Raw genomic sequence first — 72,089 nt, 5'->3', positions numbered from 1 at the left:
ATCTCAATCCTCAATCCTCTGTCCTCAGTCCTCAAACCTCAATCCTCAACCCACAGCCCTCGTCCTCAATCCTCAATCCTGAATCATCAACCTTCAATCCTCAATACTCAATCTTCAATCCTCAATACTCAATCCTCAATCGTCAATCCTCATTCTTCAATCATCAATACCCAATCCTCAATCCTCAATCCTCAATCCTCCATCCTCAATTCTCAATCCTCAATCCTCAGTCCTCAGTCCTCAAACCTCAATCCTCAACCCTCAGCCCTCATTCTCAATCCACAATCCTGAGTCCTCAATCCTCAGTCTTCAATCCTCAATCCTCAGTTCTCAATCATCAGTCATCAATCCTCAATCCTCAATCCTCAATCCTCAATAATCAATTCTCAATCATCAACCTTCAATCCTCAATACTCAATCTTCAAACGTCAATACTCAATCCACAATCGTCAATTCTCATTCTTCAATCCTCAATACCCAATCCTCAATCCCCAATCCTCTATCCTCCATCCTCAATTCTCAATCCTCAATCCCCTGTCCTCAGTCCTCAAACCTCAACCCTCAACCCTCACCCCTCATCCTCAATCCTCAATACTCAATCTTCAATCCTCAATCCTCAATCCTCAATCCTCAATCCTCAATCCTCAGTCATCAATCCTCAATCTTCAATACTCAATCGTCAATCCTCATTCCTCAATTCTCAATCCTCAATCCTCGTTCCTCATACCTCAATCCTCAACCCTCAGTCCTCATACTCAATTCTCAATTCTCAATCCTCAAACCTCAATCTTCAATCCTCAATACTCAACCCTCAATCCTCAATACTCAACCATCAATCCTCAATTCTCAATACTCAATAGAATATCCTGAATTCTCAGTATTCAATACTTAAACCTCAATCCTCAACCCTCAGCCCTCATCCTCCATCCTCAATCCTCAATCCTCAATCCTCAAACCTCAACCTTCAATCCTCGATACTCAATCTTCGATTCTCAATCCTCAATCCTCAATCCTCAATCCCCAATCCTCAATCTTCAATCGTCAATCCTCAATCCTCAATCCTCAATCCTCAATCTGCAATCATCAATCCTCGATCTTCAACACTCAATCCTCAACCCTCAATCCTCAATCTTCAATCCTCAATCTTCAATCCTCAATACTCAGTCTTCAACCCTCAATCCTCAATCCTCAATCCTCAATCATCAATCCTCAGTCTTCAATACTCAATCCTCAATCCTCAATCCTCAATTCTCAATACTCAGTCTTCAATCCTCAATCCTCAATCCTCAATCCTCAATCCTCAATCCTCAGTCATCAATCCTAAATCTTCAATACTCAATCGTCAATCCTCAGTCCTCAATTCTCAATCCTCAATCCTCGTTCCTCAAACCTCAATCCTCAACCCTCCATACTCAGTCTTCAATCCTCAATCCTCAATCCTCCCTCCTCAATCCTCAATCATCAATCCTCAATATTCAATCATCAACCTTCAATCCTCAATACTCAATCTTCAATCCTCAATACTCAATCCTCAATTGTCAACCCTCATTCTTCAATCCTGAATACACAATCCTCAATCCTCAATCCTCAATCGTCCATCCTCAAATCTCAATCCTCAATCCTCTGTCCTCAGTCCTCAAACCTCAATCCTCAACCCTCAGCCCTCATCCTCAATCCTCAATCCTGAATCATCAACCTTCAATCCTCAATACTCAATCTTCAATCCTCAATACTCAATCCTCAATCGTCAATCCTCTTTCTTCAATCATCAATACCCAATCCTCAATCCTCAATCCTCAATCCTCCATCCTCAATTCTCAATCCTCAATCCTCAGTCCTCAGTCCTCAAACCTCAATCCTCAACCCTCAGCCCTCATTCTCAGTCCTCAATCCTGAGTCCTCAATCCTCAATCTTCAATCCTCAATCCTCAGTTCTCAATCATCAATCATCAATCCTCAATCCTCAATCCTCAATCCTCAATAATCAATTCTCAATCATCAACATTCAATCCTCAATACTCAATCTTCAAACCACAATGCTCAATCCACAATCGTCAATTCTCATTCTTCAATCCTCAATACCCAATCCTCAATCATCAATCCTCTATCCTCCATCCTTAATTCTCAATCCTCAATCCTCTGTCCTCAGTCCTCAAACGTCAACCCTCAACCCTCAGCCCTCAGCCCTCATCCTCAATCCTCAATCCTGAATCCTCAATCCTCAATCTTCAATCCTCAATACTCAGTCTTCGATCATCAATCCTCAATCCTCAATCCTCAATCCTCCATCCTCAATCTTCAATCCTCAATACTCAGTCTTCAATCATCAATCCTCAATCCTCAATCCTCAATCCTCAATCCTCAATCCTCAATCCTCAATCATCAATCCTCAATATTCAATCATCAACCTTCAATCCTCAATACTCAATCTTCAATCCTCAATACTCAATCCTCAATCGTCAATCCTCATTCTTCAATCCTGAATACACAATCCTCAATCCTCAATCCTCAATCGTCCATCCTCAAATCTCAATCCTCAATCCTCTGTCCTCAGTCCTCAAACCTCAATCCTCAACCCACAGCCCTCATCCTCAATCCTCAATCCTGAATCATCAACCTTCAATCCTCAATACTCAATCTTCAATCCTCAATACTCAATCCTCAATCGTCAATCCTCATTCTTCAATCATCAATACCCAATCCTCAATCCTCAATCCTCAATCCTCCATCCTCAATTCTCAATCCTCAATCCTCAGTCCTCAGTCCTCAAACCTCAATCCTCAACCCTCAGCCCTCATTCTCAATCCTCAATCCTGAGTCCTCAATCCTCAGTCTTCAATCCTCAATCCTCAGTTCTCAATCATCAGTCATCAATCCTCAATCCTCAATCCTCAATCCTCAATAATCAATTCTCAATCATCAACCTTCAATCCTCAATACTCAATCTTCAAACGTCAATACTCAATCCACAATCGTCAATTCTCATTCTTCAATCCTCAATACCCAATCCTCAATCCCCAATCCTCTATCCTCCATCCTCAATTCTCAATCCTCAATCCCCTGTCCTCAGTCCTCAAACCTCAACCCTCAACCCTCACCCCTCATCCTCAATCCTCAATACTCAATCTTCAATCCTCAATCCTCAATCCTCAATCCTCAATCCTCAATCCTCAGTCATCAATCCTCAATCTTCAATACTCAATCGTCAATCCTCATTCCTCAATTCTCAATCCTCAATCCTCGTTCCTCATACCTCAATCCTCAACCCTCAGTCCTCATACTCGATTCTCAATTCTCAATCCTCAAACCTCAATCTTCAATCCTCAATACTCAACCCTCAATCCTCAATACTCAACCATCAATCCTCAATTCTCAATACTCAATAGAATATCCTGAATTCTCAGTATTCAATACTTAAACCTCAATCCTCAATCCTCAGCCCTCATCCTCCATCCTCAATCCTCAATCCTCAATCCTCAAACCTCAACCTTCAATCCTCGATACTCAATCTTCGATTCTCAATCCTCAATCCTCAATCCTCAATATTCAATCATCAACCTTCAATCCTCAATACTCAATCTTCAATCCTCAATACTCGGACCTCAATCGTCAATCCTCATTCTTCAATCCTCAATACTCAATCTTCAATCCTCAATACTCAGTCTTCAACCCTCAATCCTCAATCCTCAATCCTCAATCCTCAATCCTCAATCATCAATCCTCAGTCTTCAATACTCAATCCTCAATCCTCAATCCTCAATTCTCAATACTCAGTCTTCAATCCTCAATCCTCAATCCTCAATCCTCAATCCTCAATCCTCAGTCATCAATCCTAAATCTTCAATACTCAATCGTCAATCCTCAGTCCTCAATTCTCAATCCTCAATCCTCGTTCCTCAAACCTCAATCCTCAACCCTCCATACTCAGTCTTCAATCCTCAATCCTCAATCCTCAATCCTCAATCCTCAATCCTCAACCCTCAGCCCTCATCCTCAAACCTCAATCCTGAATCCTCAATCCTCAATCTTCAATCCTCAATACTCAGCCTTCAATCCTCCATCCTCGATCCTCTATCCTCAAGCGTCAATCCTCAATCCTCAATCCTCAACCCTCAGCCCTCATCCTCCACCCTCAATCCTCAATCCTCAAACCTCAACCTTCAATCCTCAATACTCAATCTTCGATCCTCAATCCTCAACCCTCAACCCTCAATCCACAATCCACAATCCTCAATCCTCAAACCTCAATCTTCAATCCTCAATACTCAATCTTCGATTATCAATTCTCAAACCTCAATCCTCAATCCTCAATCCTCAATCTTCAATCCTCAATACTCAGTCTTCAATCATCAATCCTCAATCCTCAATCCTCAATCCTCAATCCTCAATCTTCAATCCTCAATACCCAGTCTTCAACCATCAATCCTCAATCCTCAATCCTCAATCCTCAATACTCAATCATCAATCCTCAATATTCAATCATCAACATTCAATCCTCAATACTCAATCTTCAATCCTCAATACTCGAACCTCAATCGTCAATCCTCATTCTTCAATCCTCAATACACAATCCTCAATCCTCAATCCTCAATCCTCCATCCTCAATTCTCAATCCTCAATCCTCTGTCCTCAGTCCTCAATCCTCAATACTCAACCGTCTGTCCTCGTCCTCAATCCTCAGCCCTCAATCCTCAATCTCAAACCTCAATCCTCAACCGTCAGCCCTCGTCCTCAATCCTCAACCCTCAACCCTCAATCCTCAATCATCAATACTCAATCTTCAATCCTCAATCCACAATCCTCAATCCTCAATATTCAACACTCAACCCTCAATCCTCAATCGTCAATGCTCATTCTTCAATCATCAATACCCAATCGTCAATCCTCAATCCTCAATCATCAATCCTCAATATTCAATCATCAACCTTCAATCCTCAATACTCAATCTTCAATCCTCAATACTCGGACCTCAATCGTCAATCCTCATTCTTCAATCCTCAATACTCAATCTTCAATCCTCAATACTCGGACCTCAATCGTCAATCCTCATTCTTCAATCCTCAATACACAATCCTCAATCCTCAATCCTCAATCCTCCATCCTCAATTCTCATTCCTCAATCCTCTGTCCTCAGTCCTCAAACCTCAATCCTCAACCCGCAGCCCTCATCCTCAATCCTCAATCCTGAATCATCAACCTTCAATCCTCAATACTCAATCTTCAATCCTCAATACTCAATCCTCAATCGTCAATCCTCATTCTTCAATCATCAAAACCCAATCGTCAATCCTCAATCCTCAATCCTACATCCTCAGTTCTCAATCCTCAATCCTCAGTCCTCAGTCCTCAAATCTCAATCCTCAACCCTCAGCCCTCATTCACAATCCTCAATCCTGAATCCTCAATCCTCAATCTTCAATCCTCAATCCTCAGTTCTCAATCATCAATCCTCAATCCTCAATCCTCAATCCTCAATCCTCAATCATCAATCCTCAATCCTCAATCATCAACCTTCAATACTCAATACTCAACCTTCAAACCTCAATACTCAATCCACAATCGTCAATTCTCATTCTTCAATCCTCAATACCCATTCCTCAATCCTCAATCCTCTATCCTCCATCCTCAATTCTCAATCCTCAATCCTCTGTCCTCAGTCCTCAAACCTCAAACCTCAACCCTCAGCCCTCATCCTCAATCCTCAATACTCAATCTTCAATCCTCAATCCTCAATCCTCAATCCTCAATCCTCAATCCTCACTCATCAATCCTCAATCTTCAATACTCAATCGTCAATCCTCAGTCCTCAATTCTCAATCCTCAATCCTCGTTCCTCAAACCTCAATCCTCAACCCTCAGTCCTCATACTCAATTCTCAATCCTCAATCCTCAATACACAGTCTTCAATCCTCAATCCTCAATCCTCAATCCTCAATCCTCAATCCTCAGTCATCAATCCTCAATCTTCAATACTCAATCGTCAATCCTCAGTCCTCAGTTCTCAATCCTCAATCCTCGTTCCTCAAACCTCAATCCTCAACCCTCAGTCCTCATCCTCAGTTCTCAACCCTCAATCCTCAAACCTCAATCTTCAATCCTCAATCTTCAATCCTGAATAATCAATCTCCAATCCTGGATCATCAATCCCCAATCCTCAATCCTTAATCCTCTATCTTCAATCCTCAACCCCAGTCCTCAATCTTCAATCCTCAATGCCGAATCCTCAGTCCTCAATCCCCAATCCTCAGTCCTCAATCCTCAATCATCAAACCTCAAACCTCAATCCTCAACCCTCAGCCCTCATCCTCAATCCTCAATCCTGAATCCTCAATCCTCAATCTTCAATCCTCAATACTCAGTCTTCAATCATCAATCCTCAATCCTCAATCCTCAATCTTCAATCCACAATCCCCAGTCCTAAATCTTCAACCCTCAATGCTGAATCCTCAGTCCTCAATCCCCAATCCTCAGTCCTCAATCCTCAATCATCAAACCTCAAACCTCAATCCTCAACCCTCAGCCCTCATCCTCAATCCTCAATCCTGAATCCTCAATTCTCAATCTTAAATCCTCAATACTCAGTCTTCAATCATCAATCCTGAATCCTCAATCCTCAATCCTCAATCCTCAATCTTCAATCCTCAATACTCAGTCTTCAATCATCAATCCTCAATCCTCAATCCTCAATCCTCAATACTCAATCATCAATCCTCAATATTCAATCATCAACCTTCAATCCTCAATACTCAATCTTCAATCCTCAATACTCGAACCTCAATCGTCAATCCTCATTCTTCAATCCTCAATACACAATCCTCAATCCTGAATCCTCAATCCTCCAGCCTCAATTCTCAATCCTCAATCCTCTGTCCTCAGTCCTCAAACCTCAATCCTCAACCCGCAGCCCTCATCCTCAATCCTCAATCCTGAATCATCAACCTTCAATCCTCAATACTCAATCATCAATCCTCAATACTCAATCCTCAATCGTCAATCCTCATTCTTCAATCATCAATACCCAATCGTCAATCCTCAATCCTCAATCCTTCATCCTCAGTTCTCAATCCTCAATCCTCAGTCCTCAGTCCTCAAATCTCAATCCTCAACCCTCAGCCCTCATTCACAATCCTCAATCCTGAATCCTCAATCCTCAGTCTTCAATCCTCAATCCTCAGTTCTCAATCATCAATCCTCAATCCTCAATCCTCAATCCTCAATCCTCAATCATCAATCCTCAATCCTCAATCATCAACCTTCAATCCTCAATACTCAATCTTCAAACCTCAATACTCAATCCACAATCGTCAATTCTCATTCTTCAATCCTCAATACCCATTCCTCAATCCTCAATCCTCTATCCTCCATCCTCAACTCTCAATCCTCAATCCTCTGTCCTCAGTCCTCAAACCTCAAACCTCAACCCTCAGCCCTCATCCACAATCCTCAATACTCAATCTTCAATCCTCAATCCTCAATCCTCAATCCTCAAACCTCAATCCTCAATCCCCAATCCTCAATCTTCAATCCTCAATCCTCAATCCTCAGTCCTCAATCCTCAATCCTCAATCATCAATACTCAATCTTCAATCATCCATTCTCAATCCTCAATCCTCAATCCTCAGTCATGAATACTCAATCTTCAATACTCAATCCTCAATCCTCAAACCTCAATCCTCAATCCTCAGTCCTCAATCCTCATTCCTCAAATCTCACTCCTCAACCCTCAGTCCTCACCCTCAATTCTCAATTCTCAATCCTCAATCCTCAATCCTCAATCTTCAATCCTGAATAATCAATCTCCAATCCTGGATACTCAATCCCCAATCCTCAGTCCTTAATCCTCAATCTTCAATCCACAATCCCCAGTCCTCAATCTTCAATCCTCAATGCTGAATCCTCAGTCCTCAATCCCCAATCCTCAGTCCTCAATCCTCAATCATCAAACCTCAAACCTCAATCCTCAACCCTCAGCCCTCATCCTCAATCCTCAATCCTGAATCCTCAATCCTCAATCTTAAATCCTCAATACTCAGTCTTCAATCATCAATCCTCAATCCTCAATCCTCAATCCTCAATCCTCAATCCTCAATCTTCAATCCTCAATACTCAGTCTTCAATCATCAATCCTCAATCCTCAATCCTCAATCCTCAATCCTCAATCGTCAATCCTCAATATTCAATCATCAACCTTCAATCCTCAATACTCAATCTTCAATCCTCAATACTCGGACCTCAATCGTCAATCCTCATTCTTCAATCCTCAATACATAATCCTCAATCCTCAATCCTCAATCCTCCATCCTCAATTCTCAATCCTCAATCCTCTGTCCTCAGTCCTCAAACCTCAATCCTCAACCCGCAGCCCTCATCCTCAATCCTCAATCCTGAATCATCAACCTTCAATCCTCAATACTCAATCTTCAATCCTCAATACTCAATCCTCAATCGTCAATCCTCATTCTTCAATCATCAAAACCCAATCGTCAATCCTCAATCCTCAATCCTACATCCTCAGTTCTCAATCCTCAATCCTCAGTCCTCAGTCCTCAAATCTCAATCCTCAACCCTCAGCCCTCATTCACAATCCTCAATCCTGAATCCTCAATCCTCAATCTTCAATCCTCAATCCTCAGTTCTCAATCATCAATCCTCAATCCTCAATCCTCAATCCTCAATCCTCAATCATCAATCCTCAATCCTCAATCATCAACCTTCAATACTCAATACTCAATCTTCAAACCTCAATACTCAATCCACAATCGTCAATTCTCATTCTTCAATCCTCAATACCCATTCCTCAATCCTCAATCCTCTATCCTCCATCCTCAATTCTCAATCCTCAATCCTCTGTCCTCAGTCCTCAAACCTCAAACCTCAACCCTCAGCCCTCATCCTCAATCCTCAATACTCAATCTTCAATCCTCAATCCTCAATCCTCAATCCTCAATCCTCAATCCTCACTCATCAATCCTCAATCTTCAATACTCAATCGTCAATCCTCAGTCCTCAATTCTCAATCCTCAATCCTCGTTCCTCAAACCTCAATACTCAACCCTCAGCCCTCATACTCAATTCTCAATCCTCAATCCTCAATACACAGTCTTCAATCCTCAATCCTCAATCCTCAATCCTCAATCCTCAATCCTCAGTCATCAATCCTCAATCTTCAATACTCAATCGTCAATCCTCAGTCCTCAATTCTCAATACTCAATCCTCGTTCCTCAAACCTCAATCCTCAACCCTCAGTCCTCATCCTCAGTTCTCAACCCTCAATCCTCAAACCTCAATCTTCAATCCTCAATCTTCAATCCTGAATAATCAATCTCCAATCCTGGATCATCAATCCCCAATCCTCAATCCTTAATCCTCAATCTTCAATCCTCAACCCCAGTCCTCAATCTTCAATCCTCAATGCTGAATCCTCAGTCGTCAATCCCCAATCCTCAGTCCTCAATCCTCAATCATCAAACCTCAAACCTCAATCCTCAACCCTCAGCCCTCATCCTCAATCCTCAATCCTGAATCCTCAATCCTCATTCTTCAATCCTCAATACTCAGTCTTCAATCATCAATCCTCAATCCTCAATCCTCAATCCTCAATCCTCAATCTTCAATCCACAATCCCCAGTCTTCAATCTTCAATCCTCAATGCTGAATCCTCAGTCCTCAATCCCCAATTCTCAGTCCTCAATCCTCAATCATCAAACCTCAAACCTCAATCCTCAACCCTCAGCCCTCATCCTCAATCCTCAATCCTGAATCCTCAATTCTCAATCTTAAATCCTCAATACTCAGTCTTCAATCATCAATCCTGAATCCTCAATCCTCAATCCTCAATCCTCAATCTTCAATCCTCAATACTCAGTCTTCAATCATCAATCCTCAATCCTCAATCCTCAATCCTCAATACTCAATCATCAATCCTCAATATTCAATCATCAACCTTCAATCCTCAATACTCAATCTTCAATCCTCAATACTCGAACCTCAATCGTCAATCCTCATTCTTCAATCCTCAATACACAATCCTCAATCCTCAATCCTCAATCCTCCATCCTCAATTCTCAATCCTCAATCCTCTGTCCTCAGTCCTCAAACCTCAATCCTCAACCCGCAGCCCTCATCCTCAATCCTAAATCCTGAATCATCAACCTTCAATCCTCAATACTCAATCTTCAATCCTCAATACTCAATCCTCAATCGTCAATCCTCATTCTTCAATCATCAATACCCAATCGTCAATCCTCAATCCTCAATCCTTCATCCTCAGTTCTCAATCCTCAATCCTCAGTCCTCAGTCCTCAAATCTCAATCCTCAACCCTCAGCCCTCATTCACAATCCTCAATCCTGAATCCTCAATCCTCAGTCTTCAATCCTCAATCCTCAGTTCTCAATCATCAATCCTCAATCCTCAATCCTCAATCCTCAATCCTCAATCATCAATCCTCAATCCTCAATCATCAACCTTCAATCCTCAATACTCAATCTTCAAACCTCAATACTCAATCCACAATCGTCAATTCTCATTCTTCAATCCTCAATACCCATTCCTCAATCCTCAATCCTCTATCCTCCATCCTCAACTCTCAACCCTCAATCCTCTGTCCTCAGTCCTGAAACCTCAAACCTCAACCCTCAGCCCTCATCCACAATCCTCAATACTCAATCTTCAATCCTCAATCCTCAATCCTCAATCCTCAATCCTCAATCCTCAGTCATCAATCCTCAATCTTCAATACTCAATCGTCAATCCTCAGTCCTCAATTCTCAATCCTCAATCCTCGTTCCTCAAACCTCAATCCTCAACCCTCAGTCCTCATACTCAATTCTCAATCCTCAATCCTCAATACACAGTCTTCAAACCTCAATCCTCAATCCTCAATCCTCAATCCTCAATCCTCAGTCATCAATCCTCAGCCATCAATACTCAATCGTCAATCCTCAGTCCTCAATTCTCAATCCTCAATCCTCGTTCCTCAAACCTCAATCCTCAACCCTCAGTCCTCATCCTCAGTTCTCAACCCCCAATCCTCAAACCTCAATCTTCAATCCTCAATCTTCAATCCTGAATAATCAATCTCCAATCCTGGATCATCAATCCCCAATCCTCAATCCTTAATCCTCAATCTTCAATCCTCAACCCCAGTCCTCAATCTTCAATCCTCAATGCTGCATCCTCAGTCCTCAATCCCCAATCCTCAGTCCTCAATCCTCAATCATCAAACATCAAACCTCAATCCTCAACCCTCAGCCCTCATCCTCAATCCTCAATCCTGAATCCTCAATCCTCAATCTTCAATCCTCAATACTCAGTCTTCAATCATCAATCCTCAATCCTCAATCCTCAATCCTCAATCCTCAATCTTCAATCCTCAATACTCAGTCTTCAATCCTCAATCCTCAATCCTCAATTCTCAATCCTCAATCCTCAATCATCAATCCTCAATATTCAGTCATCAACCTTCAATCCTCAATACTCAATCTTCAATCCTCAATACTCAATCCTCAATCGTCAATCCTCATTCTTCAATCCTCAATACACAATCCTCAATCCTCAATCCTCTATCCTCCATCCTTAATTCTCAATCCTCAATCCTCTGTCCTCAGTCCTCAAACGTCAACCCTCAACCCTCAGCCCTCAGCCCTCATCCTCAATCCACAATCCTGAATCCTCAATCCTCAAACTTCAATCCTCAATACTCAGTCTTCGATCATCAATCCTCAATCCTCAATCCTCAATCCTCAATCCTCAATCTTCAATCCTCAATACTCAGTCTTCAATCATCAATCCTCAATCCTCAATCCTCAATCCTCAATCCTCAATCATCAATCCTCAATATTCAATCATCAACCTTCAATCCTCAATACTCAATCTTCAATCCTCAATACTCAATCCTCAATTGTCAACCCTCATTCTTCAATCCTGAATACACAATCCTCAATCCTCAATCCTCAATCGTCCATCCTCAAATCTCAATCCTCAATCCTCTGTCCTCAGTCCTCAAACCTCAATCCTCAACCCTCAGCCCTCATCCTCAATCCTCAATCCTGAATCATCAACCTTCAATCCTCAATACTCAATCTTCAATCCTCAATACTCAATCCTCAATCGTCAATCCTCATTCTTCAATCATCAATACCCAATCCTCAATCCTCAATCCTCAATCCTCCATCCTCAATTCTCAATCCTCAATCCTCAGTCCTCAGTCCTCAAACCTCAATCCTCAACCCTCAGCCCTCATTCTCAGTCCTCAATCCTGAGTCCTCAATCCTCAATCTTCAATCCTCAATCCTCAGTTCTCAATCATCAATCATCAATCCTCAATCCTCAATCCTCAATCCTCAATAATCAATTCTCAATCATCAACCTTCAATCCTCAATACTCAATCTTCAAACCTCAATGCTCAATCCACAATCGTCAATTCTCATTCTTCAATCCTCAATACCCAATCCTCAATCATCAATCCTCTATCCTCCATCCTTAATTCTCAATCCTCAATACTCTGTCCTCAGTCCTCAAACGTCAACCCTCAACCCTCAGCCCTCAGCCCTCATCCTCAATCCTCAATCCTGAATCCTCAATCCTCAATCTTCAATCCTCAATACTCAGTCTTCGATCATCAATCCTCAATCCTCAATCCTCAATCCTCCATCCTCAATCTTCAATCCTCAATACTCAGTCTTCAATCATCAATCCTCAATCCTCAATCCTCAATCCTCAATCCTCAATCCTCAATCATCAATCCTCAATATTCAATCATCAACCTTCAATCCTCAATACTCAATCTTCAATCCTCAATACTCAATCCTCAATCGTCAATCCTCATTCTTCAATCCTGAATACACAATCCTCAATCCTCAATCCTCAATCGTCCATCCTCAAATCTCAATCCTCAATCCTCTGTCCTCAGTCCTCAAACCTCAATCCTCAACCCACAGCCCTCATCCTCAATCCTCAATCCTGAATCATCAACCTTCAATCCTCAATACTCAATCTTCAATCCTCAATACTCAATCCTCAATCGTCAATCCGCATTCTTCAATCATCAATACCCAATCCTCAATCCTCAATCCTCAATCCTCCATCCTCAATTCTCAATCCTCAATCCTCAGTCCTCAGTCCTCAAAACTCAATCCTCAACCCTCAGCCCTCATTCTCTATCCTCAATCCTGAGTCCTCAATCCTCAGTCTTCAATCCTCAATCCTCAGTTCTCAATCATCAGTCATCAATCCTCAATCCTCAATCGTCAATCCTCAATAATCAATTCTCAATCATCAACCTTCAATCCTCAATACTCAATCTTCAAACGTCAATACTCAATCCACAATCGTCAATTCTCATTCTTCAATCCTCAATACCCAATCCTCAATCCCCAATCCTCTATCCTCCATCCTCAATTCTCAATCCTCAATCCCCTGTCCTCAGTCCTCAAACCTCAACCCTCAACCCTCACCCCTCATCCTCAATCCTCAATACTCAATCTTCAATCCTCAATCCTCAATCCTCAATCCTCAATCCTCAATCCTCAGTCATCAATCCTCAATCTTCAATACTCAATCGTCAATCCTCATTCCTCAATTCTCAATCCTCAATCCTCGTTCCTCATACCTCAATCCTCAACCCTCAGTCCTCATACTCAATTCTCAATTCTCAATCCTCAAACCTCAATCTTCAATCCTCAATACTCAACCCTCAATCCTCAATACTCAACCATCAATCCTCAATTCTCAATACTCAATAGAATATCCTGGATTCTCAGTATTCAATACTTAAACCTCAATCCTCAACCCTCAGCCCTCATCCTCCATCCTCAATCCTCAATCCTCAATCCTCAAACCTCAACCTTCAATCCTCGATACTCAATCTTCGATTCTCAATCCTCAATCCTCAATCCTCAATCCCCAATCCTCAATCTTCAATCGTCAATCCTCAATCCTCAATCCTCAATCCTCAATCTGCAATCATCAATCCTCGATCTTCAACACTCAATCCTCAACCCTCAATCCTCAATCTTCAATCCTCAATCTTCAATCCTCAATACTCAGTCTTCAACCCTCAATCCTCAATCCTCAATCCTCAATCCTCAATCCTCAATCATCAATCCTCAGTCTTCAATACTCAATCCTCAATCCTCAATCCTCAATTCTCAATACTCAGTCTTCAATCCTCAATCCTCAATCCTCAATCCTCAATCCTCAATCCTCAGTCATCAATCCTAAATCTTCAATACTCAATCGTCAATCCTCAGTCCTCAATTCTCAATCCTCAATCCTCGTTCCTCAAACCTCAATCCTCAACCCTCCATACTCAGTCTACAATCCTCAATCCTCAATCCTCAATCCTCAATCCTCAATCCTCAACCCTCAGCCCTCATCCTCAAACCTCAATCCTGAATCCTCAATCCTCAATCTTCAATCCTCAATACTCAGCCTTCAATCCTCCATCCTCGATCCTCTATCCTCAAGCGTCAATCCTCAATCCTCAATCCTCAACCCTCAGCCCTCATCCTCCACCCTCAATCCTCAATCCTCAAACCTCAACCTTCAATCCTCAATACTCAATCTTCGATCCTCAATCCTCAACCCTCAACCCTCAATCCACAATCCACAATCCTCAATCCTCAAACCTCAATCTTCAATCCTCAATACTCAATCTTCGATTATCAATTCTCAAACCTCAATCCTCAATCCTCAATCCTCAATCTTCAATCCTCAATACTCAGTCTTCAATCATCAATCCTCAATCCTCAATCCTCAATCCTCAATCCTCAATCTTCAATCCTCAATACCCAGTCTTCAGCCATCAATCCTCAATCCTCAATCCTCAATCCTCAATACTCAATCATCAATCCTCAATATTCAATCATCAACCTTCAATCCTCAATACTCAATCTTCAATCCTCAATACTCGAACCTCAATCGTCAATCCTCATTCTTCAATCCTCAATACATAATCCTCAATCCTCAATCCTCAATCCTCCATCCTCAATTCTCAATCCTCAATCCTCTGTCCTCAGTCCTCAATCCTCAATACTCAACCGTCTGTCCTCGTCCTCAATCCTCAGCCCTCAATCCTCAATCTCAAACCTCAATCCTCAACCGTCAGCCCTCGTCCTCAATCCTCAACCCTCAACCCTCAATCCTCAATCATCAATACTCAATCTTCAATCCTCAATACACAATCCTCAATCCTCAATATTCAACAATCAACCCTCAATCCTCAATCGTCAATCCTCATTCTTCAATCATCAATACCCAATCGTCAATCCTCAATCCTCAATCATCAATCCTCAATATTCAATCATCAACCTTCAATCCTCAATACTCAATCTTCAATCCTCAATACTCGGACCTCAATCGTCAATCCTCATTCTTCAATCCTCAATACTCAATCTTCAATCCTCAATACTCGGACCTCAATCGTCAATCCTCATTCTTCAATCCTCAATACACAATCCTCAATCCTCAATCCTCAATCCTCCATCCTCAATTCTCAATCCTCAATCCTCTGTCCTCAGTCCTCAAACCTCAATCCTCAACCCGCAGCCCTCATCCTCAATCCTCAATCCTGAATCATCAACCTTCAATCCTCAATACTCAATCTTCAATCCTCAATACTCAATCCTCAATCGTCAATCCTCATTCTTCAATCATCAAAACCCAATCGTCAATCCTCAATCCTCAATCCTACATCCTCAGTTCTCAATCCTCAATCCTCAGTCCTCAGTCCTCAAATCTCAATCCTCAACCCTCAGCCCTCATTCACAATCCTCAATCCTGAATCCTCAATCCTCAATCTTCAATCCTCAATCCTCAGTTCTCAATCATCAATCCTCAATCCTCAATCCTCAATCCTCAATCCTCAATCATCAATCCTCAATCCTCAATCATCAACCTTCAATACTCAATACTCAATCTTCAAACCTCAATACTCAACCCACAATCGTCAATTCTCATTCTTCAATCCTCAATACCCATTCCTCAATCCTCAATCCTCTATCCTCCATCCTCAATTCTCAATCCTCAATCCTCTGTCCTCAGTCCTCAAACCTCAAACCTCAACCCTCAGCCCTCATCCTCAATCCTCAATACTCAATCTTCAATCCTCAATCCTCAATCCTCAATCCTCAATCCTCAATCCTCACTCATCAATCCTCAATCTTCAATACTCAATCGTCAATCCTCAGTCCTCAATTCTCAATCCTCAATCCTCGTTCCTCAAACCTCAATCCTCAACCCTCAGTCCTCATACTCAATTCTCAATCCTCTATCCTCAATACACAGTCTTCAATCCTCAATCCTCAATCCTCAATCCTCAATCCTCAATCCTCAGTCATCAATCCTCAATCTTCAATACTCAATCGTCAATCCTCAGTCCTCAATTCTCAATCCTCAATCCTCGTTCCTCAAACCTCAATCCTCAACCCTCAGTCCTCATCCTCAGTTCTCAACCCTCAATCCTCAAACCTCAATCTTCAATCCTCAATCTTCAATCCTGAATAATCAATCTCCAATCCTGGATCATCAATCCCCAATCCTCAATCCTTAATCCTCAATCTTCAATCCTCAACCCCAGTCCTCAATCTTCAATCCTCAATGCTGAATCCTCAGTCCTCAATCCCCAATCCTCAGTCCTCAATCCTCAATCATCAAACCTCTAACCTCAATCCTCAACCCTCAGCCCTCATCCTCAATCCTCAATCCTGAATCCTCAATCCTCAATCTTCAATCCTCAATACTCAGTCTTCAATCATCAATCCTCAATCCTCAATCCTACATCCTCAGTTCTCAATCCTCAATCCTCAGTCCTCAGTCCTCAAATCTCAATCCTCAACCCTCAGCCCTCATTCACAATCCTCAATCCTGAATCCTCAATCCTCAATCTTCAATCCTCAATCCTCAGTTCTCAATCATCAATCCTCAATCCTCAATCCTCAATCCTCAATCCTCAATCATCAATCCTCAATCCTCAATCATCAACCTTCAATACTCAATACTCAATCTTCAAACCTCAATACTCAACCCACAATCGTCAATTCTCATTCTTCAATCCTCAATACCCATTCCTCAATCCTCAATCCTCTATCCTCCATCCTCAATTCTCAATCCTCAATCCTCTGTCCTCAGTCCTCAAACCTCAAACCTCAAACCTCAGCCCTCATCCTCAATCCTCAATACTCAATCTTCAATCCTCAATCCTCAATCCTCAATCCTCAATCCTCAATCCTCACTCATCAATCCTCAATCTTCAATACTCAATCGTCAATCCTCAGTCCTCAATTCTCAATCCTCAATCCTCGTTCCTCAAACCTCAATCCTCAACCCTCAGTCCTCATACTCAATTCTCAATCCTCTATCCTCAATACACAGTCTTCAATCCTCAATCCTCAATCCTCAATCCTCAATCCTCAATCCTCAGTCATCAATCCTCAATCTTCAATACTCAATCGTCAATCCTCAGTCCTCAATTCTCAATCCTCAATCCTCGTTCCTCAAACCTCAATCCTCAACCCTCAGTCCTCATCCTCAGTTCTCAACCCTCAATCCTCAAACCTCAATCTTCAATCCTCAATCTTCAATCCTGAATAATCAATCTCCAATCCTGGATCATCAATCCCCAATCCTCAATCCTTAATCCTCAATCTTCAATCCTCAACCCCAGTCCTCAATCTTCAATCCTCAATGCTGAATCCTCAGTCCTCAATCCCCAATCCTCAGTCCTCAATCCTCAATCATCAAACCTCTAACCTCAATCCTCAACCCTCAGCCCTCATCCTCAATCCTCAATCCTGAATCCTCAATCCTCAATCTTCAATCCTCAATACTCAGTCTTCAATCATCAATCCTCAATCCTCAATCCCCAATCCTCAATCCTCAATCTTCAATCCACAATCCCCAGTCCTCAATCTTCAATCCTCAATGCTGAATCCTCAGTCCTCAATCCCCAATCCTCAGTCCTCAATCCTCAATCATCAAACCTCAAACCTCAATCCTCAACCCTCAGCCCTCATCCTCAATCCTCAATCCTGAATCCTCAATTCTCAATCTTAAATCCTCAATACTCAGTCTTCAATCATCAATCCTGAATCCTCAATCCTCAATCCTCAATCCTCAATCTTCAATCCTCAATACTCAGTCTTCAATCATCAATCCTCAATCCTCAATCCTCAATCCTCAATACTCAATCATCAATCCTCAATATTCAATCATCAACCTTCAATCCTCAATACTCAATCTTCAATCCTCAATACTCGAACCTCAATCGTCAATCCTCATTCTTCAATCATCAATACCCAATCGTCATTCCTCAATACTCAATCCTTCATCTTCAGTTCTCAATCCTCAATCCTCAGTCCTCAGTCCTCAAATCTCAATCCTCAACCCTCAGCCCTCATCCTCAATCCTCAATACTCGATCTTCAATCCTCAATCCTCAATCCTCAATCCTCAATCCTCAATCCTCACTCATCAATCCTCAATCTTCAATACTCAATCGTCAATCCTCAGTCCTCAATTCTCAATCCTCAATCCTCGTTCCTCAAACCTCAATCCTCAACCCTCAGTCCTCATACTCACTTCTCAATCCTCAATCCTCAATACACAGTCTTCAATCCTCAATCCTCAATCCTCAATCCTCAATCCTCAATACTCAGTCATCAATCCTCAATCTTGAATCCTCAATACTCAGTCTTCAATCATTAATCCTCAATCCTCAATCCTCAATCCTCAATCCTCAATCGTCAATCCTCAACATTCAATCATCAACCTTCAATCCTCAATAGTCAATCTTCAATCCTCAATACTCGGACCTCAATCGTCAATCCTCATTCTTCAATCCTCAATACATAATCCTCAATCCTCAATCCTCAATCCTCCATCCTCAATTCTCAATCCTCAATCCTCTGTCCTCAGTCCTCAAACCTCAATCCTCAACCCGCAGCCCTCATCCTCAATCCTCAATCCTGAATCATCAACCTTCAATCCTCAATACTCAACCTTCAATCCTCAATACTCAATCCTCAATCGTCAATCCTCATTCTTCAATCATCAAAACCCAATCGTCAATCCTCAATCCTCAATCCTACATCCTCAGTTCTCAATCCTCAATCCTCAGTCCTCAGTCCTCAAATCTCAATCCTCAACCCTCAGCCCTCATTCACAATCCTCAATCCTGAATCCTCAATCCTCAATCTTCAATCCTCAATCCTCAGTTCTCAATCATCAATCCTCAATCCTCAATCCTCAATCCTCAATCCTCAATCATCAATCCTCAATCCTCAATCATCAACCTTCAATACTCAATACTCAATCTTCAAACCTCAATACTCAATCCACAATCGCCAATTCTCATTCTTCAATCCTCAATACCCATTCCTCAATCCTCAATCCTCTATCTTCCATCCTCAATTCTCAATCCTCAATCCTCTGTCCTCAGTCCTCAAACCTCAAACCTCAACCCTCAGCCCTCATCCTCAATCCTCAATACTCAATCTTCAATCCTCAATCCTCAATCCTCAATCCTCAATCCTCAATCCTCACTCATCAATCCTCAATCTTCAATACTCAATCGTCAATCCTCAGTCCTCAATTCTCAATCCTCAATCCTCGTTCCTCAAACCTCAATCCTCAACCCTCAGTCCTCATACTCACTTCTCAATCCTCAATCCTCAATACACAGTCTTCAATCCTCAATCCTCAATCCTCAATCCTCAATCCTCAATCCTCAATACTCAGTCATCAATCCTCAATCTTCAATACTCAATCGTCAATCCTCAGTCCTCAATTCTCAATCCTCAATCCTCGTTCCTCAAACCTCAATCCTCAACCCTCAGTCCTCATCCTCAGTTCTCAACCCTCAATCCTCAAACCTCAATCTTCAATCCTCAACCTTCAATCCTGAATAATCAATCTCCAATCCTGGATCATCAATCCCCAATCCTCAATCCTTAATCCTCAATCTTCAATCCTCAACCCCAGTCCTCAATCTTCAATCCTCAATGCTGAATCCTCAGTCCTCAATCCCCAATCCTCAGTCCTCAATCCTCAATCATCAAACCTCAAACCTCAATCCTCAACCCTCAGCCCTCATCCTCAATCCTCAATCCTGAATCCTTAATCCTCAATCTTCAATCCTCAATACTCAGTCTTCAATCATCAATCCTCAATCCTCAATCCTCAATCCTCAATCCTCAATCTTCAATCCACAATCCCCAGTCCTCAATCTTCAATCCTCAATGCTGAATCCTCAGTCCTCAATCCTCAATCCTCAGTCCTCAATCCTCAATCATCAAACCTCAAACCTCAATCCTCAACCCTCAGCCCTCATCCTCAATCCTCAATCCTGAATCCTCAATTCTCAATCTTAAATCCTCAATACTCAGTCTTCAATCATCAATCCTGAATCCTCAATCCTCATCCTTCAATCCTCAATACTCAGTCTTCAATCATCAATCCTCAATCCTCAATCCTCAATCCTCAATACTCAATCCTCAATTGTCAACCCTCATTCTTCAATCCTGAATACACAATCCTCAATCCTCAATCCTCAATCGTCCATCCTCAAATCTCAATCCTCAATCCTCTGTCCTCAGTCCTCAAACCTCAATCCTCAACCCTCAGCCCTCATCCTCAATCCTCAATCCTGAATCATCAACCTTCAATCCTCAATACTCAATCTTCAATCCTCAATACTCAATCCTCAATCGTCAATCCTCATTCTTCAATCATCAATACCCAATCCTCAATCCTCGATCCTCAATCCTCCATCCTCAATTCTCAATCCTCAATCCTCAGTCCTCAGTCCTTAAACGTCAACCCTCAACCCTCAGCCCTCAGCCCTCATCCTCAATCCTCAATCCTGAATCCTCAATCCTCAATCTTCAATCCTCAATACTCAGTCTTCGATCATCAATCCTCAATCCTCAATCCTCAATCCTCCATCCTTAATCTTCAATCCTCAATACTCAGTCTTCAATCATCAATCCTCAATCCTCAATCCTCAATCCTCAATCCTCAATCCTCAATCATCAATCCTCAATATTCAATCATCAACCTTCAATCCTCAATACTCAATCTTCAATCCTCAATGCTCAATCCTCAATCGTCAATCCTCATTCTTCAATCCTGAATACACAATCCTCAATCCTCAATCCTCAATCGTCCATCCTCAAATCTCAATCCTCAATCCTCTGTCCTCAGTCCTCAAACCTCAATCCTCAACCCACAGCCCTCATCCTCAATCCTCAATCCTGAATCATCAACCTTCAATCCTCAATACTCAATCTTCAATCCTCAATACTCAATCCTCAATCGTCAATCCTCATTCTTCAATCATCAATACCCAATCCTCAATCCTCAATCCTCAATCCTCCATCCTCAATTCTCAATCCTCAATCCTCAGTCCTCAGTCCTCAAACCTCAATCCTCAACCCTCAGCCCTCATTCTCAATCCTCAATCCTGAGTCCTCAATCCTCAGTCTTCAATCCTCAATCCTCAGTTCTCAATCATCAGTCATCAATCCTCAATCCTCAATCCTCAATCCTCAATAATCAATTCTCAATCATCAACCTTCAATCCTCAATACTCAATCTTCAAACGTCAATACTCAATCCACAATCGTCAATTCTCATTCTTCAATCCTCAATACCCAATCCTCAATCCCCAATCCTCTATCCTCCATCCTCAATTCTCAATCCTCAATCCCCTGTCCTCAGTCCTCAAACCTCAACCCTCAACCCTCACCCCTCATCCTCAATCCTCAATACTCAATCTTCAATCCTCAATCCTCAATCCTCAATCCTCAATCCTCAATCCTCAGTCATCAATCCTCAATCTTCAATACTCAATCGTCAATCCTCATTCCTCAATTCTCAATCCTCAATCCTCGTTCCTCATACCTCAATCCTCAACCCTCAGTCCTCATACTCAATTCTCAATTCTCAATCCTCAAACCTCAATCTTCAATCCTCAATACTCAACCCTCAATCCTCAATACTCAACCATCAATCCTCAATTCTCAATACTCAAGAGAATATCCTGAATTCTCAGTATTCAATACTTAAACCTCAATCCTCAACCCTCAGCCCTCATCCTCCATCCTCAATCCTCAATCCTCAATCCTCAAACCTCAACCTTCAATCCTCGATACTCAATCTTCGATTCTCAATCCTCAATCCTCAATCCTCAATCCCCAATCCTCAATCTTCAATCGTCAATCCTCAATCCTCAATCCTCAATCCTCAATCTGCAATCATCAATCCTCGATCTTCAACACTCAATCCTCAACCCTCAATCCTCAATCTTCAATCCTCAATCTTCAATCCTCAATACTCAGTCTTCAACCCTCAATCCTCAATCCTCAATCCTCAATCCTCAATCCTCAATCATCAATCCTCAGTCTTCAATACTCAATCCTCAATCCTCAATCTTCAATCCTCAATACTCAGCCTTCAATCCTCCATCCTCGATCCTCTATCCTCAAGCGTCAATCCTCAATCCTCAATCCTCAACCCTCAGCCCTCATCCTCCACCCTCAATCCTCAATCCTCAAACCTCAACCTTCAATCCTCAATACTCAATCTTCGATCCTCAATCCTCAACCCTCAATCCTCAATCCACAATCCACAATCCTCAATCCTCAAACCTCAACCTTCAATCCTCAATACTCAATCTTCAATCCTCAATACTCGAACCTCAATCGTCAATCCTCATTCTTCAATCCTCAATACACAATCCTCAATCCTCAATCCTCAATCCTCCATCCTCAATTCTCAATCCTCAATCCTCTGTCCTCAGTCCTCAATCCTCAATACTCAACCGTCTGTCCTCGTCCTCAATCCTCAGCCCTCAATCCTCAATCTCAAACCTCAATCCTCAACCGTCAGCCCTCGTCCTCAATCCTCAACCCTCAACCCTCAATCCTCAATCATCAATACTCAATCTTCAATCCTCAATCCACAATTCTCAATCCTCAATATTCAACACTCAACCCTCAACCATCAACCACCAATATTCAAACATCAATCCTCAATTATCGATACTCAATAGAATATCCTGAATTCTCATGGTTCAATGCTAAATCCCCAATCTCAATCTTCAAATCTCAATCCACAAACATCAATTCTCATCACTCAACCCTCAACACTCAATCCTCAATCCTCAATCCTCAATCTTCAATCCTCAATCCCCAATCCTCAATCCTCAATCCTCAATCCTCAATCATCAATCCTCAATCTTCAAAACTCAATCCTCAATCCTCAATCCTCAATCGTCAGTCCTCAATCATCAATACTCAATCTTCAATACTCAATCCTCAATCCTCAACCCTCAATACTCATTACTCAATACTCAATAGAATATCCTGAATTCTCAGTTTTCAATACTCAATCCTCAATCTTCAATCTTCATGTCTCCATCCACAAACATCAATTATCATCACTCAACCCTCAACACTCAGTCCTCATTCTTCAATCCTCAATCCTCAATACTCAATCCTCAATCATCAATCCTCACTCTCCAAAACTCAATTCTCAAACCTCAATTCTCAATCCTCAATACTCAACCATCAATCCTCAATTCTCAATACTCAGTAGAATATCCTGAATTCTCAGGATTCAATACTCAAACCCCATTCGTCAACCCTCAGCCCTCATTCTCCATCCTCAATAATCAATCATCAGTCCTCAACCTTCAATCCTCAATACTCATTCTTCAATCTTCAACCCTCAATCCTCAAACCTCAATCCCCAATCCTCAATCCTCAGTCATCAATCCTCAATCTTCAATACTCAATCGTCAATCCGCAGTCCTCAATCCTCAATCCTAGATCCTCAATCCCCAATCCTCAATCCTTAATCCTCAATCTTCAATCCTCAATCCCCAGTCCTCAATCTTCAATCCTCAATGCTCAATCCTCAATCCTCAATCCTCAGTCCTCAATCCTCAATCCTCAACCATCAATCCTCAATCCTCAACCGTCAGTCCTCGTCCTCAGTCCACAACCCTCAATCCTCAATCCTCAATCCTCAATCCTCAATACTCAATCCTCAATCCTCAATCCTCAATCCTCAATCGTCAATCTTCAGTCTTCAATACTCAGTCCTCAACCCTCAATCCTCAATAGTCAACCATCAATACTCAAATCTCAATACTCAATAGAATATCCTGAATACTCAGGATTCAATACTCAAACCTCAATCCTCAAACCTCAGCCCTCATCCTCCATCCTCAATCCTCAATCCTAAATCCTCAATCCTCAATATTCAATCATCAACCTTCAATCCTCAATACTCAATCTTCAATCCTCAATACTCGAACCTCAATCGTCAATCCTCATTCTTCAATCCTCAATACACAATCCTCAATCCTCAATCCTCAATCCTCCATCCTCAATTCTCAATCCTCAATCCTCTGTCCTCAGTCCTCAAACCTCAATCCTCAACCCGCAGCCCTCATCCTCAATCCTCAATCCTGAATCATCAACCTTCAATCCTCAATACTCAATCTTCAAACCTCAATACTCAATCCACAATCGCCAATTCTCATTCTTCAATCCTCAATACCCATTCCTCAATCCTCAATCCTCTATCTTCCGTCCTCAATTCTCAATCCTCAATCCTCTGTCCTCAGTCCTCAAACCTCAAACCTCAACCCTCAGCCCTCATCCTCAATCCTCAATACTCGATCTTCAATCCTCAATCCTCAATCCTCAATCCTCAATCCTCAATCCTCACTCATCAATCCTCAATCTTCAATACTCAATCGTCAATCCTCAGTCCTCAATTCTCAATCCTCAATCCTCGTTCCTCAAACCTCAATCCTCAACCCTCAGTCCTCATACTCACTTCTCAATCCTCAATCCTCAATACACAGTCTTCAATCCTCAATCCTCAATCCTCAATCCTCAATCCTCAATACTCAGTCATCAATCCTCAATCTTCAATACTCAATCGTCAATCCTCAGTCCTCAATTCTCAATCCTCAATCCTCGTTCCTCAAACCTCAATCCTCAACCCTCAGTCCTCATCCTCAGTTCTCAACCCTCAATCCTCAAACCTCAATCTTCAATCCTCAACCTTCAATCCTGAATAATCAATCTCCAATCCTGGATCATCAATCCCCAATCCTCAATCCTTAATCCTCAATCTTCAATCCTCAACCCCAGTCCTCAATCTTCAATCCTCAATGCTGAATCCTCAGTCCTCAATCCCCAATCCTCAGTCCTCAATCCTCAATCATCAAACCTCAAACCTCATTCCTCAACCCTCAGCCCTCATCCTCAATCCTCAATCCTGAATCCTTAATCCTCAATCTTCAATCCTCAATACTCAGTCTTCAATCATCAATCCTCAATCCTCAATCCTCAATCCTCAATCCTCAATCTTCAATCCACAATCCCCAGTCCTCAATCTTCAATCCTCAATGCTGAATCCTCAGTCCTCAATCCTCAATCCTCAGTCCTCAATCCTCAATCATCAAACCTCAAACCTCAATCCTCAACCCTCAGCCCTCATCCTCAATCCTCAATCCTGAATCCTCAATTCTCAATCTTAAATCCTCAATACTCAGTCTTCAATCATCAATCCTGAATCCTCAATCCTCAATCCTCAATCCTCAATCTTCAATCCTCAATACTCAGTCTTCAATCATCAATCCTCAATCCTCAATCCTCAATCCTCAATACTCAATCCTCAATTGTCAACCCTCATTCTTCAATCCTGAATACACAATCCTCAATCCTCAATCCTCAATCGTCCATCCTCAAATCTCAATCCTCAATCCTCTGTCCTCAGTCCTCAAACCTCAATCCTCAACCCTCAGCCCTCATCCTCAATCCTCAATCCTGAATCATCAACCTTCAATCCTCAATACTCAATCTTCAATCCTCAATACTCAATCCTCAATCGTTAATCCTCATTCTTCAATCATCAATACCCAATCCTCAATCCTCAATCCTCAATCCTCCATCCTCAATTCTCAATCCTCAATCCTCAGTCCTCAGTCCTCAAACGCCAACCCTCAACCCTCAGCCCTCAGCCCTCATCCTCAATCCACAATCCTGAATCCTCAATCCTCAACCTTCAATCCTCAATACTCAGTCTTCGATCATCAATCCTCAATCCTCAATCCTCAATCCTCAATCCTCAATCTTCAATCCTCAATACTCAGTCTTCAATCATCAATCCTCAATCCTCAATCCTCAATCCTCAATCCTCAATCATCAATCCTCAATATTCAATCATCAACCTTCAATCCTCAATACTCAATCTTCAATCCTCAATACTCAATCCTCAATTGTCAACCCTCATTCCTCAATCCTGAATACACAATCCTCAATCCTCAATCCTCAATCGTCCATCCTCAAATCTCAATCCTCAATCCTCTGTCCTCAGTCCTCAAACCTCAATCCTCAACCCACAGCCCTCATCCTCAATCCTCAATCCTGAATCATCAACCTTCAATCCTCAATACTCAATCTTCAATCCTCAATACTCAATCCTCAATCGTCAATCCTCATTCTTCAATCATCAATACCCAATCCTCAATCCTCAATCCTCAATCCTCCATCCTCAATTCTCAATCCTCAATCCTCAGTCCTCAGTCCTCAAACCTCAATCCTCAACCCTCAGCCCTCATCCTCAATCCTCAATCCTGAGTCCTCAATCCTCAGTCTTCAATCCTCAATCCTCAGTTCTCAATCATCAATCATCAATCCTCAATCCTCAATCCTCAATCCTCAATAATCAATTCTCAATCATCAACCTTCAATCCTCAATACTCAATCTTCAAACCTCAATACTCAATCCACAATCGTCAATTCTCATTCTTCAATCCTCAATACCCAATCCTCAATCCCCAATCCTCTATCCTCCACCCTCAATTCTCAATCCTCAATCCTCTGTCCTCAGTCCTCATACCTCAACCCTCAACCCTCACCCCTCATCCTCAATCCTCAATACTCAATCTTCAATCCTCAATCCTCAATCCTCAATCCTCAATCCTCAATCCTCAGTCATGAATCCTCAATCTTCAATACTCAATCGTCAATCCTCATTCCTCAATTCTCAATCCTCAATCCTCGTTCCTCATACCTCAACCCTCAACCCTCAGTCCTCATACTCAATTCTCAATTCTCAATCCTCAAACCTCAATCTTCAATCCTCAATCCTCAATCCTCAATCATCAATCCTCAATCCTCAATCATCAACCTTCAATCCTCAATACTCAATCTTCAAACCTCAATACTCAATCCACAATCGTCAATTCTCATTCTTCAATCCTCAATACCCATTACTCAATCCTCAATCCTCAATCCTCCATCCTCAATTCTCAATCCTCAATCCTCAGTCCTCAGTCCTCAAACCTCAATCCTCAACCCTCAGCCCTCATTCTCAATCCTCAATCCTGAATCCTCAATACTCAACCTTCAATCCTCAATCCTCAGTTCTCAATCATCAATCCTCAATCCTCAATCCTCAATCCTCAATCCTCAATAATCAATTCTCAATCATCAACCTTCAATCCTCAATACTCAATCTTCAAACCTCAATGCTCAATCCACAATCGTCAATTCTCATTCTTCAATCCTCAATACCCAATCCTCAATCCTCAATCCTCTATCCTCCATCCTTAATTCTCAATCCTCAATCCTCTGTCCTCAGTCCTCAAACGTCAACCCTCAACCCTCAGCCCTCAGCCCTCATCCTCAATCCACAATCCTGAATCCTCAATCCTCAACCTTCAATCCTCAATACTCAGTCTTCGATCATCAATCCTCAATCCTCAATCCTCAATCCTCAATCCTCAATCTTCAATCCTCAATACTCAGTCTTCAATCATCAATCCTCAATCCTCAATCCTCAATCCTCAATCCTCAATCATCAATCCTCAATATTCAATCATCAACCTTCAATCCTCAATACTCAATCTTCAATCCTCAATACTCAATCCTCAATTGTCAACCCTCATTCCTCAATCCTGAATACACAATCCTCAATCCTCAATCCTCAATCGTCCATCCTCAAATCTCAATCCTCAATCCTCTGTCCTCAGTCCTCAAACCTCAATCCTCAACCCACAGCCCTCATCCTCAATCCTCAATCCTGAATCATCAACCTTCAATCCTCAATACTCAATCTTCAATCCTCAATACTCAATCCTCAATCGTCAATCCTCATTCTTCAATCATCAATACCCAATCCTCAATCCTCAATCCTCAATCCTCCATCCTCAATTCTCAATCCTCAATCCTCAGTCCTCAGTCCTCAAACCTCAATCCTCAACCCTCAGCCCTCATCCTCAATCCTCAATCCTGAGTCCTCAATCCTCAGTCTTCAATCCTCAATCCTCAGTTCTCAATCATCAATCATCAATCCTCAATCCTCAATCCTCAATCCTCAATAATCAATTCTCAATCATCAACCTTCAATCCTCAATACTCAATCTTCAAACCTCAATACTCAATCCACAATCGTCAATTCTCATTCTTCAATCCTCAATACCCAATCCTCAATCCCCAATCCTCTATCCTCCACCCTCAATTCTCAATCCTCAATCCTCTGTCCTCAGTCCTCATACCTCAACCCACAACCCTCACCCCTCATCCTCAATCCTCAATACTCAATCTTCAATCCTCAATCCTCAATCCTCAATCCTCAATCCTCAATCCTCAGTCATCAATCCTCAATCTTCAATACTCAATCGTCAATCCTCATTCCTCAATTCTCAATCCTCAATCCTCGTTCCTCATACCTCAACCCTCAACCCTCAGTCCTCATACTCAATTCTCAATTCTCAATCCTCAAACCTCAATCTTCAATCCTCAATACTCAACCCTCAATCCTCAATACTCAACCATCAATCCTCAATTCTCAATACTCAATAGAATATCCTGAATTCTCAGTATTCAATACTTAAACCTCAATCCTCAACCCTCAGCCCTCATCCTCCATCCTCAATCCTCAATCCTCAATCCTCAAACCTCAATCTTCAATCCTCGATACTCAATCTTCGATTCTCAATCCTCAATCCTCAATCCTCAATCCCCAATCCTCCATCTTCAATCGTCAATCCTCAATCCTCAATCCTCAATCCTCAATCTGCAATCATCAATCCTCGATCTTCAACACTCAATCCTCAACCCTCAATCCTCAATCTTCAATCCTCAATCTTCAATCCTCAATACTCAGTCTTCAACCCTCAATCCTCAATCCTCAAACCTCAATCCTCAATCCTCAATCATCAATCCTCAGTCTTCAATACTCAATCCTCAATCCTCAATCCTCAATTCTCAATACTCAGTCTTCAATCCTCAATCCTCAATCCTCAATCCTCAATCCTCAATCCTCAATCCTCAGTCATCAATCCTAAATCTTCAATACTCAATCGTCAATCCTCAGTCCTCAATTCTCAATCCTCAATCCTCGTTCCTCAAACCTCAATCCTCAACCCTCCATACTCAGTCTTCAATCCTCAATCCTCAATCCTCAATCCTCAATCCTCAATCCTCAATCCTCAACCCTCAGCCCTCATCCTCAAACCTCAATCCTGAATCCTCAATCCTCAATCTTCAATCCTCAATACTCAGCCTTCAATCCTCCATCCTCGATCCTCTATCCTCAAGCGTCAATCCTCAATCCTCAATCCACAACCCTCAGCCCTCATCCTCCACACTCAATCCTCAATCCTCAAACCTCAACCTTCAATCCTCAATACTCAAACTTCGATCCTCAATCCTCCACCCTCAATCCTCAATCCACAATCCACAATCCTCAATCCTCAAACCTCAATCTTCAATCCTCAATACTCAATCTTCGATTATCAATTCTCAAACCTCAATCCTCAATCCTCAATCCTCAATCTTCAATCCTCAATACTCAGTCTTCAATCATCAATCCTCAATCCTCAATCCTCAATCCTCAATCCTCAATCTTCAATCCTCAATACCCAGTCTTCAACCATGAATCCTCAATCCTCAATCCTCAATCCTCAATACTCAATCATCAATCCTCAATATTCAATCATCAACCTTCAATCCTCAATACTCAATCTTCAATCCTCAATACTCGAACCTCAATCGTCAATCCTCATTCTTCAATCCTCAATACACAATCCTCAATCCTCAATCCTCAATCCTCCATCCTCAATTGTCAATCCTCAATCCTCTGTCCTCAGTCCTCAATCCTCAATACTCAACCGTCTGTCCTCGTCCTCAATCCTCAGCCCTCAATCCTCAATCTCAAACCTCAATCCTCAACCGTCAGGCCTCGTCCTCAATCCTCAACCCTCAACCCTCAATCCTCAATCATCAATACTCAATCTTCAATCCTCAATCCACAATCCTCAATCCTCAATATTCAACACTCAACCCTCAACCTTCAACCACCAATATTCAAACATCAATCCTCAATTCTCGATACTCAATAGAATATCCTGAATTCTCATGGTTCAATGCTAAATCCCCAATCTCAATCTTCAAATCTCAATCCACAAACATCAATTCTCATCACTCAACCCTCAACACTCAATCCTCAATCCTCAATCCTCAATCTTCAATCCTCAATCCTCAATCCTCAATCCTCAATCCTCAATCCTCAATCATCAATCCTCAATCTTCAAAACTCAATCCTCAATCCTCAATCCTCAATCCTCAGTCCTCAATCATCAGTCCTCAATCTTCAATACTCAATCCTCAATCCTCAATCCTCAATACTCAATACTCAATACTCAATAGAATATCCTGAATTCTCAGTTTTCAATACTCAATCCTCAATCTTCAATCTTCATGTCTCCATCCCCAAACATCAATTATCATCACTCAACCCTCAACACTCAGTCCTCAATCTTCAATCCTCAATCCTCAATACTCAATCCTCAATCATCAATACTCAATCTTCAAAACTCAATCCTCAACCCTCAATTCTCAATTCTCAATACTCAACCATCAATCCTCAATTCTCAATACTCAATAGAATATCCTGAATTCTCAGGATTCAATACTCAAACCCCAATCCTCAACCCACAGCCCTCATTCTCCATCATCAATACTCAATCCTCAATCCTCAACCTTCAATCCTCAATACTCAATCTTCAATCTTCAATCCTCAATCCTCAAACCTCAATCCTCAATCCTGAATCCTCAGTCATCAATCCTCAATCTTCAATAGTCAATCGTCAATCCGCAGTCCTGAATCCTCAATCCTAGATCCTCAATCCCCAATCCTCAATCCTTAATCCTCAATCTTCAATCCTCAATCCCCAGTCCACAACCCTCAATCCTCAATACTCAATCCTCAATCCTCAGTCCTCAATCCTCCATCCTTAATTCTCAATCCTCAATCCTCTGTCCTCAGTCCTCAAACGTCAACCCTCAACCCTCAGCCCTCAGCCCTCATCCTCAATCCTCAATCCTGAATCCTCAATCCTCAATCTTCAATCCTCAATACTCAGTCTTCGATCATCAATCCTCAATCCTCAATCCTCAATCCTCAATCCTCAATCTTCAATCCTCAATACTCAGTCTTCAATCATCAATCCTCAATCCTCAATCCTCAATCCTCAATCCTCAATCATCAATCCTCAATATTCAATCATCAACATTCAATCCTCAATACTCAATCTTCAAACCTCAATACTCAATCCTCAATTGTCAACCCTCATTCTTCAATCCTGAATACACAATCCTCAATCTTCAATCCTCAATCCTCAATCCTCAATCCTCAATCCTCAATCATCAATCCTCAGTCTTCAATACTCAATCCTCAATCTTCAATCCTCAATCCTCAATACTCAGTCTTCAATCCTCAATCCTCAATCCTCAATCCTCAATCCTCAATCCTCAGTCATCAATCCTAAATCTTCAATACTCAATCGTCAATCCTCAGTCCTCAATTATCAATCCTCAATCCTCAATACTCAATCCTCAATCATCAATACTCAATCTTCAAAACTCAATCCTCAATCCTCAATTCTCAATCCTCAATACTCAACCATCAATCCTCAATTCTCAATACTCAATAGAATATCCTGAATTCTCAGGATTCAATACTCAAACCCCAATCCTCAACCCTCAGCCCTCATTCTCCATCATCAATACTCAATCCTCAATCCTCAACCGTCAATCCTCAATACTCAATCTTCAATCTTCAATCCTCAATCCTCAAACCTCAATCCTCAATCCTGAATCCTCAGTCATCAATCCTCAATCTTCAATACTCAATCGTCAATCCGCAGTCCTCAATCCTCAATCCTAGATCCTCAATCCCCAATCCTCAATCCTTAATCCTCAATATTCAATCCTCAATCCCCAGTCCACAACCCTCAATCCTCAATACTCAATCCTCAATCCTCAATCCTCAATCCTCAATCCTCAATTCTCAATCATCAATCCTCAATCTTCAATACTCAGTCCTCAATCCTCAATCCTCAATACTCAACCATCAATCCTCAAATCTCAATACTCAATAGAATATCCTGAATACTCAGGATTCAATACTCAAACCTCAATCCTCAACCCTCAGCCCTCAACCTCCATCCTCAATCCTCAATCCAAAATCCTCAATCCTCAGTCCTCATGCTCCATCCTCAATCCTCAATCCTCAATCCTCAACCTTCAATCCTCAATACTCAACATTCGATCCTCAATCCTCAGTCCTCAATCCTCAAACCTGAGCCCTCAGTCCTCAATCCTCAATCCTCAATCCTCATACCTCAATCCTCAACCGTCAGTCCTCGTCCTCAATCCTCAACTACGAATCCTCAATCCTCAATATTCAATCATCAATACTCAATCTTCAATCCTCACTACTCAATCTTCAATCCTCAATCCTCAACCCCAATCCTCAATCCTCAATCCTCAAGCGTCAGTCTTCAATCCTCAATACTCAATCTGCAATCCTCAGTCCTCAATCCTCAATCCTGTTTCTTCAATACTCAATACCTATTCCTCAAGCTTCAGCCCTCAATCATCAATCCTCAATCCTCAACCCTCAATCCTCAATTCTCAATGGTCAATCTTCAATCCTCAACCGTCAGTGCTCGTCCTTAATCCTCAACCCTCAATCCTCAATCCTCAATCTTCAATCATTAATACTCAATCTTCGATCCTCAATTCTCAACCCTAAATCCTCAAACCTCAATCCTCAATATTCAACACACAACCGTCAACCATCAATTCTCAATACTCAACCATCAATCCTCAATTCTCAATTCTCAGTAGAATATCCCGAATTCTCATGATTCAATACTCAATCCACAATATTCAATCATCAAATCTCAACCCTCAAACATCAATTCTCAAGACTCAATCCTCAACAGTCGGTCCTCTCTCTTCAATCCTCCATTCTCAATCCTCTATCCTCAAGCGTCAATCCTCAATCCTCAATCCTCAACCCTCAATCCTCAGTCCTCAAACCTCAGCCCTCAACCCTCAGCCCTCATCCTCAATCCTCAATACTCAACCTTCAATCCTCAATCCTCAATCCCCAATCCTCTATCCTCTATCCTCCATCCTCAATTCTCAATCCTCAATCCTCTGTCCTCAGTCCTCAAACCTCAAACCTCAACCCTCAGCCCTCATCCTCAATCCTCAATACTCAATCTTCAATCCTCAATCCTCAATCGTCAATCCTTAATACTCAATCCTCAGTCATCAATCCTCAATCTTCAATACTCAATCGTGAATCCTCAGTCCTCAATTCTCAATCCTCAATCCTCGTTCCTCAAACCTCAATCCTCAACCCTCAGTCCTCATACTCAATTCTCAATTCTCAATCCTCAAACCTCAATCTTCAATCCTCAATACTCAATCCTCAGTCCTCAATACTCAACCATCAATCCTCAATTCTCAATACTCAATAGAATATCCTGAATTCTCAGTATTCAATACTCAAACCTAAATCCTCAACCCTCAGCCCTCATCCTCCAACCTCAATCCTCAATCCACAATCCTCAAACCTCAATCTTCAATCCTCGTTACTCAATCTTCGATTCTCAATCCTCAATCGTCAATCCTCAATCCACAATCCTCAATCTTCAATCCTCAATTCTCAATCCTAAATCCTCAACCCTCAATCCCCAATATTCAACACACAACCATCAACCATCAATTCTCAATACTCAACCATCAATCCTCAATTCTCAATACTCAATAGAATAACCCGAATTCTCATGATTCAATACTCAATCCACAATATTCAATAATCAAATCTCAACCCGCAAACATCAATTCTCAACACTCAATCCTCAGCACTCGGTCCTCTCTCTTCAATCCTCCATCCTCAATTCTCTATCCTCAAGCGTCAATCCTCAATCCTCAATCCTGAACCCTCAATCCTCAGTCCTCAAACCTCAATTCCGAATCCTCAGTCCTGAATGCTCAATCTTCATCCCTCAGTCCGCAACAATCAATTGTCAATCCTCAATCCTCAATAGAATATCCTCAACTCACAGTTTTCAATACTCAATCCCCAATCTTCAAACTTCAAATCTCAATCCACAGACATCAATTCTCATCACTCAACCCTCAACACTCAGTCCTCAATCTTCAATCCGCAGTCCTCAATCCTCAATCCTAGATCCTCAATCCCCAATCCTCAATCCTTAATCCTCAATCTTCAATCCTCAATAGCCAGTCCTCAATCTTCAATCCTCAATGCTCAATCTTCAATCCTCAATCCTCAGTCCGCAATCCTCAATCCTCAATCATCAATCCTCAATCCTCAACCGTCTGTCCTCGTCCTCAATCCTCAGCCCTCAATCCTCAATCTCAAACCTCAATCCTCAACCGCCAGCCCTCGTCCTCAATTCTCAACCCTCAACCCTCAATCCTCAATCAACAATACTCAATCTTCAATCCTCAATCCACAATCCTCAATCCTCAATATTCAACACTCAACCCTCAACCATCAATCACCAATATTCAAACATCAATCCTCAATTCTCGATACTCAATAGAATATCCTGAATTCTCATGGTTCAATGCTAAATCCCCAATCTCAATCTTCAAATCTCAATCCACAAACATCAATTCCCATCACTCAACCCTCAACACTCAGTCCTCAATCTTCAGTCCTCAATCCTTAATCCTCAATCCTCAATCTTCAATCCTCCATACTCAATCTTCAATCCTCAATCCTCAATCATCAATCCTTAATCCTCAATCCTCACTCTTCAATCCTCAATAATCAATCTCCTGTCCCAGATCCTCAATCTCCGATACTCTATCCTTAATCCTCAATATTCAATCCTCTATCCCCAGTCCACAATCTTCAATCCCCAAAGCTCAATAATCAATCGCCAATCCTCAGTCCTCAATTCCCAATCCTCAGTCCTCAATCCTCAATCCTCAATACTCAAACCTCAATCCTCAACCGTCAGTCCTCGTCCTCAATCCTCAATCCTCAATACTCAATACTCAATACTCAATAGAATATCCTGAATTCTCAGTTTTCAATACTCAATCCTCAATCTTCAATCTTCATGTCTCCATCCACAAACATCAATTATCATCACTCAACCCTCAACACTCAGTCCTCAATCTTCAATCCTCAATCCTCAATACTCAATCCTCAATCATCAATACTCAATCTTCAAAACTCAATCCTCAATCCTCAATTCTCAATCCTCAATACTCAACCATCAATCCTCAATTCTCAATACTCAATAGAATATCCTGAATTCTCAGGATTCAATACTCAAACCCCAATCCTCAACCCTCAGCCCTTATTCTCCATCATCAATACTCAATTCTTCAATCCTCAACCTTCAATCCTCAATACTCAATCTTCAATCTTCAATCCTCAATCCTCAATCCTCAATCCTCAGTCATCAATCCTCAATCTTCAATACTCAATCGTCAATCCGCAGTCCTCAATCCTCAATCCTAGATCCTCAATCCCCAATCCTCAATCCTTAATCCTCAATCTTCAATCCTCAATCCCCAGTCCTCAATCTTCAATCCTCAAAGCTCAATCCTCAATCCTCAATCCTCAGTCCTCAATCCTCAATCCTCAAACATCAATCCTCAATCCTCAACCGTCAGTCCTCGTCCTCAGTCCACAACCCTCAATCCTCAATCCTCAATCCTCAATCCTCAATCCTCAATTCTCAATCACCAATCCTCAATCCTCAATACTCAACCATCAATCCTCAAATCTCAATACTCAATGGAATATCCTGAATACTCAGGATTCAATACTCAAACCTCAATCCTGAACCCTCAGCCCTCATCCTCCATCCTCAATCCTCAATCCAAAATCCTCAATCCTCAGTCCTCATGCTCCATCCTCAATCCTCAATCCTCAATCCTCAACCTTCAATCCTCAATACTCAACATTCGATCCTCAATCCTCAGTCCTCAATCCTCAAACCTGAGTCCTCAGTCCTCAATCCTCAATCCTCAATCCTCATACCTCAATCCTCAACCGTCAGTCCTCGTCCTCAATCCTCAACTATGAATCCTCAATCCTCAATATTCAATCATCAATACTCAATCTTCAATCCTCAATACTCAATCTTCAATCCTCAATCCTCAATCCTCAATCCTCAATCCTCAATCATCAATCCTCAATCCTGAATCATCAACCTTCAATCCTCAATACTCAATCTTCAAACCTCAATACTCAATCCACAATCGTCAATTCTTATTCTTCAATCCTCAATACACAATCCTCAATCCTCAATCCTCTATCCTCCATCCTCAATTCTCAATCCTCAATCCTCTGTCCTCAGTCCTCAAACCTCAAACCTCAACCCTCGGCCCTCATCCTCAATCCTCAATACTCAATCTTCAATCCTCAATCCTCAATCGTCAATCCTCAATACTCAATCCTCAGTCATCAATCCTCAATCTTCAATACTCAATCGTGAATCCTCAGTCCTCAATTCTCAATCCTCAATCCTCGTTCCTCAAACCTCAATCCTCAACCCTCAGTCCTCATACTCAATTCTCAATTCTCAATCCTCAAACCTCAATCTTCAATCCTCAATACTCAATCCTCAATCCTCAATACTCAACCATCAATCCTCAATTCTCAATACTCAATAGAATATCCTGAATTCTCAGTATTCAATACTCAAACCTAAATCCTCAACCCTCAGCCCTCATCCTCCAACCTCAATCCTCAATCCTCAATCCTCAAACCTCAATCTTCAATCCTCGATACTCAATCTTCGATTCTCAATCCTCAATCCTCAATCCTCAATCCCCAATCCTCAATCTTCAATCCTCAATTCTCAATCCTAAATCCTCAACCCTCAATCCTCAATATTCAACACACAACCATCAACCATCAATTCTCAATACTCAACCATCAATCCTCAATTCTCAATACTCAATAGAATAACCCGAATTCTCATGATTCAATACTCAATCCACAATATTCAGTAATCAAATCTCAACCCGCAAACATCAATTCTCAACACTCAATCCTCAACACTCGGTCCTCTCTCTTCAATCCTCCATCCTCAATTCTCTATCCTCAAGCGTCAATCCTCAATCCTCAATCCTGAACCCTCAATCCTCAGTCCTCAAACCTCAATTCCGAATCCTCAGTCCTGAATGCTCAATCTTCATCCCTCAGTCCGCAACAATCAATTGTCAGTCCTCAATCCTCAATAGAATATCCTCAATTCACAGTTTTCAATACTCAATCCTCAATCTTCAAACTTCAAATCTCAATCCACACACATCAATTCTCATCACTCAACCCTCAACACTCAGTCCTCAATCTTCAATCCTAGATCCTCAATCACCAATCCTCAATCCTTAATCCTCAATCTTCAATCCTCAATAACCAGTCCTCAATCTTCAATCCTCAATGCTCAATCTCCAATCCTCAATCCTCCGTCCGCAATCCTCAATCCTCAATCATCAATCCTCAATCCTCAACCGTCTGTCCTCGTCCTCAATCCTCAGCCCTCAATCCTCAATCTCAAACCTCAATCCTCAACCGTCAGCCCTCGTCCTCAATCCTCAACCCTCAACCCTCAATCCTCAATCATCAATACTCAATCTTCAATCCTCAATCCACAATCCTCAATCCTCAATGTTCAACACTCAACCCTCAACCATCAATCACCAATATTCAAACATCAATCCTCAATTCTCGATACTCAATAGAATATCCTGAATTCTCATGTTTCAATGCTAAATCCCCAATCTCAATCTTCAAATCTCAATCCACAAACATCAATTCTCATCACTCAACCCTCAACACTCAGTCCTCAATCTTCAATCCTCAATCCTTAATCCTCAATCCTCAATCTTCAATCCTCCATACTCAATCTTCAATCCTCAATCCTCAATCATCAATCCTCAATCCTCAATCCTCACTCTTCAATCCTCAATAATCAATCTCCTGTCCTAGATCCTAAATCTCCGATACTCTATCCTTAATCCTCAATATTCAATCCTCTATCCCCAGTCCACAATCTTCAATCCCCAAAGCTCAATAATCAATCGTCAATCCTCAGTCCTCAATCCCAATCCTCAGTCCTCAATCCTCAATCCTCAATACTCAAACCTCAATCCTCAACCGTCAGTCCTCAATTCTCAATACTCAATAGAATATCCTGAATTCTCAGGATTCAATACTCAAACCCCAATCCTCAACCCTCAGCCCTCATCCTCAATCCTCAATCCTGAATCCTCAATCCTCAATCTTCAATCCTCAATCCTCAGTCTTCGATCATCAATCCTCAATCCTCAATCCTCAATCCTCAATCCTCAATCTTCAATCCTCAATACTCAGTCTTCAATCATCAATCCTCAATCCTCAATCCTCAATCCTCAATCCTCAATCATCAGTCCTCAATATTCAATCATCAAACTTCAATCCTCAATACTCAATCTTCAATCCTCAATACTCAATCCTCAATTGTCAACCCTCATTCTTCAATCCTGAATACACAATCCTCAATCCTCAATCCTCAATCGTCCATTCTCAAATCTCAATCCTCAATCCTCTGTCCTCAGTCCTCAAACCTCAATCCTCAACCCTCAGCCCTCATCCTCAATCCTCAATCCTGAATCATCAACCTTCAATCCTCAATACTCAATCTTCAATCCTCAATACTCAATCCTCAATCGTCAATCCTCATTCTTCAATCATCAATACCCAATCCTCAATCCTCAATCCTCAATCCTCCATCCTCAATTCTCAATCCTCAATCCTCAGTCCTCAGTCCTCAAACCTCAATCCTCAACCCTCAGCCCTCAATCTCAATCCTCAATCCTGAGTCCTCAATCCTCAATCTTCAATCCTCAATCCTCAGTTCTCAATCATCAATCATCAATCCTCAATCCTCAATCCTCAATCCTCAATAATCAATTCTCAATCATCAACCTTCAATCCTCAATACTCAATCTTCAAACCTCAATGCTCAATCCACAATCGTCAATTCTCATTCTTCAATCCTCAATACCCAATCCTCAATCATCAATCCTCTATCCTCCATCCTTAATTCTCAATCCTCAATCCTCTGTCCTCAGTCCTCAAACGTCAACCCTCAACCCTCAGCCCTCAGCCCTCATCCTCAATCCTCAATCTTCAATCCTCAATACTCAGTCTTCGATCATCAATCCTCAATCCTCAATCCTCAATCCTCAATCCTCAATCTTCAATCCTCCATACTCAATCTTCAATCCTCAATCCTCAATCCTTCAATCCTCAATCCTCAATCCTCACTCTTCAATCCTCAATAATCAATCTCCTGTCCTAGACCCTCAATCTCCGATACTCTATCCTTAATCCTCAATATTCAATCCTCTATCCCCAGTCCACAATCTTCAATCCCCAAAGCTCAATAATCAATCGTCAATCCTCAGTCCTCAATTCCCAATCCTCAGTCCTCAATCCTCGATCCTCAATACTCAAACCTCAATCCTCAACCGTCAGTCCTCGTCCTCAATCCTCAATCCTAAATACTCAATACTCAATAATCAATAGGATATCCTGAATTCTCAGTTTTCAATACTCAATCCTCAATCTTCAATCTTCATGTCTCCATCCACAAACATCAATTATCATCACTCAACCCTCAACACTCAGTCCTCAATCTTCAATCCTCAATCCTCAATACTCAATCCTCAATCATCAATACTCAATCTTCAAAACTCAATCCTCAATCCTCAATTCTCAATCCTCAATACTCAACCATCAATCCTCAATTCTCAATACTCAATAGAATATCCTGAATTCTCAGGATTCAATACTCAAACCCCAATCCTCAACCCTCAGCCCTTATTCTCCATCATCAATACTCAATCCTCAATCCTCAACCTTCAATCCTCAATACTCAATCCTCAATCCTCAATCCTCAGTCCTCAATCCTCAATCCTCAAACATCAATCCTCAATCCTCAGCCGTCAGTCCTCGTCCTCAGTCCACAACCCTCAATCCTCAATCCTCAATCCTCAATCCTCAATCCTCAATCCTCAATCCTCAATTCTCAATCACCAATCCTCAATCCTCAATACTCAACCATCAATCCTCAAATCTCAATACTCAATAGAATAACCTGAATACTCAGGATTCAATACTCAAACCTCAATCCTGAACCCTCAGCCCTCATCCTCCATCCTCAATCCTCAATCCAAAATCCTCAATCCTCAGTCCTCATGCTCCATCCTCAATCCTCAATCCTCAATCCTCAACCTTCAATCCTCAATACTCAACATTCGATCCTCAATCCTCAGTCCTCAATCCTCAAACCTGAGTCCTCAGTCCTCAATCCTCAATCCTCAATCCTCATACCTCAATCCTCAACCGTCAGTCCTCGTCCTCAATCCTCAACTATGAATCCTCAATCCTCAATATTCAATCATCAATACTCAATCTTCAATCCTCAATACTCAATCTTCAATCCTCAATCCTCAATCCTCAATGCTCAATCCTCAATCATCAATCCTCAATCCTGAATCATCAACCTTCAATCCTCAATACTCAATCTTCAAACCTCAATACTCAATCCACAATCGTCAATTCTTATTCTTCAATCCTCAATACCCAATCCTCAATCCTCAATCCTCTATCCTCCATCCTCAATTCTCAATCCTCAATCCTCTGTCCTCAGTCCTCAAACCTCAAACCTCAACCCTCAGCCCTCATCCTCAATCCTCAATACTCAATCTTCAATCCTCAATCCTCAATCGTCAATCCTCAATACTCAATCCTCAGTCATCAATCCTCAATCTTCAATACTCAATCGTGAATCCTCAGTCCTCAATTCTCAATCCTCAATCCTCGTTCCTCAAACCTCAATCCTCAACCCTCAGTCCTCATACTCAATTCTCAATTCTCAATCCTCAAACCTCAATCTTCAATCCTCAATACTCAATCCTCAATCCTCAATACTCAACCATCAATCCTCAATTCTCAATACTCAATAGAATATCCTGAATTCTCAGTAATCAATACTCAAACCTAAATCCTCAACCCTCAGCCCTCATCCTCCAACCTCAATCCTCAATCCTCAATCCTCAAACCTCAATCTTCAATCCTCGATACTCAATCTTCGATTCTCAATCCTCAATCCTCAATCCTCAATCCCCAATCCTCAATCTTCAATCCTCAATTCTCAATCCTAAATCCTCAACCCTCAATCCTCAATATTCAACACACAACCATCAACCATCAATTCTCAATACTCAACCATCAATCCTCAGTTCTCAATACTCAATAGAATAACCCGAATTCTCATGATTCAATACTCAATCCACAATATTCAATAATCAAATCTCAACCCGCAAACATCAATTCTCAACACTCAATCCTCAACACTCGGTCCTCTCTCTTCAATCCTCCATCCTCAATTCTCTATCCTCAAGCGTCAATCCTCAATCCTCAATCCTGAACCCTCAATCCTCAGTCCTCAAACCTCAATTCCGAATCCTCAGCCCTGAATGCTCAATCTTCATCCCTCAGTCCGCAACAATCAATTGTCAGTCCTCAATCCTCAATAGAATATCCTCAATTCACAGTTTTCAATACTCAATCCTCAATCTTCAAACTTCAAATCTCAATCCACACACATCAATTCTCATCACTCAACCCTCAACACTCAGTCCTCAATCTTCAATCCGCAGTCCTCAATCCTCAATCCTAGATCCTCAATCCCCAATCCTCAATCCTTAATCCTCAATCTTCAATCCTCAATAACCAGTCCTCAATCTTCAATCCTCAATGCTCAATCTTCAATCCTCAATCCTCAGTCCGCAACCCTCAACCCTCAATCCTCAATCATCAATACTCAATCTTCAATCCTCAATCCACAATCCTCAATCCTCAATATTCAACACTCAACCCTCAACCATCAATCACCAATATTCAAACATCAATCCTCAATTCTCGATACTCAATAGAATATCCTGAATTCTCATGTTTCAATGCTAAATCCCCAATCTCAATCTTCAAATCTCAATCCACAAACATCAATTCTCATCACTAAACCCTCAACACTCAGTCCTCAATCTTCAATCCTCAATCCTTAATACTCAATCCTCCATCTTCAATCCTCCATACTCAATCTTCAATCCTCAATCCTCAATCATCAATCCTCAATCCTCAATCCTCACTCTTCAATCCTCAATAATCAATCTCCTGTCCTAGATCCTAAATCTCCGATACTCTATCCTTAATCCTCAATATTCAATCCTCTATCCCCAGTCCACAACCTTCAATCCCCAAAGCTCAATAATCAATCGTCAATCCTCAGTCCTCAATCCCCAATCCTCAGTCCTCAATCCTCAATCCTCAATCCTCAATCCTCAATCCTCAATTCTCAATGGTCAACCTTCAATCCTCAACCGTCAGTCCTCGTCCTTAATCCTCAACCCTCAATCCTCAATCCTCAATCTTCAATCATTAATACTCAATCTTCAATCCTCAATTCTCAATCCTCAATCCTCAAACCTCAATCCTCAATATTCAACACACAATCGTCAACCATCAATTCTCAATACTCAACCATCAATCCTCAATTCTCAATACTCAATAGAATATCCCGAATTCTCATGATTCAATACTCAATCCACAATATTCAATAATCAAATCTCAACCCTCAAACATCAATTCTCAAGACTCAATCCTCAACAGTCGGTCCTCTCTCTTCAATCCTCCATTCTCAATCCTCTATCCTCAAGCGTCAATCCTCAATCCTCAATCCTCAACCCTCAATCCTCAGTCCTCAAACCTCAACCCTCAACCCTCAGCCCTCATCCTCAATCCTCAATACTCAATCTTCAATCCTCAATCCTCAATCCTCATTCCTCAATCCTCTATCCTCCGTCCTCAATTCTCAATCCTCAATCCTCTGTCCTCAGTCCTCAAACCTCAACCCTCAACCCTCAGCCCTCATCCTCAATCCTCAATACTCAATCTACAATCCTCAATCCTCAATCCTCAATACTCAATCCTCAATCCTCAGTCATCAATCCTCAATCTTCAATACTCAATCGTCAATTCTCATTCCTCAATTCTCAATCCTCAATCCTGGTTCCTCATACCTCAATCCTCAACCCTCAGTCCTCATACTCAATTCTCAATTCTCAATCCTCAAACCTCAATCTTGAATCCTCAATACCCAATCCTCAATCCTCAATTCTCAATACTCAATAGAATATCCTGAATTCTCAGTATTCAATACTAAAACCTCAATCCTCAACCCTCAGCCCTCATCCTCCATCCTCAATCCTCAACCCTCAATCCTAAAACCTCAATCTTCAATACTCGATACTCAATCTTGGATCCTCAATTCTCAATCCTCAATCTTCAATCCTCAATACTCAGTCTTCAATCATCAATCCTCAATCCTCAATCCTCAATCCTCAATACTCAATCATCAATCCGCAATATTCAGTCATCAACCTTCAATCCTCCATACTCAATCTTCAATCCTCAATACTCGAACATCAATCGTCAATCCTCATTCTTCAATCCTCAATACACAATCCTCAATCCTCAATCCTCAATCCTCCATCCTCAATTCTCAATCCTCAATCCTCTGTCCTCAGTCCTCAAACCTCAATCCTCAACCCGCAGCCCTTATCCTCAATCCTCAATCCTCAATCCTCATACCTCAATCCTCAACCGTCAGTCCTCGTCCTCAATCCTCAACTACGAATCCTCAATCCTCAATATTCAATCGTCAATACTCAATCTTCAATCCTCACTACTCAATATTCAATTCTCAATCCTCAATCCCCAATCCTCAATCCTCAATCCTCAAGCGTCAGTCTTCAATCCTCGATACTCAATCTGCAATCCTCAGTCCTCAATCCTCAATCCTGTTTCTTCAATACTCAATACCCATTCCTCAAGCTTCAGCCCTCAATCCTCAATCCTCAATCCTCAATCCTCAATCCTCAATTCTCAATGGTCAATCTTCAATCCTCAACCGTCAGTCCACGTCCTTAATCCTCAACCCTCAATCCTCAATCCTCAACCTTCAATCATTAATACTCAATCTTCAATCCTCAATTCTCAATCCTAAATCCTCAAACCTCAATCCTCAATATTCAACACACAACCGTCAACCATCAATTCTCAATACTCAACCATCAATCCTCAATTCTCAATACTCAATAGAGTATCCCGAATTCTCATGATTCAATACTCAATCCACAATATTCAATAATCAAATCTCAACCCTCAAACATCAATTCTCAAGACTCAATCCTCAACAGTCGGTCCTCTCTCTTCAATCCTCCATTCTTAATCCTCTATCCTCAAGCGTCAATCCTCAATCCTCAATCCTCAACCCTCAATCCTCAGTCCTCAAACCTCAACCATCAACCCTCAGCCCTCATCCTCAATCCTCAATACTCAATCTTCAATCCTCAATCCTCAATCCTCAATCCTCAATCCTCTATCCTCCATCCTCAATTCTCAATCCTCAATCCTCTGTCCTCAGTCCTCAAACCTCAACCCTCAACCCTCAGCCCTCATCCTCAATCCTCAATACTCAATCTACAATCCTCAATCCTCAATCCTCAATCCTCAATCCTCAATCCTCAATCCTCAGTCATCAATCCTCAATCTTCAATACTCAATCGTCAATTCTGATTCCTCAATTCTCAATCCTCAATCCTGGTTCCTCATACCTCAATCCTCAACCCTCAGTCCTCATACTCAATTCTCAATTCTCAATCCTCAAACCTCAATCTTCAATCCTCAATACCCAATCCTCAATCCTCAATTCTCAATACTCAATAGAATATCGTGAATTCTCAGTATTCAATACTCAAACCTCAATCCTCAACCCTCAGCCCTCATCCTCCATCCTCAATCCTCAACCCTCAATCCTCAAACCTCAATCTTCAATCCTCGATACTCAATCTTGGATCCTGAATTCTCAATCCTCAATCTTCAATCCTCAATACTCAGTCTTCAATCATCAATCCTCAATCCTCAATCCTCAATCCTCAATACTCAATCATCAATCCGCAATATTCAATCATCAACCTTCAATCCTCAATACTCAATCTTCAATCCTCAATACTCGAACCTCAATCGTCAATCCTCATTCTTCAATCCTCAATACACAATCCTCAATCCTCAATCCTCAATCCTCCATCCTCAATTCTCAATCCTCAATCCTCTGTCCTCAGTCCTCAAACCTCAATCCTCAACCCGCAGCCCTCATCCTCAATCCTCAATCCTGAATCATCAACCTTCAATCCTCAATACTCAATCTTCAATCCTCAATACTCAATCCTCAATCGTCAATTCTCATTCTTCAATCCTCAATCCTGAATCATCAACCTTCAGTCCTCAATACTCAACCTTAAAACCTCAATACTCAATCCACAATCGTCAATCCTCATTCTTCAATCCTCAATACCCAATCCTCAATCCTCAATCCTCTAACCTCCATCCTCAATTCTCAATCCTCAATCCTCTGTCCTCAGTCCTCAAACCTCAAACCTCAACCCTCAGCCCTCATCCTCAATCCTCAATGCTCAATCTTCAATCCTCAATCCTCAATCGTCAATCCTCAATACTCAATCCCCAGTCATCAATCCTCAATCTTCAATACTCAATCGTGAATCCTCAGTCCTCAATTCTCAATCCTCAATCCTCGTTCCTCAAACCTCAATCCTCAACCCTCAGTCCACATACTCAATTCTCAATTCTCAATCCTCAAACCTCAATCTTCAATCCTCAATACTCAATCCTCAATCCTCAATACTCAACCATCAATCCTCAATTCTCAATACTCAATAGAATATCCTGAATTCTCAGTATTCAATACTCAAACCTAAATCCTCAACCCTCAGCCCTCATCCTCCAACCTCAGTCCTCAATCCTCAATCCTCCAACCTCAATCTTCAATCCTCGTTACTCAATCTTCGATTCTCAATCCTCAATCGTCAATCCTCAATCCACAATCCTCAATCTTCAATCCTCAATTCTCAATCCTAAATCATCAACACTCAATCCCCAATATTCAACACACAACCATCAACCATCAATTCTCAATACTCAACCATCAATCCTCAATTCTCAATACTCAATACTCAATAGAATATCCTGAATTCTCAGTTTTCAATACTCAATCCTCAATCTTCAATCTTCATGTCTCCATCCACAAACATCTATTATCATCACTCAACCCACAACACTCAGTCCTCAATCTTCAATCCTCAATCCTCAATACTCAATCCTCAATCATAAATACTCAATCTTCAAAACTCAATCCTCAATCCTCAATTCTCAATACTCAATACTCAACCATCAATCCTCAATTCTCAATACTCAATAGAATATCCTGAATTCTCAGGATTGAATACTCAAACTCCAATCCTCAACCCTCAGCCCTCATTCTCCATCATCAATACTCAATCTTCAATCCTCAACCTTCAATCCTCAATACTCAATCTTCAATCTTCAATCCTCAATCCTCAATCCTCAATCCTCAGTCATCAGTCCTCAATCTTCAATACTCAATCGTCAATCCGCAGTCCTCAATCTTCAATCCTAGATCCTCAATCCCCAATCCTCAATACTTAATCCTCAATCTTCAATCCTCAATCCCCAGTCTTCAATCTTCAATCCTCAATGCTCAATCCTCAATCCTCAATCCTCAGTCCTCAATCCTCAATCCTCAAACATCAATCCTCAATCCTCAACCGTCAGTCCTCGTCCTCAGTCCACAACCCTCAATCCTCAATCCTCAATCCTCAATACTCAATCCTCAATCCTCAATCCACAATTCTCAATCATCAATCCTCAATCCTCAATACTCAACCATCAATCCTCAAATCCCAATACTCAATAGAATATCCTGAATACTCAGGATTCAATACTCAAACCTCAATCCTCAACCCTCAGCCCTCATCCTCCATCCTCAATCCTCAATCCAAAATCCTCAATCCTCAGTCCTCATGCTCCATCCTCAATCCTCAATCATCAATCCTCAACCTTCAATCCTCAATACTCAACATTCGATCCTCAATCCTCAGTCCTCAATCCTCAAACCTGAGTCCTCAGTCCTCAGTCCTCAATCCTCAATCCTCATACCTCAATCCTCAACCGTCAGTCCTCGTCCTCAATCCTCAACTATGAATCCTCAATCCTCAATATTCAATCATCAATACTCAATCTTCAATCCTCAATACTCAATCTTCAACCCTCAATCCTCAATCCTCAATCCTCAATCCTCAATCATCCATCCTCAATCCTGAATCATCAACCTTCAATCCTCAATACTCAATCTTCAAACCTCAATACTCAATCCACAATCGTCAATTCTCATTCTTCAATCCTCAATACCCAATCCTCAATCCTCAATCCTCTATCCTCCATCCTCAATTCTCAATCCTCAATCCTCTGTCCTCAGTCCTCAAACCTCAAACCTCAGCCCTCAGCCCTCATCCTCAATCCTCAATACTCAATCTTCAATCCTCAATCCTCAATCGTCAATCCTCAATACTCAATCCTCAGTCATCAATCCTCAATCTTCAATACTCAATCGTGAATCCTCAGTCCTCAATTCTCAATCCTCAATCCTCGTTCCTCAAACCTCAATCCTCAACCCTCAGTCCTCATACTCAATTCTCAATTCTCAATCCTCAAACCTCAATCTTCAATCCTCAATACTCAATCCTCAATCCTCAATACTCAACCATCAATCCTCAATTCTCAATACTCAATAGAATATCCTGAATTCTCAGTATTCAATACTCAAACCTAAATCCTCAACCCTCAGCCCTCATCCTCCAACCTCAATCCTCAATACTCAATCCTCAAACCTCAATCTTCAATCCTCGATACTCAATCTTCGATTCTCAATCCTCAATCCTCAATCCTCAATCCCCAACCCTCAATCTTCAATCCTCAATTCTCAATCCTAAATCCTCAACCCTCAATCCTCAATATTCAACACACAACCATCAACCATCAATTCTCAATACTCAACCATCAATCCTCAATTCTCAATACTCAATAGAATAACCCGAATTCTCATGATTCAGTACTCAATCCACAATATTCAATAATCAAATCTCAACCCGCAAACATCAATTCTCAACACTCAATCCTCAACACTCGGTCCTCTCTCTTCAATCCTCCATCCTCAATTCTCTATCCTCAAGCGTCAATCCTCAATCCTCAATCCTGAACCCTCAATCCTCAGTCCTCAAACCTCAATTCCGAATCCTCAGTCCTGAATGCTCAATCTTCATCCCTCAGTCCGCAACAATCAATTGCCAATCCTCAATCCTCAATAGAATATCCTCAATTCACAGTTTTCAATACTCAATCCTCAATCTTCAAACTTCAAATCTCAATCCACAGACATCAATTCTCATCACTCAACCCTCAACACTCAGTCCTCAATCTTCATTCCTCAGTCCTCAATCCTCAATCCTAGATCCTCAATCCCCAATCCTCAATCCTTAATCCTCAATCTTCAATCCTCAATAACCAGTCCTCAATCTTCAATCCTCAATGCTCAATCTTCAATCCTCAATCCTCAGTCCGCAATCCTCAATCCTCAATCATCAATCCTCAATACTCAGTCTTCAATCATCAATCCTCAATCCTCAATCCTCAATCTTCAATCCTCAATACTCAGTCTTCAATCATCAATCCTCAATCCTCAATCCTCAATCCTCAATCCTCAATCATCAGTCCTCAATATTCAATCATCAAACTTCAATCCTCAATACTCAATCTTCAATCCTCAATACTCAATCCTCAATTGTCAACCCTCATTCTTCAATCCTGAATACACAATCCTCAATCCTCAATCCTCAATCGTCCATTCTCAAATCTCAATCCTCAATCCTCTGTCCTCAGTCCTCAAACCTCAATCCTCAACCCTCAGCCCTCATCCTCAATCCTCAATCCTGAATCATCAACCTTCAATCCTCAATACTCAATCTTCAATCCTCAATACTCAATCCTCAATCGTCAATCCTCATTCTTCAATCATCAATACCCAATCCTCAATCCTCAATCCTCAATCCTCCATCCTCAATTCTCAATCCTCAATCCTCAGTCCTCAGTCCTCAAACCTCAATCCTCAACCCTCAGCCCTCAATCTCAATCCTCAATCCTGAGTCCTCAATCCTCAATCTTCAATCCTCAATCCTCAGTTCTCAATCATCAATCATCAATCCTCAATCCTCAATCCTCAATCCTCAATAATCAATTCTCAATCATCAACCTTCAATCCTCAATACTCAATCTTCAAACCTCAATGCTCAATCCACAATCGTCAATTCTCATTCTTCAATCCTCAATACCCAATCCTCAATCATCAATCCTCTATCCTCCATCCTTAATTCTCAATCCTCAATCCTCTGTCCTCAGTCCTCAAACGTCAACCCTCAACCCTCAGCCCTCAGCCCTCATCCTCAATCCTCAATCTTCAATCCTCAATACTCAGTCTTCGATCATCAATCCTCAATCCTCAATCCTCAATCCTCAATCCTCAATCTTCAATCCTCAATACTCAGTCTTCAATCATCAATCCTCAATCCTCAATCCTCAATCCTCAATCCTCAGTCATCAATCCTCAATATTCAATCATCAACCTTCAATCCTCAATACTCAATCTTCAATCCTCAATACTCAATCCTCAATCGTCAATCCTCATTCTTCAATCCTGAATACACAATCCTCAATCCTGAATACACAATCCTCAATCCTCAATCCTCAATCGCCCATCCTCAAATCTCAATCCTCAATCCTCTGTCCTCAGTCCTCAAACCTCAATTCTCAACCCACAGCCCTCATCCTCAATCCTCAATCCTGAATCATCAACCTTCAATCCTCAGTACTCAATCTTCAATCCTCAATACTCAATCCTCAATCGTCAATCCTCATTCTTCAATCATCAATACCCAATCCTCAATCCTCAATCCTCAATCCTCCATCCTCAATTCTCAATCCTCAATCCTCAGTCCTCAGTCCTCAAACCTCAATCCTCAACCCTCAGCCCTCATTCTCAATCCTCAATCCTGAGTCCTCAATCCTCAATCTTCAATCTTCAATCCTCAATCCTCAGTTCTCAATCATCAATCCTCAATCCTCAATCCTCAATCCTCAATCCTCAATCATCAATCCTCAATCCTGAACCATCAACCTTCAATCCTCAATACTCAATCTTCAAACCTCAATACACAATCCACAATCGTCAATTCTCATTCTTCAATCCTCAATACCCAATCCTCAATCCTCAATCCTCTATCCTCCATCCTCAATTCTCAATCCTCAATCCTCTGTCCTCAGTCCTCAAACCTCAAACCTCAACCCTCAGCCCTCATCCTCAATCCTCAATACTCAATCTTCAATCCTCAATCCTCAATCGTCAATCCTCAATACTCAATCCTCAGTCATCAATCCTCAATCCTCAATACTCAATCGTGAATCCTCAGTCCTCAATTCTCAATCCTCAATCCTCGTTCCTCAAACCTCAATCCTCAACCCTCAGTCCTCATACTCAATTCTCAATTCTCAATCCTCAAACCTCAATCTTCAATCCTCAATACTCAATCCTCAATCCTCAATACTCAACCATCAATCCTCAATTCTCAATACTCAATAGAATATCCTGAATTCTCAGTATTCAATACTCAAACCTAAATCCTCAACCCTCAGCCCTCATCCTCCAACCTCAATCCTCAATCCTCAATCCTCAAACCTCAATCTTCAATCCTCGTTACTCAATCTTCGATTCTCAATCCTCAATCGTCAATCCTCAATCCACAATCCTCAATCTTCAATCCTCAATTCTCAATCCTAAATCCTCAACCCTCAATCCCCAATATTCAACACACAACCATCAACCATCAATTCTCAATACTCAACCATCAATCCTCAATTCTCAATACTCAATAGAATAACCCGAATTCTCATGATTCAATACTCAATCCACAATATTCAATAATCAAATCTCAACCCGCAAACATCAATTCTCAACACTCAATCCTCAACACTCGGTCCTCTCTCTTCAATCCTCCATCCTCAATTCTCTATCCTCAAGCGTCAATCCTCAATCCTCAATCCTGAACCCTCAATCCTCAGTCCTCAAACCTCAATTCCGAATCCTCAGTCCTGAATGCTCAATCTTCGTCCCTCAGTCCGCAACAATCAATTGTCAATCCTCAATCCTCAATAGAATATCCTCAATTCACAGTTTTCAATACTCAATCCCCAATCTTCAAACTTCAAATCTCAATCCACAGACATCAATTCTCATCACTCAACACTCAACACTCAGTCCTCAATCTTCAATCCGCAGTCCTCAATCCTCAATCCTAGATCCTCAATCCCCAATCCTCAATCCTTAATCCTCAATCTTCAATCCTCAATAACCAGTCCTCAATCTTCAATCCTCAATGCTCAATCTTCAATCCTCAATCCTCAGTCCGCAATCCTCAATCCTCAATCATCAATCCTCAATTCTGAACCGTCTGTCCTCGTCCTCAATCCTCAGCCCTCAATCCTCAATCTCAAACCTCAATCCTCAACCGCCAGCCCTCGTCCTCAATCCTCAACCCTCAACCCTCAATCCTCAATCATCAATACTCAATCTTCAATCCTCAATCCACAATCCTCAATCCTCAATATTCAACACTCAACCCTCAACAATCAATCACCAATATTCAAACATCAATCCTCAATTCTCGATACTCAATAGAATATCCTGAATTCTCATGGTTCAATGCTAAATCCCCAATCTCAATCTTCAAATCTCAATCCACAAACATCAATTCCCATCACTCAACCCTCAACACTCAGTCCTCGATCTTCAATCCTCAATCCTTAATCCTCAATCCTCAATCTTCAATCCTCCATACTCAATCTTCAATCCTCAATCCTCAATCCTTCAATCCTCAATCCTCAATCCTCACTCTTCAATCCTCAATAATCAATCTCCTGTCCTAGATCCTCAATCTCCGATACTCTATCCTTAATCCTCAATATTCAATCCTCTATCCCCAGTCCACAATCTTCAATCCCCAAAGCTCAATAATCAATCGTCAATCCTCAGTCCTCAATTCCCAATCCTCAGTCCTCAATCCTCGATCCTCAATACTCAAACCTCAATCCTCAACCGTCAGTCCTCGTCCTCAATCCTCAATCCTAAATACTCAATACTCAATACTCAATAGGATATCCTGAATTCTCAGTTTTCAATACTCAATCCTCAATCTTCAATCTTCATGTCTCCATCCACAAACATCAATTATCATCACTCAACCCTCAACACTCAGTCCTCAATCTTCAATCCTCAATCCTTAATACTCAATCCTCAATCATCAATACTCAATCTTCAAAACTCAATCCTCAATCCTCAATTCTCAATCCTCAATACTCAACCATCAATCCTCAATTCTCAATACTCAATAGAATATCCTGAATTCTCAGGATTCAATACTCAAACCCCAATCCTCAACCCTCAGCCCTTATTCTCCATCATCAATACTCAATCCTCAATCCTCAACCTTCAATCCTCAATACTCAATCCTCAATCCTCAATCCTCAGTCCTCAATCCTCAATCCTCAAACATCAATCCTCAATCCTCAGCCGTCAGTCCTCGTCCTCAGTCCACAACCCTCAATCCTCTATCCTCAATCCTCAATCCTCAATCCTCAATCCTGAATCCTCAATTCTCAATCACCAATCCTCAATCCTCAATACTCAACCATCAAACCTCAAATCTCAATACTCAATAGAATAACCTGAATACTCAGGATTCAATACTCAAACCTCAATCCTGAACCCTCAGCCCTCATCCTCCATCCTCAATCCTCAATCCAAAATCCTCAATCCTCAGTCCTCATGCTCCATCCTCAATCCTCAATCCTCAATCCTCAACCTTCAATCCTCAATACTCAACATTCGATCCTCAATCCTCAGTCCTCAATCCTCAAACCTGAGTCCTCAGTCCTCAATCCTCAATCCTCAATCCTCATACCTCAATCCTCAACCGTCAGTCCTCGTCCTCAATCCTCAACTATGAATCCTCAATCCTCAATATTCAATCATCAATACTCAATCTTCAATCCTCAATACTCAATCTTCAATCCTCAATCCTCAATCCTCAATCCTCAATCCTCAATCATCAATCCTCAATCCTGAATCATCAACCTTCAATCCTCAATACTCAATCTTCAAACCTCAATACTCAATCCACAATCGTCAATTCTTATTCTTCAATCCTCAATACCCAATCCTCAATCCTCAATCCTCTATCCTCCATCCTCAATTCTCAATCCTCAATCCTCTGTCCTCAGTCCTCAAACCTCAAACCTCAACCCTCAGCCCTCATCCTCAATCCTCAATACTCAATCTTCAATCCTCAATCCTCAATCGTCAATCCTCAATACTCAATCCTCAGTCATCAATCCTCAATCTTCAATACTCAATCGTGAATCCTCAGTCCTCAATTCTCAATCCTCAATCCTCGTTCCTCAAACCTCAATCCTCAACCCTCAGTCCTCATACTCAATTCTCAATTCTCAATTATCAAACCTCAATCTTCAATCCTCAATACTCAATCCTCAATCCTCAATACTCAACCATCAATCCTCAATTCTCAATACTCAATAGAATATCCTGAATTCTCAGTATTCAATACTCAAACCTAAATCCTCAACCCTCAGCCCTCATCCTCCAACCTCAATCCTCAATCCTCAATCCTCAAACCTCAATCTTCAATCCTCGATACTCAATCTTCGATTCTCAATCCTCAATCCTCAATCCTCAATCCCCAATCCTCAATCTTCAATCCTCAATTCTCAATCCTAAATCCTCAACCCTCAATCCTCAATATTCAACACACAACCATCAACCATCAATTCTCAATACTCAACCATCAATCCTCAGTTCTCAATACTCAATAGAGTAACCCGAATTCTCATGATTCAATACTCAATCCACAATATTCAATAATCAAATCTCAACCCGCAAACATCAATTCTCAACACTCAATCCTCAACACTCGGTCCTCTCTCTTCAATCCTCCATCCTCAATTCTCTATCCTCAAGCGTCAATCCTCAATCCTCAATCCTGAACCCTCAATCCTCAGTCCTCAAACCTCAATTCCGAATCCTCAGCCCTGAATGCTCAATCTTCATCCCTCAGTCCGCAACAATCAATTGTCAGTCCTCAATCCTCAATAGAATATCCTCACTTCACAGTTTTCAATACTCAATCCTCAATCTTCAAACTTCAAATCTCAATCCACACACATCAATTCTCATCACTCAACCCTCAACACTCAGTCCTCAATCTTCAATCCGCAGTCCTCAATCCTCAATCCTAGATCCTCAATCCCCAATCCTCAATCCTTAATCCTCAATCTTCAGTCCTCAATAACCAGTCCTCAATCTTCAATCCTCAATGCTCAATCTTCAATCCTCAATCCTCAGTCCGCAACCCTCAACCCTCAATCCTCAATCATCAATACTCAATCTTCAATCCTCAATCCACAATCCTCAATCCTCAATATTCAACACTCAACCCTCAACCATCAATCACCAATATTCAAACATCAATCCTCAATTCTCGATACTCAATAGAATATCCTGAATTCTCATGTTTCAATGCTAAATCCCCAATCTCAATCTTCAAATCTCAATCCACAAACATCAATTCTCATCACTAAACCCTCAACACTCAGTCCTCAATCTTCAATCCTCAATCCTTAATACTCAATCCTCCATCTTCAATCCTCCATACTCAATCTTCAATCCTCAATCCTCAATCATCAATCCTCAATCCTCAATCCTCACTCTTCAATCCTCAATAATCAATCTCCTGTCCTAGATCCTAAATCTCCGATACTCTATCCTTAATCCTCAATATTCAATCCTCTATCCCCAGTCCACAACCTTCAATCCCCAAAGCTCAATAATCAATCGTCAATCCTCAGTCCTCAATCCCCAATCCTCAGTCCTCAATCCTCAATCCTCAATTCTCAATCCTCAATACTCAACCATCAATCCTCAATTCTCAATACTCAATAGAATATCCTGAATTCTCAGGATTCAATACTCAATCCCCAATCGTCAACCCTCAGCCCTCATTCTCCATCATCAATACTCAATCCTCAATCCTCAACCTTCAATCCTCAATACTCAATCTTCAATCTTCAATTCTCAATCCTCAAACCTCAATCCTCAATCCTGAATCCTCAGTCATCAATCCTCAATCTTCAATACTCAATCGTCAATCCGCAGTCCTCAATCCTCAATCCTAGATCCTCAATCCCCAATCCTCAATCCTTAATCCTCAATCTTCAATCCTCAATCCCCAGTCCACAGCGCTCAATCCTCAATCCTCAATCCTCAATCCTCAATCCTCAATCCTCAATCCTCAATTCTCAATCATCAATCCTCAATCTTCAATACTCAGTCCTCAATCCTCAATCCTCAATACTCAACCATCAATCCTCAAATCTCAATACTCAATAGAATATCCTGAATACTCAGGATTCAATACTCAAACCTCAATCCTCAACCCTCAGCCCTCAACCTCCATCCTCAACCCTCAATCCAAAACCCTCAATCCTCAGTCCTCATGCTCCATCCTCAATCCTCAATCCTCAATCCTCAACATTCAATCCTCAATACTCAACATTCGATCCTCAATCCTCAGTCCTCAATCCTCAAACCTGAGCCCTCAGTCCTCAATCCTCAATCCTCAATCCTCACACCTCAATCCTCAACCGTCAGTCCTCGTCCTCAATCCTCAACTACGAATCCTCAATCCTCAATATTCAATCATCAATACTCAATCTTCAATCCTCACTACTCAATCTTCAATCCTCAATCCTCAATCCCCAATCCTCAATCCTGAATCCTCAAGCGTCAGTCTTCAATCCTCAATACTCAATCTGCAATCGTCAGTCCTCAATCCTCAATCCTGATTCTTCAATACTCAATACCCATTCCTCAAGCTTCAGCCCTCAATCCTCAATCCTCAATCCTCAATCCTCAATCCTCAATTCTCAATGGTCAACCTTCAATCCTCAACCGTCAGTCCTCGTCCTTAATCCTCAACCCTCAATCCTCAATCCTCAATCTTCAATCATTAATACTCAATCTTCAATCCTCAATTCTCAATCCTCAATCCTCAAACCTCAATCCTCAATATTCAACACACAATCGTCAACCATCAATTCTCAATACTCAACCATCAATCCTCAATTCTCAATACTCAATAGAATATCCCGAATTCTCATGATTCAATACTCAATCCACAATATTCAATAATCAAATCTCAACCCTCAAACATCAATTCTCAAGACTCAATCCTCAACAGTCGGTCCTCTCTCTTCAATCCTCCATTCTCAATCCTCTACCCTCAAGCGTCAATCCTCAATCCTCAATCCTCAACCCTCAATCCTCAGTCCTCAAACCTCAACCCTCAACCCTCAGCCCTCATCCTCAATCCTCAATACTCAATCTTCAATCCTCAATCCTCAATCCTCAATCCTCAATCCTCTATCCTCCGTCCTCAATTCTCAATCCTCAATCCTCTGTCCTCAGTCCTCAAACCTCAACCCTCAACCCTCAGCCCTCATCCTCAATCCTCAATACTCAATCTACAATCCTCAATCCTCAATCCTCAATCCTCAATCCTCAATCCTCAGTCATCAATCCTCAATCTTCAATACTCAATCGTCAATTCTCATTCCTCAATTCTCAATCCTCAATCCTGGTTCCTCATACCTCAATCCTCAACCCTCCGTCCTCATACTCAATTCTCAATTCTCAATCCTCAAACCACAATCTTGAATCCTCAATACCCAATCCTCAATCCTCAATTCTCAATACTCAATAGAATATCCTGAATTCTCAGTATTCAATACTAAAACCTCAATCCTCAACCCTCAGCCCTCATCCTCCATCCTCAATCCTCAACCCTCAATCCTCAAACCTCAATCTTCAATCCTCGATACTCAATCTTGGATCCTCAATTCTCAATCCTCAATCTTCAATCCTCAATACTCAGTCTTCAATCATCAATCCTCAATCCTCAATCCTCAATCCTCAATACTCAATCATCAATCCGCAATATTCAGTCATCAACCTTCAATCCTCCATACTCAATCTTCAATCCTCAATACTCGAACATCAATCGTCAATCCTCATTCTTCAATCCTCAATACACAATCCTCAATCCTCAATCCTCAATCCTCCATCCTCAATTCTCAATCCTCAATCCTCTGTCCTCAGTCCTCAAACCTCAATCCTCAACCCGCAGCCCTTATCCTCAATCCTCAATCCTCAATCCTCATACCTCAATCCTCAACCGTCAGTCCTCGTCCTCAATCCTCAACTACGAATCCTCAATCCTCAATATTCAATCGTCAATACTCAATCTTCAATCCTCACTACTCAATATTCAATTCTCAATCCTCAATCCCCAATCCTCAATCCTCAATCCTCAAGCGTCAGTCTTCAATCCTCGATACTCAATCTGCAATCCTCAGTCCTCAATCCTCAATCCTGTTTCTTCAATACTCAATACCCATTCCTCAAGCTTCAGCCCTCAATCCTCAATCCTCAATCCTCAATCCTCAATCCTCAATTCTCAATGGTCAATCTTCAATCCTCAACCGTCAGTCCTCGTCCTTAATCCTCAACCCTCAATCCTCAATCCTCAACCTTCAATCATTAATACTCAATCTTCAATCCTCAATTCTCAATCCTAAATCCTCAAACCTCAATCCTCAATATTCAACACACAACCGTCAACCATCAATTCTCAATACTCAACCATCAATCCTCAATTCTCAATACTCAATAGAGTATCCCGAATTCTCATGATTCAATACTCAATCCACAATATTCAATAATCAAATCTCAACCCTCAAACATCAATTCTCAAGACTCAATCCTCAACAGTCGGTCCTCTCTCTTCAATCCTCCATTCTCAATCCTCTATCCTCAAGCGTCAATCCTCAATCCTCAATCCTCAACCCTCAATCCTCAGTCCTCAAACCTCAACCCTCAACCCTCAGCCCTCATCCTCAATCCTCAATACTCAATTTTCAATCCTCAATCCTCAATCCTCAATCCTCAATCCTCTATCCTCCACCCTCAATTCTCAATCCTCAATCCTCTGTCCTCAGTCCTCAAACCTCAACCCTCAACCCTCAGCCCTCATCCTCAATCCTCAATACTCAATCTACAATCCTCAATCCTCAATCCTCAATCCTCAATCCTCAATCCTCAATCCTCAGTCATCAATCCTCAATCTTCAATACTCAATCGTCAATTCTGATTCCTCAATTCTCAATCCTCAATCCTGGTTCCTCATACCTCAATCCTCAACCCTCAGTCCTCACACTCAATTCTCAATTCTCAATCCTCAAACCTCAATCTTCAATCCTCAATACCCAATCCTCAATCCTCAATTCTCAATACTCAATAGAATATCCTGAATTCTCAGTATTCAATACTCAAACCTCAATCCTCAACCCTCAGCCCTCATCCTCCATCCTCAATCCTCAACCCTCAATCCTCAAACCTCAATCTTCAATCCTCGATACTCAATCTTGGATCCTGAATTCTCAATCCTCAATCTTCAATCCTCAATACTCAGTCTTCAATCATCAATCCTCAATCCTCAATCCTCAATCCTCAATACTCAATCATCAATCCGCAATATTCAATACTCAATCGTGAATCCTCAGTCCTCAATTCTCAATCCTCAATCCTCGTTCCTCAAACCTCAATTCTCAACCCTCAGTCCACATACTCAATTCTCAATTCTCAATCCTCAAACCTCAATCTTCAATCCTCAATACTCAATCCTCAATCCTCAATACTCAACCATCAATCCTCAATTCTCAATACTCAATAGAATATCCTGAATTCTCAGTATTCAATACTCAAACCTAAATCCTCAACCCTCAGCCCTCATCCTCCAACCTCAATCCTCAATCCTCAATCCTCCAACCTCAATCTTCAATCCTCGTTACTCAATCTTCGATTCTCAATCCTCAATCGTCAATCCTCAATCCACAATCCTCAATCTTCAATCCTCAATTCTCAATCCTAAATCATCAACCCTCAATCCCCAATATTCAACACACAACCATCAACCATCAATTCTCAATACTCAACCATCAATCCTCAATTCTCAATACTCAATACTCAATAGAATATCCTGAATTCTCAGTTTTCAATACTCAATCCTCAATCTTCAATCTTCATGTCTCCATCCACAAACATCAATTATCATCACTCAACCCACAACACTCAGTCCTCAATCTTCAATCCTCAATCCTCAATACTCAATCCTCAATCATCAATACTCAATCTTCAAAACTCAATCCTCAATCCTCAATTCTCAATACTCAATACTCAACCATCAATCCTCAATTCTCAATACTCAATAGAATATCCTGAATTCTCAGGATTGAATACTCAAACTCCAATCCTCAACCCTCAGCCCTCATTCTCCATCATCAATACTCAATCTTCAATCCTCAACCTTCAATCCTCAATACTCAATCTTCAATCTTCAATCCTCAATCCTCAATCCTCAATCCTCAGTCATCAGTCCTCAATCTTCAATACTCAATCGTCAATCCGCAGTCCTCAATCTTCAATCCTAGATCCTCAATCCCCAATCCTCGATACTTAATCCTCAATCTTCAATCCTCAATCCCCAGTCTTCAATCTTCAATCCTCAATGCTCAATCCTCAATCCTCAATCCTCAGTCCTCAATCCTCAATCCTCAAACATCAATCCTCAATCCTCAACCGTCAGTCCTCGTCCTCAGTCCACAACCCTCAATCCTCAATCCTCAATCCTCAATACTCAATCCTCAATCCTCAATCCACAATTCTCAATCATCAATCCTCAATCCTCAATACTCAACCATCAATCCTCAAATCCCAATACTCAATAGAATATCCTGAATACTCAGGATTCAATACTCAAACCTCAATCCTCAACCCTCAGCCCTCATCCTCCATCCTCAATCCTCAATCCAAAATCCTCAATCCTCAGTCCTCATGCTCCATCCTCAATCCTCAATCATCAATCCTCAACCTTCAATCCTCAATACTCAACATTCGATCCTCAATCCTCAGTCCTCAATCCTCAAACCTGAGTCCTCAGTCCTCAGTCCTCAATCCTCAATCCTCATACCTCAATCCTCAACCGTCAGTCCTCGTCCTCAATCCTCAACTATGAATCCTCAATCCTCAATATTCAATCATCAATACTCAATCTTCAATCCTCAATACTCAATCTTCAACCCTCAATCCTCAATCCTCAATCCTCAATCCTCAATCATCCATCCTCAATCCTGAATCATCAACCTTCAATCCTCAATACTCAATCTTCAAACCTCAATACTCAATCCACAATCGTCAATTCTCATTCTTCAATCCTCAATACCCAATCCTCAATCCTCAATCCTCTATCCTCCATCCTCAATTCTCAATCCTCAATCCTCTGTCCTCAGTCCTCAAACCTCAAACCTCAGCCCTCAGCCCTCATCCTCAACCCTCAATCCTCAATATTCAACACACAACCATCAACCATCAATTCTCAATACTCAACCATCAATCCTCAATTCTCAATACTCAATAGAATAACCCGAATTCTCATGATTCAATACTCAATCCACAATATTCAATAATCAAATCTCAACCCGCAAACATCAATTCTCAACACTCAATCCTCAACACTCGGTCCTCTCTCTTCAATCCTCCATCCTCAATTCTCTATCCTCAAGCGTCAATCCTCAATCCTCAATCCTGAACCCTCAATCCTCAGTCCTCAAACCTCAATTCCGAATCCTCAGTCCTGAATGCTCAATCTTCATCCCTCAGTCCGCAACAATCAATTGCCAATCCTCAATCCTCAATAGAATATCCTCAATTCACAGTTTTCAATACTCAATCCTCAATCTTCAAACTTCAAATCTCAATCCACAGACATCAATTCTCATCACTCAACCCTCAACACTCAGTCCTCAATCTTCATTCCACAGTCCTCAATCCTCAATCCTAGATCCTCAATCCCCAATCCTCAATCCTTAATCCTCAATCTTCAATCCTCAATAACCAGTCCTCAATCTTCAATCCTCAATGCTCAATCTTCAATCCTCAATCCTCAGTCCGCAATCCTCAATCCTCAATCATCAATCCCCAATCCTCAACCGTCTGTCCTCGTCCTCAATACTCAGCCCTCAATCCTCAATCTCAAACCTCAATCCTCAACCGTCAGCCCTCGTCCTCAATCCTCAACCCTCAACCCTCAATCCTCAATCATCAATACTCAATCGTCAATCCACAATCCGCAATCCTCAATCCTCTATATTCAACACTCAACCCTCAACCATCAATCACCAATATTCAAACATCAACCCTCAATTCTCGATACTCAATAGAATATCCTAAATTCTCATGGTTCAATGCTAAATACCCAATCTCAATCTTCAAATCTCAATCCACAAACATCAATTCTCATCACTCAACGCACAACACTCAGTCCTCAATCTTCAATCCTCAATCCTTAATCTTCAATCCTCAATCTTCAATCCTCCATACTCAATCTTCAATCCTCAATCCTCAATCATCAATCCTCAATCCTCAATCCTCACTCTTCAATCCTCAATAATCAATCTCCTGTCCTAGATCCTCAATCTCCGATACTCTATCCTTAATCCTCAATATTCAATCCTCTATCCCCAGTCCACAATCTTCAATCCCCAAAGCTCAATAATCAATCGTCAATCCTCAGTCCTCAATCCCCAATCCTCAGTCCTCAATCCTCAATCCTCAATACTCAAACCTCAATCCTCAACCGTCAGTCCTCAATTCTCAATACTCAATAGAATATCCTGAATTCTCAGGATTCAATACTCAAACCCCAATCCTCAACCCTCAGCCCCCATTCTCCATCATCAATACTCAATCCTCAATCCTCAACCTTCAATCCTCAATACTCAATCTTCAATCTTCAATCCTCAATCCTCATTCCTCAATCCTCATTCCTCAAACCTCCATCCTCAACCCTCAGTCCTCATCCTCAATTCTCAATTCTCAATCCTCAAACCTCAATCCTCAATCTTCAATCCTCAATTATCAATCTCGTATCCTAGATACTCAATCCCCAATACTCTATCCTTAATCCTCAATATTCAATCCTCTATCCCCAGTCCACAATCTTCAATCCCCAAAGCTCAATAATCAATCCTCAATCCTCAGTCCTCAATCCCCAATCCTCAGTCCTCAATCCCCAATCCTCAGTCCTCAATCCTCAATCCTCAATACTCAAACCTCAATCCCCAACCGTCAGTCCTCGTCCTCAATCCTCAACCCTCAATCCTCAATCCTCAAACCTCAAGCCTCAAACCTCATTCCTCAACCCACAGTCCTCATCCTCAATTCTCAATTCTCAATCATCAATACTCAGTCTTCAATCCTCAATCCTCAATCCTCAATCCTCAATCCTCAATCCTCAATCATCAATCCTCAATCTTCAACACTCAATCCTCAGTCCTCAGTCCTCAATCCTCAATCCTCAATCATCAATCCTCAATCTTCAATACTCAATCCTCAATCCTCAATCCTCAACCCTCAATACTCAACCATCAATCCTCAATTATCAATACTCAATAGAATATCCTGAATTCTCAGTATTCAATACTCAACCTCAATCCTCAACCCTCAGCCCTCATCCTCTACCGTCAATCCTCAATCCTCAAACCTCAACCTTCAATCCTTAATACTCAATCTTCGATCCTCAATCCTCAACCCTCAATCCTCAATCCTCAATCCTCAGTCATGAATACTCAATCTTCAATACTCAATCCTCAGTCCTCAATCCTCAATCCTCAATCCTCAATCCTCAATCCTCAAGATTCAACACACAACCCTCAACCATCAATCACCAATATTCAACCATCAATCCTCAATTCTCAATACTCAATAGAATATCCTGAATTCTCATGGTTCAATGCTAAATCCCCAATCTTCAATCTTCAAATCTCAATCCACAAACATCAATTCTCATCACTCAACGCTCAACACTCAGTCCTCAATCTTCAATCCTCAATTCTTAATACTCAATCCTCAATCTTCAATCCTCCATACTCAATCTTCAATCCTCAATCCTCAATCATCAATCCTCAATCCTCAATCCTCACTCTTCAATCCTCAATAATCACTCGCTTGTCCTAGATCCTCAATCCTCAATACTCTATCCTTAATCCTCAATATTCAATATTCTATCCCCAGGCCACATTCTTCAATCCGCAAAGCTCAATAATCAATCCTCAATCCTCAGTCCTCAATCGTCAATCATCAATCCACAATCTTCAATACTCAATCCTCAATCCTCAATCCTCAATCTTCAATCCTCAATCCTCAATCCTCAATCCTCAATCCTCTATCCTCCGTCCTCAATTCTCAATCCTCAATCCTCTGTCCTCAGTCCTCAAACCTCAACCCTCAACCCTCAGCCCTCATCCTCAATCCTCAATACTCAATCTACAATCCTCAATCCTCAATCCTCAATCCTCAATCCTCAATCCTCAGTCATCAATCCTCAATCTTCAATACTCAATCGTCAATTCTCATTCCTCAATTCTCAATCCTCAATCCTGGTTCCTCATACCTCAATCCTCAACCCTCAGTCCTCATACTCAATTCTCAATTCTCAATCCTCAAACCACAATCTTGAATCCTCAATACCCAATCCTCAATCCTCAATTCTCAATACTCAATAGAATATCCTGAATTCTCAGTATTCAATACTAAAACCTCAATCCTCAACCCTCAGCCCTCATCCTCCATCCTCAATCCTCAACCCTCAATCCTCAAACCTCAATCTTCAATCCTCGATACTCAATCTTGGATCCTCAATTCTCAATCCTCAATCTTCAATCCTCAATACTCAGTCTTCAATCATCAATCCTCAATCCTCAATCCTCAATCCTCAATACTCAATCATCAATCCGCAATATTCAGTCATCAACCTTCAATCCTCCATACTCAATCTTCAATCCTCAATACTCGAACATCAATCGTCAATCCTCATTCTTCAATCCTCAATACACAATCCTCAATCCTCAATCCTCAATCCTCCATCCTCAATTCTCAATCCTCAATCCTCTGTCCTCAGTCCTCAAACCTCAATCCTCAACCCGCAGCCCTTATCCTCAATCCTCAATCCTCAATCCTCATACCTCAATCCTCAACCGTCAGTCCTCGTCCTCAATCCTCAACTACGAATCCTCAATCCTCAATATTCAATCGTCAATACTCAATCTTCAATCCTCACTACTCAATATTCAATTCTCAATCCTCAATCCCCAATCCTCAATCCTCAATCCTCAAGCGTCAGTCTTCAATCCTCGATACTCAATCTGCAATCCTCAGTCCTCAATCCTCAATCCTGTTTCTTCAATACTCAATACCCATTCCTCAAGCTTCAGCCCTCAATCCTCAATCCTCAATCCTCAATCCTCAATCCTCAATTCTCAATGGTCAATCTTCAATCCTCAACCGTCAGTCCTCGTCCTTAATCCTCAACCCTCAATCCTCAATCCTCAACCTTCAATCATTAATACTCAATCTTCAATCCTCAATTCTCAATCCTAAATCCTCAAACCTCAATCCTCAATATTCAACACACAACCGTCAACCATCAATTCTCAATACTCAACCATCAATCCTCAATTCTCAATACTCAATAGAGTATCCCGAATTCTCATGATTCAATACTCAATCCACAATATTCAATAATCAAATCTCAACCCTCAAACATCAATTCTCAAGACTCAATCCTCAACAGTCGGTCCTCTCTCTTCAATCCTCCATTCTCAATCCTCTATCCTCAAGCGTCAATCCTCAATCCTCAATCCTCAACCCTCAATCCTCAGTCCTCAAACCTCAACCCTCAACCCTCAGCCCTCATCCTCAATCCTCAATACTCAATCTTCAATCCTCAATCCTCAATCCTCAATCCTCAATCCTCTATCCTCCATCCTCAATTCTCAATCCTCAATCCTCTGTCCTCAGTCCTCAAACCTCAACCCTCAACCCTCAGCCCTCATCCTCAATCCTCAATACTCAATCTACAATCCTCAATCCTCAATCCTCAATCCTCAATCCTCAATCCTCAATCCTCAGTCATCAATCCTCAATCTTCAATACTCAATCGTCAATTCTGATTCCTCAATTCTCAATCCTCAATCCTGGTTCCTCATACCTCAATCCTCAACCCTCAGTCCTCATACTCAATTCTCAATTCTCAATCCTCAAACCTCAATCTTCAATCCTCAATACCCAATCCTCAATCCTCAATTCTCAATACTCAATAGAATATCCTGAATTCTCAGTATTCAATACTCAAACCTCAATCCTCAACCCTCAGCCCTCATCCTCCATCCTCAATCCTCAACCCTCAATCCTCAAACCTCAATCTTCAATCCTCGATACTCAATCTTGGATCCTGAATTCTCAATCCTCAATCTTCAATCCTCAATACTCAGTCTTCAATCATCAATCCTCAATCCTCAATCCTCAATCCTCAATACTCAATCATCAATCCGCAATATTCAATCATCAACCTTCAATCCTCAATACTCAATCTTCAATCCTCAATACTCGAACCTCAATCGTCAATCCTCATTCTTCAATCCTCAATACACAATCCTCAATCCTCAATCCTCAATCCTCCATCCTCAATTCTCAATCCTCAATCCTCTGTCCTCAGTCCTCAAACCTCAATCCTCAACCCGCAGCCCTCATCCTCAATCCTCAATCCTGAATCATCAACCTTCAATCCTCAATACTCAATCTTCAATCCTCAATACTCAATCCTCAATCGTCAATTCTCATTCTTCAATCCTCAATCCTGAATCATCAACCTTCAGTCCTCAATACTCAACCTTAAAACCTCAATACTCAATCCACAATCGTCAATTCTCATTCTTCAATCCTCAATACCCAATCCTCAATCCTCAATCCTCTAACCTCCATCCTCAATTCTCAATCCTCAATCCTCTGTCCTCAGTCCTCAAAACTCAAACCTCAACCCTCAGCCCTCATCCTCAATCCTCAATGCTCAATCTTCAATCCTCAATCCTCAATCGTCAATCCTCAATACTCAATCCCCAGTCATCAATCCTCAATCTTCAATACTCAATCGTGAATCCTCAGTCCTCAATTCTCAATCCTCAATCCTCGTTCCTCAAACCTCAATCCTCAACCCTCAGTCCACATACTCAATTCTCAATTCTCAATCCTCAAACCTCAATCTTCAATCCTCAATACTCAATCCTCAATCGTCAATCCTCAACCCTCAATCCTCAGTCCTCAAACCTCAATTCCCAATCCTCAGTCCTGAATGCTCAATCTTCATCCCTCAGTCCGCAACAATCAATTGTCAATCCTCAATCCTCAATAGAATATCCTCAATTCACAGTTTTCTATACTCAATCCCCAATCTTCAAACTTCAAATCTCAATCCACAGACATCAATTCTCATCACTCAACCCTCAACACTCAGTCCTCAATCTTCAATCCGCAGTCCTCAATCCTCAATCCTAGATCCTCAATCCCCAATCCTCAATCCTTAATCCTCAATCTTCAATCCTCAATAACCAGTCCTCAATCTTCAATCCTCAATGCTCAATCTTCATCCTCAATCCTCAGTCCTCAATCCTCAATCCTCAATCATCAATCCTCAATCCTCAACCGTCAGTCCTCGTCCTCAATCCTCAGCCCTCAATCCTCAATCCTCAAACCTCAATCCTCAACCGTCAGCCCTCGTCCTCAATCCTCAACCCTCAACCCTCAATCCTCAATCATCAATTCTCAATCTTCAATCCTCAATCCACAACCCTCAATCCTCAATATTCAACACACAACCCTCAACCATCAATCACCAATATTCAACCATCAATCCTCAATTCTCAATACTCAATAGAACATCCTGAATTCTCATGGTTCAATGCTAAATCCCCAATCTTCAATCTTCAAATCTCAATCCACAAACATCAATTCTCATCACTCAAGCCTCAACACTCAGTCCTCAATCTTCAATCCTCAATCCTTAATCCTCAATCCTCAATCTTCAATCCTCCATACTCAATCTTCAATCCTCAATCCTCAATCATCAATCCTCAATCCGCAACCCTCAGCCATCAATCCTCAATCTTCAATACTCAATCCTCAATCCTCAATCCTCAATCCTCAATCCTCAATCCTCATTCCTCAAACCTCCATCCTCAGCCCTCAGTCCTCGTCCTCAATTCTCAATTCTCAATCCTCAAACCTCAATCCTCAATCTTCAATCCTCAATTATCAATCTCATATCCTAGATCCTCAATCCCCAATACTCTATCCTTAATCCTCAATATTCAATCCTCTATCCCCAGTCCACAATCTTCAATCCCCAAAGCTCAATAATCAGTCCTCAATCCTCAGTCCTCAATCCCCAATACTCAGTCCTCAATCCTCAATCCTCAATTTTCAAACTTCAATCCTCAACCGTCAGTCCTCGTCCTCAATCCTCAACCCTCTATCCTCAATCCTCAATCTTCAATCATCAATACTCAATCTTCAATCCTCAATCCTCAATCCTCAATCCTCAATCCTCAATCCTCAATATTGAATACACAACCCTCAAACATCAATCATCAAATCTCAATCATCAATCCTCAATACTCAATTCTCAATAGAATATCCTGAATTCTCAGTTTTCAATACTCAATCCTCAATCTTCAATCTTCAAGTCTCCATCTAACAAACATCAATTCTCATTACTCAACCCACAACACTCAATCCTCAATCCTCAATCCTGAGTCTTCAATCCTCAATCCTCAATCCTCAATCCTCAATCCTCTATCCTCAATCATCAATCCTGAATTTTCAACACTCAATCCTCAATCCTCAGTCCTCAATCCTCAATCCTCAATCATCAATCCTCAATCTTCAATACTCAATCCTCAATCCTCAATCCTCAATCCTCAATACTCAACCATCAACCCTCAATTTTCAATACTCAATAGAATATCCTGAATTCTCAGTATTCAATACTCAAACCTCAATCCTCCACCCTCAGCCCTCATCCTCCACCCTCAATCCTCAATCCTCAAACCTCAACCTTCAATCCTCAATACTCAATCTTCGATCCTCAATCCTCAACACTCAATCCTCAATCCTCAATCCTCAGTCATGAATACTCAATCTTCAATACTCAATCCTCAATCCTCAATCCTCAATCCTCAATCCTCAATCCTCAATCCTCATTCCTCAAACCTCATTCCTCAACCCTCAGTCCTCATCCTCAATTCTCAATTCTCAATCATCAATACTCAATCTTCAATCCTCAATCCACAATACTCAATCCTCAATATTCAACACACATCCCTCAACCATCAATCACCAATATTCAAACATCAATCCTCAATTCTCAATACTCAATAGAATATCCTGAATTCTCATGGTTCAATGCTAAATCCCCAATCTCAATCTTCAAATCTCAATCCACAAACATCAATTCTCATCACTCAACCCTCAACACTCAGTCCTCAATCTTCAATCCTCAATCCTTAATCCTCAATCCTCAGTCTTCAATCCTCCATACTCAATCTTCAATCCTCAATCCTCAATCATCAATCCTCAATCCTCAATCCTCACTCTTCAATCCTCAATAATCAATCTCCTGTCCTAGATCCTCAATCTCCAATACTCTATCCTTAATCCTCAATATTCAATCCTCTATCCCCAGTCCACAATCTCAAATCCCCAAAGCTCAATACTCAATCTGCAATCCTCAGTCCTCAATCCTCAATCCTGTTTCTTCAATACTCAATACCCATTCCTCAAGCTTCAGCCCTCAATCCTCAATCCTCAATCCTCAATCCTCAATCCTCAATTCTCAATGGTCAATCTTCAATCCTCAACCGTCAGTCCTTGTCCTTAATCCTCAACCCTCAATCCTCAATCCTCAATCTTCAATCATTAATACTCAATCTTCAATCCTCAATTCTCAATCCTAAATCCTCAAACCTCAATCCTCAATATTCAACACACAACCGTCAACCATCAATTCTCAATACTCAACCATCAATCCTCAATTCTCAATACTCAATAGAATATCCCGAATTCTCATGATTCAATACTCAATCCACAATATTCAATAATCAAATCTCAACCCTCAAACATCAATTCTCAATACTCAATCCTCAACAGTCGGTCCTCTCTCTTCAATCCTCCATCCTCAATTCTCTATCCTCAAGCGTCAATCCTCAATCCTCAATCCTGAACCCTCAATCCTCAGTCCTCAAACCTCAATTCCGAATCCTCAGTCCTGAATGCTCAATCTTCATCCCTTAGTCCGCAACAATCAATTGTCAATCCTCAATCCTCAATAGAATATCCTCAATTCACAGTTTTCAATACTCAATCCCCAATCTTCAAACTTCAAATCTCAATCCACAGACATCAATTCTCATCACTCAACCCTCAACACTCAGTCCTCAATCTTCAATCCGCAGTCCTCAATCCTCAATCCTAGATCCTCAATCCCCAATCCTCAATCCTTAATCCTCAATCTTCAATCCTCAATAACCAGTCCTCAATCTTCAATCCTCAATGCTCAATCTTCAATCCTCAATCCTCAGTCCGCAATCCTCAATCCTCATTCATCAATCCTCAATCCTCAACCGTCTGTCCTCGTCCTCAATCCTCAGCCCTCAATCCTCAATCTCAAACCTCAATCCTCAACCGTCAGCCATCGTCCTCAATCCTCAACCCTCAACCCTCAATCCTCAATCATCAATACTCAATCTTCAATCCTCAATCCACAATCCTCAATCCTCAATATTCAACACTGAACCCTCAACCATCAATCACCAATATTCAAACATCAATCCTCAATTCTCGATACTCAATAGAATAACCTGAATTCTCATGGTTCAATGCTAAATCCCCAATCTCAATCTTCAAATCTCAATCCACAAACATCAATTCTCAACACTCAACCCTCAACACTCAGTCCTCAATCTTCAATCCTCAATCCTTAATCCTCAATCCTCAATCATCAATCCTCAATCTTCAATCCTCAATACTCAATCTTCAATCCCCAATCCTCAATCCTCAATCCTCAATCCACAATCCTCAATCCTCAATCCTCAATCCTCAATCCTCAATACTCAATCTGCAATCCTCAATCCTCAATCCTCAATCCTCAATGCTCATTCTTCAATCCCCAATACCCAATCCTCAATCTTGAATCCTCAATCCTCAATCCTCAATTCTCAATCCTCAATCCTCAATCCTCAATCCTCAATCTTCAATCCTCAATACTCAATCTTCAATCCCCAATCCTCAATTCTCAATTCTCAATCCTCAAGCCTCAATGTTCAATCCTCAATACTCAATCTTCAATCCTCAATCCTCAATCCTCAATCCTCAATCCTCAATCCTCATTCTTCAATCCTCAATACCCAATCCTCAATCTTCAATCCTCAATCCTCAACTCTCAATCCTCAATCCTCAATCCTCAGACCTCACACATCAATACTCAACCCTCAGTCCTCGTCCTCAATCGTCAATCCTCAACCCTCAATATTCAATCATCAATACTCAATCTTCAACCCTCAATCTTCAATCTTCAATACTCAATCTTCAATCCTCAATCCTCAATCCTCAATCCTCAATCCTCAATCCTCAGGCATCAATACTCAATCTACAATATTCAATCCTCAATCCTTAATCCACAATCCACAATCCTCAACCTTCAACACTCAATACTCAATCTTCAATCCTCAATCCTCAATCCTCAATCCTCAATCCTCAATCCTCAATCCTCAATCCGCAATATTCAATCCTCAATACTCAATCTTCAATCAGCAATACTCAATCCTCAATTCTCTGTCGCCAATCCTCAGTCATCAATCCTCAATCTTCAATACTCAATCGTCAATCCTTAGTCCTCAATCCTCAACCTCAATCCTCGTTCCTCAAACCTCAATCCTCAACCCTCAGTCTTCATCCTCAATCCTCAAACCTCAATCCTCAATCCTCAATATTCAATCATCAATACTCAATCTTCAATCCTCAATCCTCAAACCTCAATCCTCAATCCTCATTCTTCAATCCTCAATCCTCAATCCTCAATCCTCAATCCTCATTCTTCAATCCTCAATACCCAATCCTCAATCATCAATCATCAATATTCAATCTTCAGTCCCCAATCCTTAATCCTCAATCCTCAATCCTCAATCCTCAATGTTCAATCCGAAATACCCAGACCTCAATCTTCAATCCCCAATCCTCAATCCTCAATCCTCATCCCTCAATACTCAATCCTCTATCCTCAGTCCTCAAACCTCAATCCTGAATCCACAATCCTCAATCTTCAATCCTCAATCATCAGTCTTCAATTCTCAATCCTCAATCCTCAATCCTCAATCCTCAATGTTCAATCCGAAATACCCAATCCTCAATCTTCAATCCCCAATCCTCAATCCTCAATTCTCAATCCTCAATCCTTAATCCTCAGACCTCAAACATCGATATTCAACCCTCAGTCCTCTTCCTCAATCCACAACCCTCAATCCTCAGTCCTCAATATTCAATCATC

This window comes from Calliopsis andreniformis, unplaced genomic scaffold (genome assembly GCF_051401765.1).
Source record: "Calliopsis andreniformis isolate RMS-2024a unplaced genomic scaffold, iyCalAndr_principal scaffold0135, whole genome shotgun sequence".
Lineage (NCBI taxonomy): Eukaryota > Metazoa > Arthropoda > Insecta > Hymenoptera > Andrenidae > Calliopsis > Calliopsis andreniformis.
The sequence above is the reverse complement of the archived record's forward strand: the minus strand, read 5'-3'. Positions refer to the sequence as shown.